The sequence below is a fragment of the Neovison vison genome, chromosome 5 (genome assembly GCF_020171115.1).
Source record: "Neovison vison isolate M4711 chromosome 5, ASM_NN_V1, whole genome shotgun sequence".
NCBI classification, from domain to species: Eukaryota; Metazoa; Chordata; class Mammalia; order Carnivora; family Mustelidae; genus Neogale; species Neogale vison.
Window position 1 is genome coordinate 45,445,120 of NC_058095.1, and position 68,350 is coordinate 45,513,469.

The 68,350-nt window shown below is 52.5% G+C and overlaps 4 protein-coding genes across 4 annotated transcripts; 2 read left to right on the forward strand and 2 right to left on the reverse strand.

Moving 5' to 3' along the window:
• Positions 1–5,565: 5,565 nt before the first annotated feature.
• Positions 5,566–17,006, forward strand: LRRC59 (leucine rich repeat containing 59). Its single transcript, XM_044248715.1, has 7 exons — positions 5,566–5,890; positions 7,233–7,292; positions 8,910–9,068; positions 9,223–9,327; positions 12,607–12,679; positions 14,663–14,836; positions 16,424–17,006. The coding sequence occupies exons 1-7, from the start codon at positions 5,786–5,788 to the stop codon at positions 16,666–16,668; spliced, it is 921 nt and encodes a 306-aa protein (XP_044104650.1). The 5' UTR covers positions 5,566–5,785; the 3' UTR covers positions 16,669–17,006.
• Positions 17,007–18,565: 1,559 nt separating this feature from the next.
• Positions 18,566–24,934, reverse strand: EME1 (essential meiotic structure-specific endonuclease 1). The gene is made up of 8 exons (XM_044248714.1): positions 23,132–24,934; positions 22,917–23,044; positions 20,751–20,840; positions 20,541–20,662; positions 20,267–20,390; positions 19,935–20,050; positions 19,066–19,255; positions 18,566–18,834 (listed from the first exon to the last, which is right to left on the reverse strand). The coding sequence occupies exons 1-8, from the start codon at positions 23,904–23,906 to the stop codon at positions 18,658–18,660; spliced, it is 1,722 nt and encodes a 573-aa protein (XP_044104649.1). The 5' UTR covers positions 23,907–24,934; the 3' UTR covers positions 18,566–18,657.
• A 295-nt stretch (positions 24,935–25,229) lies between these two features.
• On the forward strand, positions 25,230–30,353 carry MRPL27 (mitochondrial ribosomal protein L27). Its single transcript, XM_044248716.1, has 4 exons — positions 25,230–25,290; positions 27,591–27,722; positions 28,156–28,223; positions 29,932–30,353. Exons 1-4 carry the CDS (start codon positions 25,251–25,253, stop codon positions 30,136–30,138), a joined length of 447 nt encoding a protein of 148 aa, XP_044104651.1. The 5' UTR covers positions 25,230–25,250; the 3' UTR covers positions 30,139–30,353.
• A 6,231-nt stretch (positions 30,354–36,584) lies between these two features.
• Positions 36,585–50,193, reverse strand: XYLT2 (xylosyltransferase 2). The gene is made up of 11 exons (XM_044248717.1): positions 50,018–50,193; positions 43,387–43,879; positions 42,919–43,094; positions 42,460–42,662; positions 41,980–42,060; positions 41,529–41,745; positions 41,252–41,428; positions 40,715–40,977; positions 40,233–40,428; positions 39,272–39,605; positions 36,585–37,787 (listed from the first exon to the last, which is right to left on the reverse strand). The coding sequence occupies exons 1-11, from the start codon at positions 50,150–50,152 to the stop codon at positions 37,465–37,467; spliced, it is 2,598 nt and encodes an 865-aa protein (XP_044104652.1). The 5' UTR covers positions 50,153–50,193; the 3' UTR covers positions 36,585–37,464.
• Positions 50,194–68,350: the final 18,157 nt, after the last annotated feature.

A 68,350-nucleotide genomic window follows, 5' to 3' on the forward strand; every position in this document is an offset into this window, starting at 1 on the left:
CAAAAAATGAGATCATGTTGGAGAATTGATGAAATCTGAATGAAGTAATGGATTGTATAATAGTGTTGCTCTGTGTTAATTTGTTGACTTTTATAATTGTCCTGTAATTATGTAAGAGGTTTCCTCATAGTAGGGAGCTACATGCTGAGGTATTTACAAATAAAGAGGTATTGTGTCTACAGCATACTCCTAAATAGTTTAGAAATACCTATGTATTTCTGTAGTTAAATGTTAACAGTTGGGAAATCTGGGTAAATGGCATCCATGAATTCTTTCTTCTATCCTTGCAACTTTTCTGTAAGCCTGAAATAATGTCAAAGTAAAAAAAAAATTAATGAGATTGTGCTGTATGTCATCTACCTTACTCAATGACTTGCATTTTTTACTTGATCATACACAACATTTTTTTCCGGGTCAATACACATAGTCCTACTCATTCTCTTTAACGCTGCGGGATGTTCTTCAGCATAATGTTCCACTTTATAATACACTCTGGTTTATTCAACCATTCCCCTTTTGATGGATTTGACTTTATTTTTATTTTTTAAAAAGATTTATTTATTTATTTAAGAGAGGGAGGGAGAGAGGGTGAGAAAGAGCAGCAGGGGTGGGGGAGGAAAAGGGAGAGATAATCTCCAGCAGACCCCACTCCCTGACCCCAGCTAAGCAGGGAGCCCGACTAGGGGCTCAATCTCATGACCCCAAGATCATGACCCGAGTTGAAACCGAGAGCCAGATGCTTAACCGACTGAGCCACCCAGCAGCCCTGGATGGATTTCACTTTAACTGCCATCTTATCTATATTTTCAAGACTCATATACATTTTTATTTGTTTCTAGATTCTTTATGCTGTACCACTGATACCTGCCTGTGACAATTCTCTACTGTTTGGAGCTTTAGGACGAGTCTAATACCTGGTTGGGCCTGACCCTCGTGGCTATTTTTTTTTTTTTTTTATCTCACGAAGTAAGTGTTCTTGGCAATTCTTCTACATTTATCCTTCCATATGATTTTGATTTTTTCCCCTGTTATACGCATTTTCAGATCATTTTTACCCAGTTCTAAAAACAAAAATCTTGTTGGGATTTCTGATTGTGATTGCTTTCAATTTAAAAATTTACTTCGGGACGGACAGATTTGCGGTGAATATGGCATGGTTCTCTATTTGTGGAAGTATTTAAAGCAAGTCCATGTAGATAAATAAACCATAGAGAGAGAGATCATTTGCCTTAAAAGTTACTTTGGGGGCTCCAATCCTCAAGGGCTAACTGAGTCTCTTTTTTTCAACCCACCACTGCTGGAACAGACCCAACTGTCCATAGAAAAGCTGACTTCTTGCATAATGCTATTTGGCGCTTACATGTGTCTCTGTGTGGGTCCTTGGCACTCTTACCCATTTTCTTTTTTTTTTTTTAATTTTATTTATTTATTTGACAGAGATTACAATTAGGCAGAGAGACAGGCAGAGAGAGAGGAAGGGAAGCAGGCTCCCTGCTGAGCAGAGAGCCCTATGTAGGGCTTGATCCCAGGACCCTGGGATCATGACCTGAGCCGAAGGCAGAGGCTTTAGCCCACTGAGCCACCCAGGCGCCCTGCTCTTACCCATTTTCTTATCCCCATTCTAAAGAAGGAGAAACAGGGGCTTGGAGAGGTAGAGTGACTTGCCAGGATGACACTAGAGCTAACAGTCAGCGCTGGCCTGATGCCCAAGCTTCTTTCAGGAAGCTACTCTATCCTGCCCTCTTCCTGATCATTACCTTCTCAAGGGCCATGGTGCTTGTGTTCCCTTTGGCATCTCCCCAAACAACCTGGACATCCAGGCACAAGGTGGCACTTGGTTTGGGGACTGCAGCCCAGGGCCAGTCTATTGTTTCCAAGGAAAAAGCTGTCCACAGATGACAGGCTCCACTTCTTATCAAGCTGCCTTAGGGATTTAAAACAACAGCAACAAAAAGCCTTTCTCAGATGTACAGCCGCTGTCAATTGCTCACTCTTCCGCCCAGCTTCCTTGGGCTGTGACTCTGCCTGTCTGCACCTGACCCATTCTTCCAAGCTCAACTTGAATGCCTTATCCTCTGAGATGACTTCCTGCTATCTTCCTTCCTTCAGGCTCTTTTTCTCCACCACAGGGGGGTATGGCCCACATTCCATGGAATACATTCACCTATTTATTGTGACTGTCTTTGAATAGCTAAATAGTTGACTTCTCTAAGCCTTGATTACTTTCTTTGAAAAACCGAAATAAGGGGCACCTGGGTGGCTCAGTGGGTTAAAGCCTCTGCCTTTGGCTCAGGTCATGATCCCAGAGTCCTGGGATCGAGCCCCACATCTGGCTCTCTGCTCAGCGGGGAGCCTGCTTCCTCCTCTCTCTCTGCCTGCCTCTCTGCCTCCTTGTGATCTCTGTCTGTCAAATAAATAAATAAAATCTTAAAAAAAAAAAAAAAAAAAGAGAAACCGAAATAATGTCTGCCTTATAAAGTTGTTGTGAGTTAAAAAAAAACAAAACAAAAAAACACATATAAGGATGCCTGGGTGGCTCAGTCATTAAGCGTCTGCCTTTGGCTGTGATGGTGATCCTGGGATCCCCGGATCGAGCCCTGAGTGGAGCTCCCTGCTTGGCGGGAAGGCGGCTTCTCCCTCTCCCACTCACCCAGCCTGTATTCCCTCTCCCACTGTGTCTCTCTCTCTCTGTCAAATAAATAAAGGAAATCTTTAAAAAATAAAAAATAAATAACATATGTAAATCATAGCCCTGGACAGAGTGCTCTTAAATGTGTAAGTCCGATATTAGCGCTCTCAAACATATACCCACACAGCCCTGTACATTGCATGGGTTTTGTTTGTATGTGTTAGGGCCATTATCCTTTCTACTTTATATAATAATTACTTGTTTTGACTGTAGGCTCCTTGGGGGCAGAGACGACAGGGTGCTGTGAAAAGAAACAGGACTTGGAATCAAAAGGTTTGGGTCTGCCCCTATGTGAAGTAAGGACAAGTTACTTCTCCCTGAGTTTCTTCCTTAATTAAAACAAAAAAAAAAGGGGCGCCTGGGTGGCTCAGTGGGCTAAAGCCTCTGCCTTCGGCTCGGGTCATGATCCCGGGGTCCTGGGATCAAGCCCCAAATCGGGCTCTCTGCTTAGCAGGGAGCCTGCATCCCTCTCTCTCTGCCTGCTTCTCTGCCTACTCGTGATCTCTGTCTGTCAAATAAATAAATAAAATCTTTAAAAAAAAAAAAAAAAAAAAAGCAACAGGGGCACCTGGAAGGTTCAGTCGGTTAAGGGGGTTAAGCGTTAGACTCTTGATTTTGGCTCGGGTCAGTCATGATCTCATGGTTGTGAGATAGAGCCCCCCTCCCTCCTGCCCCCTGCCCCCACAAGATTCTCTCCCATAATCCACTCACATGAGTGCATGCTCTCTCTAAAAAAAAAAAGAGAGAAAGAGAGAGAGAGAGAACCATAAAAGTCACTGTATAGTCTCTTTTTGTACTTTATCACAATGAGATAATGGGTGCTCAAGGGCTTTAGAGATTGCCAAGTGCTAATGTATAATTATTCAATTGCCTTGTCTGGTTCCCAGAAACCTAGCACTGTGCCTTGTGCCTTGTTGTGGGTGGGTGTGGGCACAAGGATTTGTGAAATGAATAGCTCCCACCACCGACTTCACTTGGTCTTCACAGTTGCCCTCTGAGAGAAGCTTTGATGTGCCCATTTCAAAGATGAACAAACTGAGTGCCAAGTGGGTAAAGTGCTTCACTTGTTCATTCATTCTTTCATTCAGCAGGCCTTTGAATGAGAACCACCATGTCTCAGGCACTCAGACACTGGGGATACAAAGACAAAAATCTCTCCCTCACAGTCCAGAGTGGAGGACAGACACATAAAGATAAGTATAACACAAGGCAAGTTATGAATTACGGCTAATATTTATCAGGTACTTACTAAATGCCAGTCACTACAGTAAGCTCATTGTGTTTTGCTCATTCAGTCCTACCCAGACTCTACCAGCTAGGCACCCTTATTATGCACATTTCTCACCTATCCATAAATAAGCATGGTAATCGCCTAAGCTTTCTGGTAAACCAGAGGTCCTGCCTTAGGCACCACGCCCTATCAGCTCTGACAGTAAGGTAGCACATAGGACATTATCAGAGTCCCAAGGAGGGACCCCTAACTAGCTCTGGAGTTCATGGTGGTCAGGGGAGGTTTCCTGAAGGACTAAAAATTAGCTAAGAAGAGGTGCATTGGGAAGCAAGGCCATTCCAGGAGAAGAGAAAGGTGTGGAGGCGAATGCAAGAAAGACCTTAGGGTTTGAAGCCAGTGGCCAAGAAAGAATTCTTGAGACATCTTTGGTGCAAAAAGATGATTTATTAAAGCGTTGAGGACAGGACCCGTGGGCAGAAAGAGCTGCCCTGGGGTCATGAGGAGTGGCCCATCATTTACTTTCAAGTTGGGAGGGGGTTAAGGATAGCTTAAGTCCCAAAGGAATTTTGGAAGCAGGTTTCCAGGACCTTGAGGGGGCTAGCTATTGTTGGAAAAAGGTCATTTATTACTGTCTAATAAAACCTTAGTCATGAAATCCTTCAGATGTATATCGGTGGGCCATATGCTTGGGGGATGATTGCCAATGTGTATGGGGTAGAGGGGTAGAGATAAAGGAAGTTTCCAAAGGAATTTTTTATGTTGAAGCAGTCTTACAGGATCCTGGGGCCAGGGTGGAGGGCTGGGGGGGGGTGGTCAGGCTTCCTTTGCCCTTAACAAGGTATTAACATGGAGGCAGCTGAGTTTGGAGAGGAATGTCACTCTGTTTTAAGGACTTAGCAGTGGGCTGTAAGTAGTAAGGAAATTTAATAATTTTTCTTTTGCCTTTGCTTCCTACATCAGAGGCCACCTAATGGAAGTCTACACAGCATCCCAGGCAGGGAGGGGCTGGGGATCGTGAGGAGACTGCAGAAGCAGGCAGCGACCAGTCTAGAAAGGAGAGTATTCCATATTCTAGAGGTAGCCGGAAGTTTGAAAGGTTTTAAGCATAGGAAAGACTTGGTAATATTTTTAGAACGATCATCTGGGCAACGATCAGTTGGGTAGAGGTGGGTGGCAGGGAGAGAGACTCAGAGTAATCCATGCACGAGGTGATGGCGGCCTGGACAAGAGGCTGGGGCAAGGAAGAGGAGTTCAGAGAGATAAAGAGGCTGAAATTTCCGGATGATGATCATGTGGGAATTAAGTAAAGAGGACAAGGAGCAATTTTGAAAGACTTGCAGTTTTGGCTTCTAATTCAGGGGAATAGGGGTGATCTGATGAAGTCAATTTTGGATGCAACCCAGGTCTTCTGGCGCCCAGTCCCGTGCCCTTTTGCCTCTTGGCGCTGCCAGCGTCGGTAGCGAACCCTGGGCCATTGGGGAAAAAACCGAGCCTCGGCTGGGCAACGGAACTCCTAGCTTTGAACGCCACCCTTCCAAAGGCGGCGGCCACTGCAATGCGCCCTCCTAGGCACCAGATGGCGTTCCCGCACACGCCCGGGCTGCTCTGGCCCGGTCCGTATCAGTGGCCGCGGAAGGTGACGTGGACACGGAAGTGGTCGTCGTCGCGGCTGCACGGGTGGGAGTGGGGCGCGGGGCTCAGAGTGCAGCGGACGGTCGGGCGGACGACGGCGTCTCGCACCTGCGGTGGCGGAGGACGCGGGCCTTGCCGGTTGGGTGCGATTCCACTGAACCGACGAGCAGCTTCTCAGCCCATCTCCTGCCCGTTGGAGCCCCCGGAGCCGGGACCGCTCGGCCGGCGTCACCATGACCAAGGCCGGTAGCAAGGGCGGGAACCTCCGCGACAAGCTGGACGGCAACGAGCTGGACCTGAGCCTCAACGACCTGAACGAGGTCCCCGTCAAGGAGCTGGTCAGTACAGCCCTGCCAGGCCCAGGTGTCGCCCGAGACGGCGCTGGCCTCTGTGCGGGCCGCCTCCTTTCCAACGCCTCACTTTCCAGATCTTAAAACTAGGTGGAAGGAGTGGGACTTAGTTCCCGGGGAGTCCCCCTCTGCCCCCAGTTTTCTTCCTGGGATGTACACGTGTCACTTTGGCGCAGTTCCAGAAGATGAGAAGGCGCTGCCGGTTCGGTCCTGGGCTGTTTACGGGTCAGGGGTGAATCTCCCCTCCCATCTCGGGAGCTTTCACAGCGCTCAGCTCCGTGTTGGACTCAAAGTAGGCGCCCACGGAGTGCTTGCTGGCTGTTCGGAGAATGAATGAATCAATGAATGAATGACTCCTCTAGAGAAGTAGGCCTCTGGGTAGACCTGGGTGTGCCCCGGAACTTTGCATTTCTAGGAAGAGGGCCATCCCAGCTGGCTGTCCCGGCCCTGAGGCATCCTTCCTTGAAGAACGTGTAGTGTCTCTGCTTGGTTGGCTAATGCTCTTCCCAGCACAGCTTCAACTGGCTGGAATCCAGTTGCTGTTGCCCACCCCACCACCCCTCTACTCTCACACTCCCAGCCAGGAAACCGAGACCTTAGGTCCCAGGAAAATCAAACTGGTCTGTTGCCAAAGTGGAGTTAGATCACAATCCCTGCTTTTCCCATCAGGTTTCCTTCCGGCACCAGCACACTGGGGTCACTTTGGGTGACCTACGCTTTCCTGCCTTTAATGAATTACGTTTGCCTTTGGCGCTTGGCTCTGTAGTACGGAGGTTAGAACAGGTTTCCAGTCCATATTCCAGTTCCATTGCTTAAGAGCCACCTCCCTGCCCTTGGCAAGCTGGTTAACCTTTAAGCCCGTAGATTTCCTCATTAATAAAATGGTGGTAATAGTTCCCATTTTACAGGCTTGTGAGGATTAAGATTGGAGTGTAAGATCCTTGGTAGGTAGTAAATGTTGACACCGCAGCTGTTATATTATTATTACTGTTACATTATATACATATATATTTTTAAAGATTTTATTTATTTATTTGACAGACAGAGTTCACAAGTAGGCAGAGAGGCAGGCAGAGAGAGAGGAGGAAGCAGGCTCCCTGACGAGCGGAGAGCCCAATGTGGGCCTCCATCCCAGGACTCTGGGATCATGACTTGAGCCGAAAGCAGAGGCTTTAACCCACTGAGCCATTTAGGCGCCCCTATTCCATCATATTTGGGTGCTAATTTTTAAAGCCCTTCCTAATTGTGGGAATTTTCTCTGGAGAAGGCTTCATGTCACTGAACCATTCCAAGTGTTGGTCTGACATTGTGTTCTTGTTCCTTTTCCTAGGCTGCCCTCCCGAAGGCCACCGTGCTGGACCTGTCCTGCAATAAACTGACTAGTCTCCCGGTAAGACTGGCAGGCGGCTTCCTTGTAGAGCCGTGATGCTTCTTGTTTGAGGGTGTTATGTCTTTAGAGTTGTAATTTCAGGTCAGGCCTGCAGCCAAGCTGTGACTGAAGGGGAGCTTGCTGGGGTTGGGGTGGGGTGGTTTGTCTCAGCAGGAAGGGAAGCATGGTAGAGGCTTCATTCTTAGAATGAATTAGAGCAGTTGGAAGGTCAGGCCGTGAAAAACTAAAGTCAACAGAATGCTGGCTGAATCACTTAGTGGGGTCATCTTTTTTCCTCCCTTATATTATTCCTTTGAAAGATAGTTTACCCTCCCTATTGTGGAGAGGAGAGGAGAGGAGAGGCCATTCTGTAAGTTCCTCTGATTTCCAGGGAGAAAGCTGCTTATGAACAGCTTCCGTGTGTATCTTTTGATGAGGAACAGGAAAAAAGATGTGGCTTTTGGGGACTACTGTATTATTATTCTCCCAGCTCTTGAATTACTTGAGAGGCTTTTTTGTTTGACACATCCAGCCTGTGGTCAGGTCCTTTCGATTTTTCTTGCACAACTCCCAGTTCTCCTTCTCCATCATATGATTTGCGATGTCTTCAGTACACGGTCCTTTATCTGCGTAGGCCTCAGAGTGGTTCAGCCCTTTAGCCGCTCCTCGGTGTCGGCCGGTCTGTGCTTCAGAGCAGCATGCCGTCAGTGTCAGGACCGAGTTTGTTGCCGTTGTTGTCTTTGCCAGCAATCACTCTGGCCGTGTCACTCCCTGCTCGGCTCCACTGGGCTCCGCTCCGGGATCAGGTCTCAGAAGTTGGCAGTTTCTTCCTTGGGTCATTAGTCTGTTCCCCTGTCAGTATTCCCCTTGGGCCTTGCTCATTATCTCTAGCATCTTCCCGCAGCTCAGCAAGAACCGTTTCTCACTGAGAAAGCATCCAAAATCCCACTGCTTCTAGGCAGCATTTCATGTCTAGTGAAAGTATGGTGTCCAGTACCTGCCACCTGCCACCGCCGTGCATGTTGTCCGCAGTCCCCCGCCCCCCCCCCCCCCGTGCGCTTTTCAGTCCGAGTGAGTTCAGCTGTTTGTGCCTTCCTTGGCAGAGCCAATACGCTGGCAGTTACAGATCCCCAGAGAGCATGAGCAGTGCCTCTGCGCCAAGGTGGGAGCAGTACCGCAGATAGGTGCTGTGCTAGGTGCTGCAAAGAACAGAGAATGCCACTTTGTTTGATACAGTTTGTTTGATATGAGTGCCTGAGGGCGCTCCATTGTTTTAGGGAACTGGATGGTCCCCATGCGCTTTGACTGCCCCCGTGGAAGGAGAGCACAGGGTGCCATTGGGGGGCCGGAGAGGTCCCTTGTCCCTCCAAGAGCAATGTGGAGGTTGGGTTGGAGGGTGCACAGAGCATGAGGGAACACACACTTATTTTGTGCCGACTTGGTGCCAAGTCCTTGGACGGAAGCAGCTCACTGCTTCCCCTGCAAAAGTGCTGGTTGTCGGCTGCATCTCCTTGCAGGCAGAAGAGCTGGGGGCAGGTGGGGTCAGGCTTTCCACAAAGCTGCCTCCACCTCCAGGGCTCTGGCATCTCCCTCGGAGGAGTGGGCCCAGGGCTGAGGTGTTCCATGTCTGGGTCCTAGGCGGATTTCTGCGGCCTCACACACCTGGTGAAGCTGGACCTGAGCAAGAATAAACTGCAGCAGCTGCCGGCCGACTTCGGCCGTCTGGTCAACCTCCAGCACTTGGATCTCCTCAACAACAGGCTGGTGACCCTGCCTGTCAGCTTCGCTCAGCTCAAGGTAACAGTTCACAAACCAGTGTTTGGTGCCAGGCGAGGCAGAGGGCCTGGGGACGGGCAGGGCACAGCCGTGCTGCCGCCTTGGAAGTCAGAGGCTTGCTTCCGGCTCCTTCAGCTTGAGGGGCTTGAGCAGCCTCTCTGTCCTGTCTCTTCAGAGCCTGAAGTGGCTGGACCTGAAGGATAACCCCCTGGATCCTGCCCTGGCCAAAGTGGCAGGGGATTGCCTGGACGAGAAGCAGTGCAAGCAGTGTGCCAACAAGGTAAGCACGGAGCTCCCCGGGGCCTCCCCCGCTCAGTCCCCTGGGACTCGCTGCTGCCTCCTCTTGTTTCTTCCCCTCCTGGGGCACCTGTAGCTGTTCAAGGTTTCCAGCATTGAGGTCTCAGTGAAATAGGGCTGCTAGCGGCCCATCAGGTAGAGGGTCCTTTGTTTGTGTTGCTTTTACAAGTAAAGCTTCTCTGTTGCAAAACTTCCATTCTTAAGAAACCAGCACCTCAGGGCGCCTGGGTGGCTCAGTCAGTTACGCATCTGTCTTTGGCTCAGGTCATGGTCAGAGGGTCCTGGGATCAAGTCCCATATCAGGCTCCCTGCTCAATGGGGAGCCTGCTTCTGCCGCACCCCCTGCTTGTACGCTCGCATGTGTGCTTTCTCTGTCTGATAAATAAAATCTTAAAGAAACCAGGACCTTGCCTAATCCAACATCACACCATTGACAGTTCTTTAATTGGACAAGAAGATTATCTGAGTCACAGGTATTGTAGGAATTTTGATAATAAAAGTGTTGTTAATATTCGTAAGCTTATATCTGTAAGCAGACACATCCTGGGCAGATCTGACATTTGATTTCAGTCAAGTTGTCTGATGTAGGAGGAACTAAAGGCAGCATGGAAGACAGGCATCGCCAACAGGCCTGAAGATGCCTCGCACTTTTTTTTTTTAAAATTTTTATTTTTAGCAAGAGACTGCGTATGAGAGGGAAGGCGCAGAGGCCGAGGGAGAGGATCCCAAGCAGGCTCCACTCTTAGTGCGGAGTCCGATGCGGAGCTCAGTCTCATAACCCTGAGATTGCTACCTGAGCCGAAATCAAGAGTCAGACGCTTAACCAATTGAGTCCCCCAGGCACCCCACGCCTTGCACTGCATCTCTCTTAACACCAGCCACGGTCACTTTTTCCCTCCAGCCTTAGAACAGCTGAGCGCCAGATGGCTTACTTGGCCTTGTCTGGGAGGCATGAGGAACAGAAAGGACTCGAAATGCTTCAACGTTAAATGCTAGAATTAAGGGAAGTGGATTGGGGGCACGGTGGGTCTCTAGGCGAATCCCAGGAATAACGGCATTTCTTTCCTTACTGTTAGTTCAGGGCTTCTTAGTCTCATCTTGTGTCCCACCCATTGTCACAGGAGACCAGGTACAAGGTCAGTGTGGCCTGATAGCCCTTGGTGGAGAACAGTAGAAGTGATCAGTGTGGCCCTGGTGCTTAGGAGTGCTGTCTGTTCTGAAGGACGGCAGGTGCTGTGACCGACCACTCCTCCTGTGTCCCGCGCGCTTTATGCCTCCCCTCCTGATACTCATCGCCTGGGAGGCACAGCTCCCTTCCGCTCCCCTGGCACACGAAACGCTCCCTATGCACACCCATTTTATTTACCTACATGTTCATTCAACTAATAGTACATTACACTGTATGAAAGTGCTGATATTCCTCAAAGATTGTTTATTTATTTATGTATTTGACAGAGACATAGCAAGAGAGGGAGCGCAAGCAGGGGGAATGAGAGAGGGAGAAGTAGGCTTCCTGCTGAGCAGGGAGCCTGATGTGGAGCTCCATCCCAGGACCCTGGGATCAAGACCCGAGCTGAAGGCAGACACCTGTGAGCCACCCAGGCGCCCCTCAAAGATCATTTTTATTGAGCACCAAGATGTTTAGTGTTAGCATATAGCTTCCAGAGCGAGCCCGCTACTGCCTTGTGGGTATGGTCTCTGAAGCCGTGCTCCCTGGCACCACGGCCCAGCACAGACTCTGGTGTGTGGCACACTGTTAGGCGTCATAGCAGAGTGGCTTGGGCCAGCCGGAATGAGGTCACTTGTCCCCAGGAGTTAGCTTAGACTTCCCCAGCTCTATCCTTGTGTGGGTGCACGGGGCAGCTGTAGTAAGTGATAAGCTTGGAGCAGAATACAGCACCTTTTAAAAATAATTTGTTAGCTGGATGGTATTTATCAAGTGCTTATTGTATGCCGTGGACTGGTATAGACGGATGGTGTCTGCCCTTTGGGGCTCATGGTCCACACTAGAGGCATTGCTCCCATTCCTGAGCTGTCATAGAACTCCTGATGTATGGGAGCCCGGGTGAAAAGAGACGTCTCTCAAACCTCTCTGCTCTTTATTTAGCCACTGGTATACCCCTTAAAACTACCAGAATGGTTGGTGTTTATTTAGTATTTGGAGTTCAGAGTGAGACGGTGACTTTGAACTTGGGTTGCCTGCCGCCATCAGGCTTGACCTTCGACAGATCTGCACTCCTTGTTGAGTGGCCATTGTTTAGTGAGCTTGATTCCCTTCCGAGAGGTTGCAGCAGGTTCAAGGCCTGGGACAGGGTTCCTCGTGGCTTCAAAGCAGGCTCTTGCAGGAAGCCTGAGAGGGGAAGTCACTTGCTAAGGTCACACGGTTAGGAAGTGGTAGAGTCAGGATTGCGCTGGGCTCTAAGCTTGCACTGTCCTCTACATCCAAGGGATATTAGCTTCTAAAGATACAAACAAACCTAAAAAATAAAGTCTTTTCACCTCTTCTTCTACCCATGGCTGTAATGAGAATTTCTGGGGCCGTCGGAGTCAGAAGCCACCCATGATTGAGTGGACGAGGACTGGGCACTAGGGCTTTGTCTGCTAAGTGGGCTGCATGGTGCTTCCCTTCCTCCTAGAGGCTTCCTTGCTCTGTGTGCTAACATGAGTGGGACAGGCTCTGGCCCAGGAGCTCAGAAGACCTGTATTCTAAGCTGTGCTACTTTGAAGCCATGTAACGTGGACAGATCATCCCTACCACCACCCCCCTGCCCGCCTTGGTTTTTTGCCTCTTGAAATGGGGAGCCAAGCAATCGTTCATCAAACATAGTATTGAGTGTCTAGCCGGCAGAGGGGACAGCAGTCACCCTCAAGACCCCAGTGTTGAGACCAGGAGAGGGAAGACGCCTCTCTAGATAGGGAGGCGGGGAGCTTGCATAAGGGAGCCAGGGTGGGAAGCTCGGCAGCAGAGCTGCTGGAGGTTGACGGGATACCACATGTGTGACAGTAACTACAGAGCAGGACCCTTGATATACTCCAGTTGGCATCTGCTCACAGCTTTAGTGGCCTGGGCTCGAATGACCCATTTGCAACTAAGGCTGGCGGTGTAAGTCGGGAGACAGGGACGGGATTGCCTTCCTTCACTCTGCGTTGCCTGGGGCTGTGCCAGCCTGAAAAGAGTAGGGGGCCCCTTGGAACCTCTGAAGCGGACGTGTGCTCTGTGGTTTCCCTGGCTCCTAGCACTTTACCTCTCTCCCTCCTGCAGGTGTTACAGCACATGAAGGCTGTCCAAGCTGATCAGGAGCGAGAGAGGCAGCGGCGGCTGGAAGTAGAACGAGGTACGTGCCATCCCCCCTTCAGCTGTCTTCCCGACCTGCAGCTGCTGACTCCCCTGTAGCGGGGATTGGGGTCCCTGGAAGCGGCAGCAGAGCAGCAGGGGACCATGTGGCAGTGGACGATGTCCTCTCTGTCCGACAGGTCTGTCTCCAGCCTGGCTCGCTCACTGAGCTCCAGAGCCCTCCAGCCTGCTAGGAGGGTTAAGAGGCATCAGAGGTTAAATAATGTCAAGACAGTCTCCTTCAAGCCCTCCCCAGAGCTCCCCTCTAGTAGGCAGTCCCCATTCCTGTACCTGCTCAAGCCTGAAACTGGAAAGAAAGATGGCCAGGATTCCTTTGTTCAGTTACTCTAGTATCCAGTCTGTTAGCAAGTCCTGGTGTGATGCTCCCTCCCTGCCAGGCCGCCCCAGGACTCAGCCCCCCTGCTGTAGCCAGTCCTGCTGCTTCCCAGCTCCGTGGCCTTTTGGCACCCACATGCCCCCTCTGCCCGGCAGCCACAGCGATCTTTCTAAAGCAAGTCAATCATGCTGCTCTTTGCCTACAGCATTCTGATGGCTTCTGCTGGAACTTAGGATGACATTCAGACATCATCCCAGGGCCAACAAGGCTCACCGTGGCCCCAGCCTGCTTGCTTCTCCCGCTCCGTCCCACACCCCAGGGACAGAGTGCTGGTAGCCCCAGCCACACGAGCCCCTGCCGTTGCTGGAGCACACCGAGGCTGCGCTCACTTCAGGGGCTGGGCTGGGTTGCTCTTCCCTCAGCTCCTCACACAGCTGGGTTTGTGTGCTTCCTCAGGTCTGCTCACAGGTTCCCTTAGCTTTGCTGTAACCCCCTCAGAAGCACTCAGACTTGGGCTTCCATCCCGCCTGTCTCTCCCTCACAATCTCTGTTACTCTCTCTCTGGCACACATCATGTACGGTTTGTTCACTTGTCTCCATCTCTAGGAAGCTTTAGGCGCTGGAACCTGACACTGTATCCCGAGTAAGGCTTGGTGGGCAGCGGGCGCTTGTTGCTGGAGGACTCCCAGGGTTGGGGAGGGACAGGTGTAGTCCTGGTTCTAGGCGAAGCCTGAGATGGAGCCCGAGTGACACCGGGCCCTTTTACATGTATGGTCCCATGATGCCATGTTTCCTTGGGCCACGGCTGCTTGACTTCCTGCCACCATGTGCTCTCTCCAGGCTGGGTGTAAGTGCCTTTGGCATTCTCAGTGCCCAGCTGGAACTTGGAGCTTCTTTGTACGTGGAAAACCAGTGGAAAGCTCCAGTACTTAGCGTACTGCTCTTCAGCCACATTATGGGTCAGATAGGCTTTTAAGCTGTTAAGGGACTTTTAACTCCCTAATTTGTGGCATTCTGGCTTTGGAAAAATGTGCTTCATGCTTCCAAATAACTCATTGGGAAGTGCATTTTTAGAAGCCGGTGATTTCTGAGTTGGGTACTGGATGAGAATGCACTTGAACCATGAAGTAAATCAGAAGGCGCCACAGACTCCTGAGGTGAGGTCTGGAGTTTACCCTCTGACAAATTGTTAGTCTTGCTTTCTTAGCAAAACACTTCCATCTTCTCTCACGGTGAACTTGAGCACTCACTTTCTCTTCTTCCTTGGCCTTCCCATGCCACGTTCCTTTTTGAGGCTGGGAGGATAGGAATCCCATAGAACCCACACCCCGGTGTCTCTTCTCCTGACAGCTGAGTTGTAGAAGGCTGTCACTCGTGTGCTTTCTGAACCCTCCAGCTCGTCACCCATGCCGCTTGTTAACGTCTCCCTAATCTCTCTGCTGCTCGGGGCTTGGACCCCTTTAATCCATTCAGTAAACCCTGAGAGTGGCTTCCCCGAGAGTAGAGAGACTGCCTTTTCCCCTTAATATAGCTTAAGTGACCTGCGGCCTAAGGGAAGGGAGGCTGAACCCCAGCTTTTAGTTCCTCGGGAAAGCATTCTTGCAGGTTTATGGGCGAGTAGTCATTTCGGGGTGCATTTTCCGGTAGAGGCCGAGAAGAAGCGGGAGGCCAAGCAGCGGGCTAAGGAGGCTCAGGAGCGGGAGCTGCGGAAGCGGGAGAAGGCGGAAGAGAAGGAGCGCCGGAGGAAGGAGTACGACGCCCTCAAGGCAGCCAAGCGGGAGCAGGAGAAGAAGCCCAAGAAGGAGACGAATCAGGCCCCGAGTACGTGTTCGCAGTCACAGGGCTCCTGCTGGGGTGCAGTGAGGGCAGAGGAGTGAGTGTGTGAAGCAGCCTTTGTGGTCAGATCGAGCAGACTCTGAGGCCCGGGGAAGCTTGGAGGGTTTGGTGGCTGGGCGTGGGGGGTCGTCCTGGGGAGCAGGTGCTCTGCTGCCGTGTTGCCCCAGGGTGTTCAGTCAGAGGTGGCTGAGAGCCTTCCCCGAACAGGGAGCTGCCCTTCCTGTCAGGGTTAGATGCTAGAATCGCAACAAGGCGAGGACAGTGCCCTTCAAAGCCCCTCACGTCGTCTGACTCTGTGACGTGCAGGTGGCATCTTGAGTGCCAGTACCGTCCTGGGGAGGCTGGCACTGCCTCTGCTTCTCTCTCTAGGTCAGAGCAGAGCGCTCGCTCTCTTTCTGCTTGAACACCAGCGGAATCCTTTGGCTGTGTTCAGGGAGCCGTGTAGTATAAAAAACATGCTAACGTTTTGCCTGAATGTGTCCAGTTGAGTTGGTGAGGTGATAACGGCTCTGTGTGCAGCAGGGGGTTGCATACCCTCTTGGTCAGTGGGGGCCCGTAACGGAGAGGCAACTGAGGGCGGAAGGAGCCCTGTTGGGTGGGCCAAGGCCAGGGGCACTGCTGCTTGCCCTTGCCGGCCTTGAGCAAGTTGCCTAGCCACTTTTTTGTTTCCTTGTGTAAAACGAGGATCGGACCTCCTTATAGGGCAGCCTTAAGTGAGAAAATCTATGTGACAGGATCATGCAGTTCTTGGCATGTGGGCACTCTGTCAAGATTTTTAAAGTTTGGTTTAAAACAATCTCAAAACCAATTTTTTTAAAAAAAATTAGAAATGCAATATATATATGTTCATCCCAGCGAACTAAAAAAGTTCCATATATGTCTCAGAAAATGGCAATGACCTGTAATCCCCCACACCCAGCAGCAGTCACCATTGACAGGGTGTTAGCTCACCTTCCTGGGTTGTTTTTAGGATTATTTGAGAGAGCGAGTGAGCAAGAGTGCCCACAAGCAGCAGCGGCAGAGGGAGAGACTCAAGCAGACTCCGCGCTGAGGGCGCAGCCCAATGCAAGGCTCAATCCCATGACCCCGAGATCGTGACCTGAGCAGAAACCAAGAGTCGGCCGCTTAACCGATGTGCGCCACCCTGGTGCCCCTGGGCTTTCTTTTTATGTGCCTCCTCTTCTAGAATAAGGACATGAGCAACAATAACAGATCTCCGGCCTGTTTCCCCAGATGGGCAGCACGCTACCCATGCTCAGTGCCCCCTGAAAAGCCCGTCCCCTGACCCCGAGGGTCACCCCAGGGACCGCGAGCTGCATGAGGCACCCGGAATGAGTTCTCGTTCCAAGCAAGGTCCCTGGAGAGCCACTGGGGGAGGACTTCTGCCTCAGTCTCCATGTCAGCAGTGTATGAGAACTCAGATGTTCCTGAAAGTTTCTCTTCGGGGCCTGGGAGTCTTCATTGCGGAAGAGGGGGGAGCGGGTCCGCGCAGGGAGATGAGTGTCGCTGGGTAGAATGCGCGTCTCCTCAGACTGATGGAACTTTCTATCTGCGGTGCCTCTGTCTCTGCAGAGTCCAAGTCTGGCTCTCGGCCCCGCAAGCCACCTCCCCGGAGACACGGCAGGTCCTGGGCCGTGCTGAAGCTGTTGCTGCTGCTGCTGCTGTGTGCGGCCGGTGGGCTGGTGGCCTGTCGGGTGACAGAGCTGCGGCGGCAGCCCCTCTGCGCCAGCGTGAACACCATCTACGACAATGCGCTCCGGGGGCTGCGTGGCCACGACATCCTGCAGTGGGTGCTGCAGACCGAGTCTCAGCAGTGAGCTTGTCCTCAACACCTGCTGCCTCCCAGCCTTGGAGCTTGGATTCCTATGGAATTGGGTTCTGCTGGACACAAACCTCTTTCTAGCATCAGATCTACCTGCCGTCATCCAGTGGCTGCCGATTGGTACTTGAGATCTCCTCTCTGTAGGACTTTTGTTCCTTAGTCAGGGTTCCCTGGTGGAATGAGGAGAAGTGGGAGGTGGGGACAGTTTACCTGCATGCCTAAAGGAATAGGCTTGGGGTGGGCAGAGGAAAAAAACCAGCCTTTTCTAGTTGCACAAAGCTGTGTAAAGGCAAGGCTCGTTTCTACTAAACGATCAGGTCAGCTGTCACTACATTTATAATTTTGTATGTCACAAACCCTTTCTTTCATTTCTCCCTGCGTAGCCAGGGCAGATCAGGAGGCAGTGCGATATTGGGGACGAAGGGAACACCATACTCAGCAAATCTAGCCTAAATTGGGGGGTGGGGGAGGGTATACCTATTTTCTTAAGGATCTCAGACATTTTAATGACCATACAAAATCTCAGGCTGTGAAAGGGACTTCAGGACCATCCATTCCAATAGTACCATGTGCAGACAGGGAAACTGAGGCCTTCAATGACTTGCCTTCGGTCTCCCAGCTAGTTGGAGGCAGAACTAGACTCCCATTCCAGTATCCTCTCTTTCCATCACTTTGCTTCCTTAACAACGTCCTGAGAGAAGAGAACTTGGCCCGGAACCGAGCAGTCTCGGCTGGAGTGCAGACTCTCAGGATGGTAGGCAGCTTTGTGTCCCACAAATAGGATTCTCCCAGCCAGGAGGGTCTGGGGCAGCTCCTACGGCGTCTTGCCCCGACTCCTGTGGCTTTCACAAAACGGTCTAGGCTCCTTGGCTCTGTTAGAGCATTAACTCCCTGGTTGCCAGTAAACAAGGAGGTGGACCGTCATAAAGCCATTCTATCTGTGACAGCTGTCGGTAATCGGTGTGACAAAGTCAGAGGCAGCCTGCAGACTCAAGTTTCATAGGGCTGGAGGTTTAGCGTTGTTTGGGTCCCGTTCCTCCACAACGAAGGGAAACAAATAGCACCATGGAGTTGGAAAGTAGCGCGTTTACAAACAGCTAGTGCAGAGAGGGGGAGGGCCGTCTGTTCTCCTGCTTGCCAGATGCAGCCTCTTCTTGCTCTGTGGCCTCTTTGCACAGAAGCCAGAGGAAGGGATAAGGTGTGGTCGTCTTGGTGCTCATTCACTGAAACTCCCAACTGTAGGCTGCTTGTCTCCTCCTCAGGAGAGCAAGATCCAGTCATGATGCAGAGATAGAGGGTGGAGCCCAGCTTTCAGCCTTTGTGGCTCACCTGGATGGGACAGCCACTCTTGACTATCCTCAGACTGGAAGAGTGACTTGTTCCTCCCCACCCCCCATCCCCAGACATTTCTGCTGCAGGGACCCACACCTTACTCAGAAATCACTACACATTCCTTAGTCTTCCTCCAAGCTCCAGAGCCATTGGTACAAATGCTTTATTGAAACAAAATAGATAGTATGTGAGATGAGATGAAGAGGATGGGGAGTCAGCCCAGGGATCAGACCCCCAAGCAGGGGGGCTGGGTGAGAGGGCGGCAGGGCACACCTGACTCCCTCCAGCCAGCCCACTGAGGGAAGTTCCCTCATGATCTCGAGATTTGAAGCTGAGGTTCTTGTGGATTTCTACAGTTATTAAATACGTGTCTGAGTGGTCTATCTTTGTTCCTTTGTGTTTGGAGGGCTGCTGGGGTAGGGTGACTTGTGCACAGCAATGGAGTTTCCCTGGGAGAGGGACAGTCTGTACTTGTGAAGGTGAACACAAGATCTCAGCCACCTGTGCCAAGGTGTCAGGGAGACTCTGCAGATTCTGACACTCGGGAAGAAGTCTCTTGTGAGCCCGACCCAGGCTTGTGCTTCCAGCCTCTTCCCATGGTCCTCTTCCGAGCTGGGTGAGGTGGAAATCTCCAGCTTCCCCAGGGCTGGCCTCAGTCTGCACCGTCTAAAGAGAGATCTGGCTGCAGAGCGGTCATCTGAAGGTAGACACGCCTGGATAGCTCTGGTCCAACCCGCCGGGACGTGGCAGTCACGCCTTCCCCACGGCGTACCTGTATGTCTGCGAGCAAATTCTGACATTCTTGCTCCGACAGACACCGCCTATAAGCCTGAAAGTGGCAAATGACCTCTCAATACTGTACCACCCAGAGTCACACCTGCATCAGTAAGGGGGCAACGAGCTTGGGGGTGGGGTGGGATGAGAGCCTGTCCTCTGTCCTTGAGACACTGCTCAGATTTCAGCAGGCCTGCACTGCTGACTACCGGGGCCCTCCACGGAAACTGCCTGGGGAGTCCACTAAAGCCACAGGGCGCTGGGGGTGACCACTGGAGCAGCCTACCTGGACCAGGAGCTGGGGGGAGGGATAGGCATCCACGATGGCACTGGCCATTTCCAGGCTGACTCGGTTCAGCTGCTGAATCTGTCTCCTCCACACCAGCATTAGTCCCCTGCCCGTGCGGTCCACCTTTGCTCCTCCAGACCAGTCACTCTCCAGGCAGAAGGAGAAACTAGTTTGGTCTCGAAGCTTCCTGTGAACGGCAGTTGAAGAATTGTGGAGTCACTCGTCACTCCACCTGTCCCCTTCCCTGGGAACTTAAAACACCCTCCTTCCACAGACCCTCACGAGCGCCTCTTTGTTCCCAAGTCATGCTAGTTGCTGTTTCCCTTAAAATGACATCTCGTCCTCCTCATTGAGAGAGAAGGTGCCAGAAAGGTACCAGCTTGTTTCCCATGTTGACATTGGGTTAGTGGACAAGAGGCAGTGTGTACAGGGATAGCCACTAGAGATTGGGTGTCAGGCCACCTGGGAGTCTGGTTCCACTTTTAACTTGCTAAGAGCTCAGACAAGGCAGTCTTCAGGCCTCTAGTCCCGTGGGTAGAAAGTGAGAGACTTGGACTAGACTGAGATCCCCTACTAATTCCCCTACTAATTCCGACCATGAACACTCCCAGAGCTCAGTGGGCTGAAAGTTTGTTTTATGAGAACTTAACAACATCGTGACCTGACTGGGGACGGATCCCGGTAACCTGGCTCACAGGTGACCCAGCACCAGCCTTCGGGACACAAACTTAAAGAGCAGCTGGTGCAGCGTGTTTTAAGGGGACTGGGCTTGAAGGTTCCTCACCAGCATCGCCAGCCTCACAGAGCTCAGGGGAAGAGGACACAGTGGGGCCCAGCAGGGGGCCGGAGCGTTTCATGGCACTCACTTGAAGGGCGCCTCAGCCACAGCCTTGGTAAATGCGCACGCAAAGTCGGCCAGCTCTTTCCAGGTTTGCACCAGTCGGGCCTGGGCTCGTGTGTGCAGCTGCAGATCCACCAGCGCCTACCCCCCCAAGAGCAGGACGGGTTGGAGGGGTGGAGGGAAGCTTGTCTGAGGCTCCGCCCGCACACCTGCTGAAACTGTACCCCAGCCCCTTGGCTCCCTGTTCTACCCCTTCTATCCTACTCAGTGCAGTCAGAAAGGCATGTCCAGTGGGCACTTTGCTCCTGATCTAGAGCAAATCGGGTTCAATGAGAGTAGGAGTGCTGAAGTTCTTACCTCTTCCACGTCTACTCTGGACACCACGCGCCCTGCGCTGGCCTCTGGTCGTCTCTGCTGCTTCTCCTTGGCCTGTTCCCTATCTGCCACTCCCTGCTTCCTTCTTCTTGAGGGGTTTGGAGCACTAGAACAGGGGAGGAAATTAAGAGAACAGCAGCTCCAGGCTGAGCTCGGCAGAAGGGCTTGGGGTGGGGGGGGCCCAGATCTGGGATGAGTAACATCCCCCTGGTGGAGCTGACCCTTTACATGCTAAGTCTCAAGGACCGCTTCAAACCTGAAGCATTTCTCCTGATCCACAATAACCAGGGACAGAGCTTTCCCAGCTGCCCTCGCTGTGATGTTGGTCACAAAGCTCCGCAGTGTTTCCTTCCCCTTCTCAGGTCCGCCCACACTTCCCTGCATGAAGGGCAGATGCTGCGTTAACATCCAGTCCCTAGAGGTGGCTCTCTGTCCCATGCCTGGGTGCCCACCCTGCTCTGCCCACCTGCTTGAAGTTCCGGACCATGGACACAAACGCTTCTGCCGGGAGCAGCACCAGGACCATCGGTTCCTCGACCCAGTCTTCCTGTCCATCCTGCCAAAGGACCCGGAACCCAGTACAGGAAGGCGGGTCAGCAGGTGCTCAGCACCTGTGAGAGAGACCCATGCCTTCGGGGTGAATGAATGCACCCGCATCAGCCAAGCCCGTTTTTGTATTATTCTTTTCCTTCTGGAATGAAGCCTGGTGGCAAAAAAGAATAACCCGTGATCCCGTCCCTGCCCAGTCCTCAACTGTCCAACCTTGGTGTGCCACGTCTCAGAGGCAGTGAAGAAAGGAAGTTGAAATGGGCTGAGAACTGCCAATGTTCCTGTGCACTCTGGATAGGGGAATGGGGGGGAAGGAAACTTCCAGAGGGTTTTGTGCAAAAAGGTACTTGGCCTTTGAGGGCAGAGGCTGACTAGGAGCTGAGTGACCCTTAGAGACACACAGGTTGTATGTGACAAAGACAAGAGCCACAAGGGGAGCTGCCGCCTGGGAGGGCCCGTCCTCTTCACCACCGCCACGGGGCAGCCTCCTGCGACACATGCCCACAGCGGTATGAGCGACTGGGAGCAGGGCTCGTGGGGAGGGTCTTCTCACTAGGTCCTTATAAGCAAACGCTAAGACCCATAATACAACCAAGTGTAGCCGGAGGAGCAGGGCCTCTAGTTCCCGCTCAGCCACCGATCGGCTGGGACCCTTCACACAGCTTTCAACTTCTCCAACCTGCCTCCCCGCCCGTGATGTGGGGTGAAAAGTCCCTCCGTGTGGGAGAACCGCCACGGACACGGGAGGGAGAATGTGGGAGCGCCTTGAAAGGTAACTGCAATACGAATACAAAGATTTGCTAATACCCCAAATTAAAAAGCGTCCAATTGCCCTAAGTTACTGAAAAAATTATGAGATCCAAATAAGGGGGAAAAATTTTGTTTTAAGCAGTCTCTATGCCCAACAGGGGGCCTGAATTCATGACCATGAGATCACGAGTCTCACGCTCTACTGACTGTGCCAGCCAGGTGTCCCGAGAGAGGAAAAAAAATCTTAATGGTTCATCTAGAGAACCTTATAAATGAGGGGTGGAGTATTTTGGATTCGTAGATAAGAGGAATGGAAGCCAAAGGAGCTGCAGAAACCTCAGGGCCAAGGAAAGAACATTTGCTGTGTGCCTACTATGCGCTCCGGAATTGGCTACCTCAGTCCCCTGACATGGCGCATCCACAGGGATGCAACAGTGTCCTCATACACGTAAGGCACAAAGAGATGAAATAATCTGCCCAGGGTCATAGCCATAAAGCTGTGGGGCCTGAGATTCAAGCACAAGCCCGCCATGCCAGTTAGAACCAGGAATCCTACGCAGAGTATCTTCCTTCTGCCCCGCGCATCCGCTCTCCCTCTTCCCACTCCTCTCTCTGCAGGAGACCACATCACCAGGTCCTCCGGTGCAAATGGCCAAGTGGGAACGGTGGGTGGGAAACCCAACAGGTGACTGGAGGGAGGGAGGGAAAGCGGGAGGGGGGAGTGAGGTCGTTTCCCTAGCTCCGTCGAAATGGGTCACTTAGGGTTTGCTATGTTCCTCTATAGGAGGTCAAGCTTCTCTCAAGGGGGTCCTCTCTACATTTCTTTCTCCTTTTGGATTCTGGTAACCACTTCCTCCCCTCATCCCGCCAGGCCTAAGCATGGTAACAAACATGCTAGTGGTCCTCTACCAGGGCCGATTTTTCCCCACAAGGGCGTTTGGCAACTTCTAGACATTCTGGAGTGTCAGGACTAGGAGGGTGCCACCGGCATCGAGTGGGCTGAGGCCAGGGAGGCTGCTCGACATTCTCCACCACACAGAACAGCCCTCGCAACAGAGAATTATCCGATCTGAAATGCCGACTGTATCTGAGGTGGAGAACCCCTGAGCTGGTGTTGTCATTACCGTGAGAAGCCATGTCGTCCCTTGTAGTTGCCCTGTAACCTGCCCACGCTTTAGGACACTGTTCCTTTCTAACATCTTCCTCAAATTATCCTAAGTTGAGTGTGCTAGTTGTTTTCCTGCTGGGACCCTGACTAACATTCTTTAGAATGAAAGGGCATTTATCAGGGAGCTCAAAGGGGGAGGAGAGACATCAGCCCGAAACCTACTACCTCAGCTGGCGCAGCCCTTCTCCTCCAGGTGATGCTGCAGGGCACGGCCTGGGCCTCGATCACACAGCGGCACTCCATGGACTGCAGCGCCCCGAGGAGCTGGCCTCCCCCTTCCATCTGCAAAAGCACTGCAACAAATGACGGGAGGGGGCAGTCAGGGGTTGGCCCAGAAAGTGGAGACCCCAGCACGGGATGAAGACAGATGCTAAGAGGACCTGGATCCAGCAGCACGACCACATGCTTTAGGCATTCCTCGGGCCTCTGAGCTTTCAGCCTGTTAGCCACGGCTGCCTTCTTGGTCCTCTCCTGTTGTCCCAGGGCGCGTTCCTTCGGGCTTGCTCGTCTCCGTGGCTGGCGTCCCTGCGAGCTGCTCCTGTGGACCTCCTGGCTAAGCTTGGTTCTCTTCTGAAGTGGGGGGACCTCAGCATTTGTCCAGCTGTTGTTCTGGATAGGGCAAGTAGCTTTGAAGGCTGGAAGCTGGTGGCATGGATTGTCTCCCGCAGGGTCCTTGTTATTTGATGCACATCTCTCTGAGGTGTCACGGAGGGGAATATCAGGGACCTCTGGAAAGGGTTCTTTTTTCCAGTCACAGGATCCTCCTTCACTATTTTGATGATCCCATACACTTTTAACTGGGGAGCTAGAGTCCTCAGGGCTCAGTGGCTTGCGGGTCAAAAACTTACATGCAAGCCTCTCGGCCAGGGGAATTAATTCTACCTCATCCTCACTTCCACTGCTTAGCACCCTCACTGGCTCTGTTTGTGTGACGGATTCAGCTGTGTCTGGGGTAGGTGGTACATCTTTCAACCTTGGTGATGGAGGACAGGAGGCCTCAGAATCCGAGGTGTGAACCACAACAATCTTCTCCTCCCTCTGAGACTGCCTCCTCGTTGTTGAAGACGGTTCCTTCTTCAGGAAGGCAAATGTTGGCAACTCTTCAGAGTCGCTCTCACTGGAATCCAGTGAGAGTGATGACCTCTTTAGAGCCATCAATGCGTGCTGTCAAATTAATTCCCTAAAAGGAAAAGAGAGGAGACACAGACTGTGGCACTGAACTCAGCCCATTAGATGTGTTCTGTGGCCAAATTTTATGGAAATACATACAATATAGAAACAGAAAAACAGGTTATGGTCCCAACACATGCACTCTGGAACTCAGTTGTCTGCAGTCTAACAGGACTCCTCAAATCCCTTCCAGGTCAAGGTGACCTAGAATCAAAGTGGAGATTACTACTGGAAAATGTTAATGCAGTAGTAACAAGACTCAACATCACCCCCTTATTAACATGCACATGTTAAATCCTCCTTTCTTTAAAAATTGAGATGTAACTCACATGCCGTGAACTTCTCTTTCAAGTGTACAGTTCAGTAGTTTTTAGTCCATTCACAAACCTGTGCATCACTGTCTAATTCCGGAATAGTCTCAGCACCCCAAAAAGAAATCCCATAGCCATTAAGCCGTGTTGTTCACTTCTCCCTCCCCCAGTTCCTGATAACCACAGATCAACTACTGTTTTTTTGTGGATTTACCTGTTCTGGATATTTAGTACAAACAGAATCATACAGCGTGTGGTCCTTTGTGACTGCCTCCTTTCACTTAGCATGTTTCTCATTGCTCGTTTATGTTGTGGCGTGTGTCAGTACTCCGTGGTTTTTTACGGCTGAATAACATTCCACCGCACAGATAGGCTGCCATTTGTTTCTCCGTTCAGCACTGCCATGAACATTCATGTCCAGGTTTTTGTGGGGATAGGTTTTCAATTCTCTTGCATGTATACCTGGAAGTCCAACTGCTGGGTCGTGTACAAGAACTGCTCTTCGAAAAAACGCTCACAAACACTGTAGGTGTGACCCCGGATGGGCCATGTAACCTCCCTGAACCTCGCTTTCCAATTTAGTAAAACAGGGATGATAACAACACCTATTTCATAAGATTGTTTGAAATAACTGAAATCGTGCATCTACAGCGCTTAGCACAGCACGGAGCCCACAGTAAGCACTCGGTAAAGGACGCTGCCAGTCTGGAAGGACCTCCCTGTACCTCGCCGGAGTCCCGCAAAACGAGGTTGCCTGCCGGACGAGCCCGGCGCGTCCACACCGCGCGGCGGAGCCCCAGACGCCCTGATCACCTGCGGGGCGGTGCTCAGAAGCCCTGCCCAACCCGCCGCCCGCCGCCCGCCGCCCGCCGCCCCCCGCCCGCCGCCCGCCGCCCCCCGCCCCAACTCTCACCTGCGACTCTACGCGCCACTCTTTCAACTGCAGCGCAAGCCCCGGAAGCAGATCGCCCGGTACCGGAAGCAGATTTCCGAGGCCGGAAGCGAGTGTCCGGCAAACATGGCGTCGGCGGCGCTGGCGCTAAGGACGCGGGCGGCTGGTAACGGAAGGCTGTGGTTGTTGCGGGGCGAGGGGTGCGGGCGGAACGGAGACCCTGCAGGGAGGCCGTTCCCTGTGGAGGCCCCTGGGCGCGGAGCCGGGAGAGCGCCGGTGGGGGGTTGCCCACGAGCTTTGAGGGACAGCTGTCACTGGCCACGTGACACATCTCGGGTTGGGGCGGGGGGCCCGGCCCTGGGTGGTCGCGCGAGGAGCATGTGTCCGTCCTTTGCCCCGTGCGCAAGTGCTGCTTCCCTAGCGTTTGGTGACGTGGGCACGCCGCTTCCACGCCGTGGATTCCCTTCATCCGTAAATACTGGCACACTAGAGCTCAGAAAGTTATTTACCCGCTGGTTCAACAGATTGAAGTCTCTTTGCCAGAACAGTGAGGTTAGGTGTTGGGGATCTCAGCAGAAATGAAGAGAGTCTCTATTTCCCGGACCAGTTCTGTCTAGTGGATAAGCCAAATAACTACGCACATAAACTGGTTGTAAATCGTGACGAGTGCTTTTAAAGAAAGCAAAAGCGTGTGTGTGTTGTGTCTTTCGGGGGGTTGGTGGTCAGGGGAGCCTTTTGACGAGGTCATATCTAAGACAAGACCTTAAGGATGACAGGAGGCCTAATCCTGTAACAGAATGAGGGGCAAGAGAGTGACATAAGCCAGTTTTACATGTTGAGAAGCAAACCATTGCTCTTATGTGAATTTAAAAGGGGGTAGGGGTGGAAATGAGGGAAACGAATGGGAAGCTGTAGTAGCCCTCATGAGACACGATTTAGCCAAGATGCTAGTGTCAGTGAAGTTGGGGGAAATGGGTGGTTTTAGGATCTGTTTTGGAGATAGAACCCAGAGTTTGCTCCTGAGCTGGATATGTGAGATGAGCAAAGGGAAGCAAGCTGCAATCATTCCTTGATTTCTGCCTGAGCATCTGCACAGGTGGTAGCATCATTTCCTCTGAGATGGAGGGTGGGGAGTAGGCTGAAAAACAAAAGATTTGTGAAAGAGATAATGTAGATAAAAGCTCCATTCCTCAGCTTAATAAGTTAGAGGATGAACGAATGAATAGATTTAAAGGTAGGTAGATCCTGGTGCTAGGCATTTAGCATGTCTTTCTAAGTATTTATTTCTGGTCCTTTATGCCAGCTACTCTCTGTCATTAAAACTTCAGAAACCTGGTTTCAGGAAGTCTGAACCTGTAGGCTCCAGAGACTTAAAAGGCTTCTCTAAAGATTTTGGTATAGTCCTGATTAACCATGGCTGAGTCTGGAGAGCTGAAAGCAAGGACTGCCAGCCCTATGCTTGTCATATAGCAAGGGGCTTCCATCTTGGTTAGTATGAATTTTAGTTCACTTTCCTTTTTTGTTTTTTAAGATTTTTAATTATTTATTTATTTGACTGAGAGGTCACAAGCAGGCAGAGAGGCAGGCAGAGAAAGAGAGGGAAGCAGGCTCCCCGCCGAGCAGACAGCCTGATGCGGGGCTCGATCCCAGAACCCCAGGATCGTGACCTGAGCTAAAGGCAGAAGCTTAACCCACCGAGCCACCCAGGCGCCCCTAATTCACTCTTCTTTTAAAAAGAAATGCCATTGAGCATTTTGGAGTATGGAGAGGTCAGTTGTCAAGGGCAGGGTGTCAGTCTTCTTGGTCAGGACCCGCACTGGGTGGGCTTACTGATGAAAGAGTCCAGCCTTCTGAACTAGCTAAGAGCCTGTGGGAGCCACCCTCAGAGAAGCTGCCCTTTTTGTTTATAAGTATTTGGTGTGCAGGGGATGGGTGGATGGTCGCAAAAGTGGTGGGTGACGCCAAAGCAGGACCCTCTCTCTCTGGGTGTCCTGTTACTGGGCTCTGTGGTCCAGCCCCTCCACAGTGTCTGGACCCTTGAGGACATGTGGTGAGTGAGGCTGAAGCGGGCAGCCCTGTGGCGTCTTCTTGCTGGCTTGTATTTCTGTGGTGTTTGTTTCTCCTCAACAGGACCGAATGTGTCAGGACCCAGGGCACATGGTGTTTATTTTTTTTTCCATGAATATTTCACTACCCACTGCCTCCCCCGGCCACACACACGCTTCTCATGCAGCGCATACACCCTGGACAATACAAGGAATGATTTGTCTCCTGCTGTGGGAGAAGGCCAAGGATTTCCAGACACTCCCTGAAAACCAACACAGTCAAGTGGCATTTCTGCTTACAGATCTTCCTCACCTCCCCTGCCGCTACCCCCTGCCACCTCTCAGCTTAGCAGATGGCCCATCGAGGCAGAGAATGAGTGATTGGGAGCCTCTCTGAACAGCATTTCTGTTCTGTCTGCAGTTACAGCCCTTCTGAGCCCCGCTCCGGCCGCATCACTTGCCGTCAGATACGCATCCAAGAAGACAGGTGGCAGCTCCAAAAACTTGGGTGGAAAGTCACCAGGCAAACGCTTTGGCCTCAAGAAAATGGAGGGTGAGGGTGTGCCTTGGTTTCCATTTCCCAGCTGCACTGTCCCTTGTCCCTGGCATTACTTTCAGAACAGGGAAACCATGAACCCTCCCAGTCTTATACTCCAAGTAGCTCGCCAGAGCCCTTGGCTCCAGATTACGGATACAGAGAAGACCTAGGCGGGGAGAGGGTCCTGCAGAAGATCAGATAGGTGTGAACCTGGGCAAGAGAAGAGAGGAAACTGGCAGGGGCTTTGGGGTGGGGGGAGACTGGCAGAGGGAGATAAGGGGCTGCTTGTGTCCGAGAATGTAGCAATTGGCTTTGTCCAGGGCCATGCTTAGAGGTTGGTGTGTAGCATCTGGGCCAGAAAAGCAAGGGCCAGTATGTTTTCTTAGCAGCTTGCTCTGCTGCCCATCACCGGGGCCCACAGTCAGTGTGCTGCGGACTTCTCTTCTAGGTCACTACGTTCATGCCGGCAACATCATTGCGACTCAGCGCCACTACCGTTGGCACCCAGGCGCCCATGTGAGTTGCTCTGTGGCCCTTTCCCCTTTCTTCTTTCCCAGGACCACATCTCTCTGTAGCGTGGTGGTGATAACCAGACAGTTGTATGTATTGGGTACTTAGCAAATGCCAGGCATCATTTTGCTTTCTGGGCCTGTATTGTCTCATTTCATCCTTACCCCATCCCAGTGATTCACTAGGTATCACTAGGTATCCATTTTCGAGGTAAGATGCCAGCAACTTAGGGAGTAGGGGGCCCACAGGACAGAACCAGGGTTCGTGCTGGGGCTGCCTGACTCCCAGTCACTGTACTTTGCCTTGTGGGGCATCAGCCTGATTCTCTTGGGTCTCCTTTCTGACCCCCAGCTGTTAGAGGAGGAGATGCCTAGTGATTTGAAATACTTGTTGAATCTTGGGAAACCAACTTCAGTGTATTCCTTATGAGATGGCTGAAAGATAGCTTGAATTTAATAAAACAGAATTCAGCGTATGTGCCAGAAATTAGGTCTATATCAGGCAGGGATTTTAGTTTTCAGCAAGTTAGGATTACTTTCTGAGGTAGGAAGCTTCTTTGTTAACACAGATCTGTAATTTACTTTCTTTCTTTCTTTCTTTTTTTTTTTTTGAGATTTATTTATTAGAGTGTGCCAATGCGTGTGCAAGCAGGTGGGGTTGGGGGCAGAGGGAGAGGAAGAGCAGCAGACTCCCCACTGAGCTCCCACCTTAGCTTGGAGCCAGTCTTGGAGGCCCGATCTCACAACCCTGAGACCATGACTTGAGCCAAAAATAAGAGTGGGATGCTTAACTGACTGAGCCACCCAGGCACCCCTGTTCTATACTCTTCCCATTATCTGAAATGTTAGTTTAGTTTCCTTTGTAATGGATTAAGTCCCCCCCACCGCCCCTTTTTTGGGGCAGTTTTGGTAGGCATAGAAAGACTGAAAGTAGCCAATAAGTATGTCAGAAATGCTCACTTACACATGAATTGATTGTATTTATGTAGCTTTGTCTTTTAGAATTGGAGACACTGTGTGTGTGTGTGTTAACTCTTGGGACTGGCGAACATAATGACAGCAGTAATAAAAGCTAACGTGTTTTGAGCTAAGCAGCATTCTAAGCGCTTTATGATTAACTCACTTTATCCTCAAGGGGACCCCATAAAAGTACTCAGTACCCCATTTTGCTGATGAGAAAACCGAGACACAGTGAAGTCATGCAGCTTGCCCAGGGCACACAGTAGTTAGTAGGTAGTGGTACTGGGATTTGAACCCCACATCCTGGCTACAGAGCCAGGCACTGCGTTTTGGCAGCCATCGCTGTGATCCCTGTTTTGTTTACTATGACAACTACAGTGTTTTTTAATTTTAAGTGAGGCAAGCTCCCCGTTGGGGGGCAGGCAGCGATCAGGGGCATTTTCCTGGGCCTGGTTTGGGGATCTGTCTGGTGTGGCATCTGGCCAGATGCACAAACATGGGTCCAGAGACAAGCCTTCAGGAACCAGGTATCCACGAGGATTGGCTGTTGGAGTTTTCTTTTCCCTCTTCTGTCATAGAGTCACCAAAGAAGTAGATGTCCAGGAAGCACCAGGCAGCAGGAAAGGGAACTTGAGATAGAACTCTCTGGTCTGCCTGTTGGGCCCAGAGCCTGAAGCCTTATGAGAAGTTTGTCCCGAAGTCCTGGGGTGGACCACCCGGCCGTCGGCCCAGCTGACCTGGTCTTTGTGTTGCAGGTGGGGCTGGGGAAGAAGAAGTACCTGTATGCCCTGGAGGAGGGAGTAGTCCGCTATACGAAGGAGGTCTATGTGCCCAGTCCAAGCAACGCTGAGGCCGTGGATCTGGTCACCAGGCTGCCCAAGGGTGCTGTGCTCTATAAGACTTTTGTCCACGTAGTTCCTACCAAGCCTGAGGGCACCTTCAAACTGGTAGCTATGCTTTGAACTCCTGGTTGAGGCCATTGGACAGAGCATGGAGCCCAGGTGACCGGAGAGGGTGGCCGTGGGGGCAGTCGAGGGTTGGAACGACAGGGCCTCCTGAAGAAGTCTACTTGGTGGTGATTGCAGAAGACTCTGAAGTGGGCCGTCCGGGTGGCTCAGTGGATTAAGCCTCTGCTTTCGGCTCAGGTCATGATCTCGGGGTCCTGGGATCGAGCCCCACATCGGGCTCTCTGCTCAGCAGGGAGCCTGCTTACCCGACCTCTCTCTGCCTGCCTCTCTGCCTACTTGCGATCTCTCTCTCTCTCTCTCTGTCAAATAAATAAAATCTTTATTTAAAAAAAAAAATAACTCTGAAGTGACTGGTGGGGAAGCCTTTTGGGAGACCTGACCTGGGGCCTGAAGTGAAGTTTGCTGAGTCGTGAGTCTGTGCTGTGTGAGGACAGACCTGGCTGGAGATGCGGACATGCTTCCTGGTCCTTACCCATGTTCTGTGGTGCACACCGAGAAAAGGGGCCTCTCAGAATGAGGAAATGAGAAGAGGGGCGTGTGTTAGAGGAGGGGATTGCTTTAACACCAGCTCTCCAAGGGGAAGGAAGACAAGAGCTTGTGTTTGAGGATGTCACAGCAACCCCCCCACCCCAAGGGATCCCATGCCAGGCAGGGCCCTGGGAGGAGTGGGTGGGAGGGGCTACAGAGGAAGCAACAAGGTCATGTCCTCTCCTAGAGCTGTATTTGGAGGGAGATGGGGCTATAGCCCCCGGAATGGCAGATTCCCTCCCTGACTCCATGGGTCCGGCCTAGAGAGGCCAGGTGGACTGAGGTCCTTTCAATGAGGGGGCAGAATGGGTGACAAACAGGCTTCTTTCCGTGCACCAGGAGAGAGCCACACTCACCTCACATCCTTTTCTGGTTCTTGATTTATCTCAAACCATTAATGGCAGCAAAGGATCTGGCTTTAGGAATACTCAATCGGGGCCTAGGGTGGGCTGGGGCAGGCCTTCATTGTCGATCCAGCCCAAGACCCTTGAGGCTTGGCTTCCAGTGAGTGGGCCAGGAAGAAAGTCTTAGCTGGGGCAGAGGGTTGTCCTGGCCTTTGGAGGGAGGCGGTTTGTGGAGTCCAGTGGCTTCCTCCAAGGACTCTGCCCAGTAGGCAGGAGCTTCAGGGATTGGGGACGCAGAACCCCCACAATTCAGGAGATCTGCCTTGAACTTGTCACTTTGTTCTCTCAGGGCATGACCCCAGCTTCTCCACGCACAGATCCCGGGCAGAGGTGACCCAGGGTTTCTTGAGTTTCACTTTGGCTCCCTTCTTGTGGGATCTCAGGTACCAAGGCCCAGCTGGGAAGATGGCTGGGGACATCTCTGTGGGCTCAGCACTGTCCCTCCAGGCCTCTGGAGAAGCAGGAAGGGGCGGGATGCAGGGCTTCCCTCCGACACAGCGGTGGTGCCCCCCAGCAGAGCAGGGGGCTGCTTCATGGGTTGGGCAAGCAGAGCTACAGTTGGGGGGTGGTGCCGGCAGTGACCTTAGGGCCTCCTCCTAGCATGATGGCAACCGAGGGGTAGGAAAGAAGGGCTTCAGCCATCCCCTGACACCCCAGCCTCTCTCCACCTGCCCATACGTACGCTTCCTTGGGGCTTTGGACTCCTGTGTCTCCTCTCCCCGCAGTGATGTTCTGGATCCCAGAGCAGGCGCCCCCTGGGTTGGGGTCCTCTGTCCTTCCTTCCACCCAAAGAGGTGAGGTGGGGCTTCCTTTCAAATCCTGGGGCTCTCCATCAGTGGCCCTTTACTTCTCCTGGTCTGAGGGGCATTATGTGTACATATAATATGAAAAAGCTCACTTCTCCAAAGCACCTGAGGCAAGGAATGCTGAACGTTCACCTCGCTGCAGGCCCAGATCCCCAGCACTGTGCAGTCTGCTGGTGAACCTGCTTCTGCTGGTCCTTCTTCCCAGTACTCTTAGCCAGTTAGGTGAGCCAGGGGCAGCCCCACACAGAATCCCTTTTCCCCCTGGGGATAGCCCTGTAACGAAGAAAAGCCAAGGGAACCAGGCAGGCACACACCACCCTTCAGCTTCCATCTGGACCTTCTTCCCCAGGGTGAGCCCAAGATTAGGGTATCACACACTGTCCTCTCCCAGAAGTCTCTAGGCATCACTCCATTCTCCCCCTAGCTGCCCTGGGTCCCTGGCCTGGCTTCAGGCCCCCAGTCCACACCATTCCGCTGACTCCCGGTGCCAACCCGACCCTCACTTGGATCCCCTGGGAATCTTGGCATCTTTCCACTGTCAAGACCTCACTGGGACGTCCCACTGTGTAGAAGCAGGGAAGGGGGCAATCGTGGGGACCATGAAGGATGACTCAGTGCAGCCCCCGATGCAGGGTCAGGGTCAGAAAGTGAGAGAACAGAGCCCAGCCCCTTCTGTCCCCGTGTCACTCTTCCCATCCCCTTTAGTTCTCTCCAACAAGATGAAGGCACAGAGCTCACTCCTCAGCAATCCTGAGATGTGCTCGGTGTACAGCCACCCCTCCTGTCCAGCCACCAGGTCCCTCTCTCTGTCCTGCAGCCACTTTGAGGCTCTTTGGGGAAGAGAAGAAACCTCCTGTGTCCACCTCTCTGTCCTCTGGTACCCAAAAGTGCTTGGGGAGGGGTGCGGGATGAGAGCATGCGGAGGTTGCAGATCAGACAATGTGTTTTGCTTTCTGTACCCAGGCTCCCACACGGTGCCCCATCCCTGGGGAAAGGCTGGCCTCTCCCCCTCAGATGTCAGTGCTCTGGGCTTTCTCTGGGGAGCCAGGGAGGGGAGCTAGGGAGAGAGAGCTGGGATAAGACCTTTGCCCTTACCAGCAGCTCCCAGCACGGGGTTCCCATTAACAATAACAATCACCTGGCAGGAGAAGGCAAGTACCTTTTAACCCTTTCCATACTGCTGCCCCGGCCCCAGCAGAACCCAGGCTGGAAGGTGCAGGGTCCGTAGAGTAGATCCCAAAAGCCCCTTCCATACTGAACACTTGCTCTTCCCTGGCCAGAGAGCAGGCACCCTTTTGTTGGGATTGGGGTGGGGGGCAGCAGCAAGGGAAGGGTTGTGGGGCAAGGGTGCCTGTGTATTGACTGGGGATCTGGAACAAGTGGCAGGAGCAGAGACTCTGGCTGCACTCCAACTCACGCTGGTCCAGCAGCAGCCAAAAAGGATGGCCGTGATGAAACTACCCTTCCCCCAGAGGCACAGTCAAGGGCCCAACCTGCACCTGGCATGCATGGACCCACCTTACCTCCCCACGTTGGAATCCCGCTCCAGAAATTAGGTAGGATTGACAAGACTGTCTAGCATGAGCTTGACATGTAAGGGAAACTGAGGCAGAGCCAGCTTCCTTTCTGTGGGGGCACCAAGCCCCCCCCCCGCAGCAGACTTAGGAGAGCAATGTAACTTTTTCTTTCTTTCTTTCTTTTTTTTTTTTTTTAAAGATCTTATTTATTTAACACAGAGAGAGAGGTGTCACAGGAGGCAGAGAGGCCGGCAGAGAGAGGGGGGGGAAGCAGGCTCCCCGCTGAGCAGAGAGCCCGATGTGGGGCTCAATCCCATGACACTGAGATCATGACCTGAGCCGAAGGCAGAGGCTTAACCCACTGAGCCACCCAGGCTCCCCGAGAGCAATGTAGCTTTATTCTGTCTCTTCAGCCCAGGGAAGTGACATGTGTAAGGAGTTCAGAGAGGGACAAACTTAGGGAGGGGAAGGAACTTGTGGAAGGGCTAGGCATCCTTACAAGCCTGCGGGGGCTGGCAAGGACCCCAGAGGACCCCAGTGCCTGAACTCAGCCCCTTCTCCATTCTTCCAGACTGTGGCATCCCAGAACTTGGCGGGCAAGGGCCTAGCCAAAGAGCATTCTTCCCCAGTGGCTTGCTCTAGGTGACCCTATAGATGAAGAGGCTGGGCTTACGGCCCATGGCAAGGGGTCAGGGGTCCATCTGACCCAATCACAGCACTCAGGACAACAGGAGGCACTCAGAACAGTAGCTAGGAGGCTACTGTCTGTGGGGATCTCTGCACACAGAATGGCAGTGGCAGAGGGGTGGTAAGACAAGATATCAGCCTTGAGTCACCTTGAAGACAGCCAGAGCACACCCCCCCCCCACCCGTCAACTCAGGAACCCTGGCCCTGGCTCAGAGCCAGCTTGTCGGCTTCTGCCCTGTCGCCCTGCTCAATCTGTCAATGCCATGCCATGACCCTGTGTCCCACAGAAGGCATTCCCCTGGGAGCCTGGCCTCCCCAGAACTCCCTCCAGGACTTTCAGAAAAAGTTGGTGAGAGTGGGCTCAGCTTCTGGCATACCCACTGGCCAGCCAGGGGGGCTCAACTCACCCAGACCTGTGCACTTCTCACTTCCAGATCACCTCCCGGGGACTCTGCCCTGCCACTTCCCATTGGCCCAGGTAATGGGACTCAGGCTGCCAGTTGGCTGTCTTCTGCTCTTGGCTCCCCCTCCAAGGGAACAGAGCAGTCCAAGGTTGCCCTGGAAACTGGGCACAAGGGCCACAAAATACAAAAGCCTCCCTCCCCAGGCGCTCCCCCTGCCTCCAAAGGAATTAGTGCTTAGCCTATGGGGTCTAAGTCTGCCCCAGCCAACCCACCTCCACCCCTCATTCTGCCAGTCCTGAATCCTGATCTTGACCCCAGGGGCCCAGCCTGGGGGCAGGATTTCAAAGCCTCAGAGCCCAAACCTCCAGGCTGAGCTAACCCTCCTGAAAGACAGGGGTGGGGAAAGCGGGCAGAGAAGCTGCGCTCTGGCCTCTGTGGCTCACACAAGGGAGAGGACGGGAAGGGCCGGCCTCCCCAACCAAACCTGCTTTCTGAACCGGCCAGGGGTTCTGGAGCCTAGAGCCTGAAGCCTGGTCTGGGTCCCGCAATGCTTCCAACTCAGGAGGTCAGCCCAGGCCTGCTGGAGCAGTGTGGGTGGAGCTGGTCCACAAATTAGGAGTCCACAAATTAGGATCTCCTGAGGGAGCTCTGAATCCATGCCTCCACTGGGTTCCCGCCTCACCAACAAACTCAGAACCCTCAGGCTGGGCGCCCAGCCACTGGGCTCAATGTGCAAACTCTGAGCGTTTATGGCAGTGGATGGCTGCTAGTAATAAATAACCAGGGCCTGGTGTGATGGGGTGAGCGTGGCAGGGCCTGAAACAGAGAGCGCAGGCCCTGCTGATTTCAGAAATGAAGACTCTGGAAACTGTTGTGCTAACCTAACAGCAGCCCAGGTGAACCCTGCCAGCTGGATGGAGAGTCCTCAGCCCACAGAGTGTAAATGCCCTGACCGTTACCGGGACCCGCTTAGCAGTTTTTCTTTTTATCGACCTAAGAGTTTTTGTGTTAAAAAAAAAATTCTAGAGACTCAGGGGGAGTTTCAGAGGTTGACAAAAATAGCAGCCAGAACAATGTCATCCTGCCCCCTAACCCGAGTTAGCGGGAGTTCCTGCTGTCAGCTCCTTGCTGGTGACCAGCTCTCGGGAGGGCAGGGGGTGGTCAGAGTGCAAGCTGCCTCCACCAGGAGCTTACTGCCGCCACTGGAGGGCTGTGACTTCGGGCTCATCATTCCAGTTTCCTGGTGTGCCGTGGGTCCATCCTGCCTCGCAGTGTAAGGACTCAATGAGAGGCTATGCAGAGTGCCCGCCCGCTGGCTGAACAGACCACCCCACCGCCCTTCCTTGCAGTCAAGGGCGCCCTCTCCTGGCCACTAAGAAAACTTGACATGTGGCAGTCGAAGCAGGAATGAGCCCTTTGTTCCCCATGCAGAGCTGAGCAGGCCTATGCACGACCTCCGATTGAGGGCTTTTAAAGGTCTGAGAAACCCTCGCTCCCACATTAAGTCAGGCGTGAAGGTCTGATACGGAGCCCCTGCTGACAACAGCAGGAGAGTTGGAGGGAGAAAGGGGCTGGCAGAGTAGAAAGGAGGGACAAACCCTTCCAGCATGGCCCTCCCAGTGCCTAGGGTGGTGGCCAGGGACCCACGCCACTGTGACTCTTGCCCCCACAATTCCAACATGAACTACCAGGCTGTGGCTGGGGCTGCCTCCATTCTGGGGGGTGCTCCATACATCGGCGCTGGGCAGGTGAGTAAGGAGAGCTTGTGGGATGGGCCCTGATGAGGCCAAAGGCAAAGAAGCCAGCATCCTGAGGAAGTGCTGGGTCAGGACCCTTGAGAACTGAACTGGCTTTTGTGCTGGCCTCCTGGCCGGCAATGAGCAAGGGCCTATCTGGCCCTCAGAAAAAGAGGGAGCTTCTCTAGATGGGTTCCTGCCTCCTTTCTGGTTCTTGGATTCGAAACCGTTCCCACTCGAGGGAAATAAAACTTCCACCTTCTCATGGCTTTCAGAGCATACCAGTGAAGACATTCGGGGGAAGGCCAGACAGTGCCAGCTTCCTGACAGCCGGGAGGAAGGACACGGAGGCTTGACTTAGAGAGATAGAGATATATTTCTTCTGTTGCATATTTCAGACTGCACACGGAGCTTTCAGGCACAATGCTTCTCTAGATTCTTCTGAGAGCCCCGACAGAGTTTTCTTCCCACACTGCTCACCCCTCCAGCGTGGGAGCCCAGGGCTGGCTTGCAGTTCTGGGTACCTGGGAAACTCTGCATTGGTCTCAGCAGGCCCTGATGCCCTGCCTTGCCCATGGAGGGGCCAGACATGCTGGAAAGCCCGAGAGCCAGCCCCACCTCTTCTTCTATGGTCCCCTGGCTACAAGAAGAGAGGCTGTCCCACTACAGTCCAGCTCTGCAATGCTCCCCCAAATCACCTGGTCTCCGGGCCTCAGAGCCTGGCATGGCACTTGTACCCCCGTAGAGCCTCAGCCATGAGCACCACAGGCCCAGGCTTGGGGAATGAGGTCCCGGAGAGTGAGGCAGGCCCGGCCTCCTCCAGAGACAGCAGATGGGCTCATCAGGCCCCTGCTCCCCAGAGCCATGGCCCACTTCCTGGGGCTGCTCTGAGCCCTATTGCACAGCTTTCATTTCCAGTTCCTTCCCCTACCACCCATTAGAAACAAACAAACAAACAAACAAAAAAACCCAAACAATAAGAAACCTAGAAGGGAAAGTGAGGAAGAGTGGGGCGTGGAAGCTGGAGCCCTTCTCCCCACACCCCTGCCCTCCGCTGGGGTCCCCGGCAGAACCGGGAGCAGTAAGGAGCATGCCCCCCTTCCCTGCCGTCTGCGCCCATCCTTGATGGCTCACAGGGGTAGCCTGCCTGGGCTTCTGATTCTTGCCTGTGGGGAGGGGACACCCCTCCGCCGTCTGTAAGGTGCAATCCCCGGGTCATCCGGAGGCTGGGGCCCTGCTACCTGAGTCGCCCGTCTGCTTTGACGGGTCCCAGCTCTGATTTGGGGTCGGGGGACACAGAGCTCCAGCTGGTCAGTCTGCAAAGCTCCAGGCCGGGGCAGGAGGAGGGGCCCATGGCGCACAGTCCGGCCACAGACCAGAAGCCACTCAGCTCCCCATCTGTCCAGGCCTCCAGGGCCGGGCCTGTGAGCTCTGCGTGCCGCCGGGCGGCCTCCTCTGCGGGTTCCGGCTGGGGCAGGTTCAGGATACCACTGAGGCCCTGGAAACTCTGCTCCATGTACTCGTTGTGGGGTGGCCCAGCATGCAACCAGCTGGCGTCATCTGCAGATACAGGACAGACAGTGAGCGGCCCCGCCCAGCCAATTTGGTGAAGACCAGCCCCCGCCCCAGCCCCCGCCCCAGCCCCCTCCTCTCCCCTCCCCTCTCCAGCTCTACCAGGGAGTCACATGGAGCTGAGTGACCTGTGACCTTGTGCTGACCCACAGAACTTTCTGGGCCTGTGTCTCTATCCGCTTTCATGAAATCAAGGCCATAATCTCTGAATTCCTAACTGGAGGATTCATAACAGTGAGATCAAGGCACTTTGGGAGAGGAGGTAACTTTCCCGTGATGGTCTGGTCTCTGTCCCCTGTGTCCCTTCTCAGCCATCCCCGGGGGTTCCCAGAGCCTCGGGCCCTCAGCTGTGGGGCCTGCTTTCTTTGCCAGCCTCCCTTCCCACCACCCCTTACCTCCTACCCTCTTGACCCTCTGTTCCCCTCATGCACCAGATGCCCATGGGGTTTGTCTCCTCAGCTTAGAACACCCTTCTCTGTAAAATTCCAGCTCATCGGGGCTCAGCACCAATACTGGCCTGCTGGACAGCTGCCCTCCACCTGTCCCCATCTCCTGCATCAGACTCGGAGACCCCGGAGAGCAGGGGTATGGCTTGTCTGCTTTGGATCTGCCACAGTGCCCCCCCCCACCGCTGTCTATAACGCATCCATCTCTGGGTTATTCCTGATCTTCTCTGTGATAAGATGGAGCCAGAGGAAGGAAACAACACCTACCTATTGAGCACCTACTGTATATAAGCTATGTTTACCCACATACTCATCCCTGATATCTCCCAGGGGTTAGTTAGTTGTCCTAGGCCCCTCTTGAGGGAACCTGAAGCCTATGCCTATGTTCCAAGCCTACTCCCTTAGCCTCACCCAACTGTGGGCTGGGCCACAGGATCCTGCCCACCCAGCCACATGGTGGTTTGGGTGATCAATCAGCTCTGCTGCCCCAAGAATCAGGTATCTGGGGACCAGGAGGCCCTGGTCAGTCTCTACCACATGGAGAGGCCAATATCATGTACTAAGAAGAGAGTGCCTAGGGCTGACACACAGACGGGACAGGTGGCCCCACAGAGACTTTTCCTGGGTTCTGGGGGACAGCCCTGCATTCTTCCCATAATTTCCCCATTTTACTTGAGCTGGTTTGAGTGGACTTGTGTTCCACATATCCTGGAGGCCTCCAATGGTTCTATCCTTCCTACTTTACACAAGTAAGACCAGGGCTCGGCTCTGAAGGCCAAGTAACCTGCCAAGGATAAAGGTCCAACTCAAAATGTCAGAGCTACATTCCAAAGCCAAGTCCACATGACCACAAAGCTTACCTCACTGCCCTACCATGGTACAGGGATACTAAGGGACAGATCATCCAGGCCCCAGCCCTGCTCCTTTCCCCTACTTGAGAGTCAGCCCTGATGGTCAGCTTCTTGGAACCGGTCGCCTGCCTGGTGAATCCTATATCTTGTTTGGCTTCTGGGCCTAGATCCTTACCTTTCCTGAGAGGTAGTTTGCGGTTGAAGGTCAAGGGCAGCACGAGGAAGCGGGTCTCACCCAGGGGTTCCCAGAATTGAAGGAGCCGAACAGTCCAGGCCCCTGGCCGCAGGGGCCGGCTCAGCGGGGGCTTGTACTGCGTGACCTCGGTGTCCGCGTCTACCGTGACGTCATAGGACGTGGCCACCACATAAGTGGGGTCGATCCACACCACGGTGGCTGTGAGGTTGGGGCCCCGGGCCCAGCGCTGCACGGCCACAGGCTCGTCCAGTGGCCCCAGCAACCCCCCAAAGTTCCGGAAAAGACGCTCTTTGGGGTCCCACTCAGTGCCGACCTGTAGGGAGGGAGGCAGCTGGGCGGGCGCTGGAGGGACAAGTCCTCTCTACTCTGATACTGCCTCTAACTGTCTGTGTGACCTTGGCCCAGTCACTGCGTCTTTTCAGGCTCTAGCCTCCCTATTTGCAGAAGGAAAGGCTGGGACTGGAATTTGCTCTAAGATCTTTCTCAGCTCTCAGATATGTCCTAGGCTCCTGCTCTGGCTTGCTCTGTTGTGGTGGGAGCCACAAGGCTGAGCTGAGGTTTAAGGCCCTGCCCAGAGACCATCCCCACACGAAGCCACAGCCTCCAAGAGTCAGAGGACACTCCATAGCCTAATGGAGTATCAAAGTCCCTCTAGAAGGAAATTCTTGCAGCATCGTAGAAGACTGGGTTTGCTCTCTAGAGCAATACAGTCATCTCCCTGCCCCCTGCATGTCCTCTGCACACCCCATGAGGGAAGTGCCCCTTGGCGTGCACCTGTCAGGGAGACCCTAGCTCCGTCGCTGGGAAGGGAGAGCCTGTGAACCCAGTCCTGAAAGGCCTAACCCAGTCCTTATCCCTCCCGTGGTGTCTGTCCCCCTCTTCCCACTCCCCGGAGTCTTAACTGGGGGTCAGGAAAAAGCAAGGGGAGGACCTGTCCCACCTCCAGACTCTGGAGCCGGCTGGCCTGGTCACTGCGCCCCAACAGCTTCAGCGACCCCTGGGGCATCAGCCACATCTCAAGCGTCTCTGCCGGCCCCTGGGCTGAGGGCTGCACCGCCTGCGTCACCAGGTAGCCCTGGAAATGGTCGTCATAGAAATACAGGTGCACGCTGGACGGCAAGCCCCGGGGCTCAAACCTAAGAAGGTTCCAGCAGGGAGAAAGGGAGATGCCATCAGCACACCCGACGTGGCCTGGAGTCCCAGGGAGGGGGCTCTGGGTAGTCCCATCCCCAAGCGTGTCCTTTGCCCCAAATCTCACACCCACAGCACCTATGTGCCTGGCTCTTGCTCTCTTTGCTTTATCTGCATTCTCCCCCGCTTTAGATGGGGGACTCCCTGGGGTTGGGGCGGTCTCTTTCTGACTGGCCTCCCCACAGGGTGCCACATGCGCAGGGCCTGCAACAGGTCAGAAGGAGGTCTCACCTGCAGAGTGGGGAGGCCAGCGGAGGTGTCGCGGTGGCAGCGTGGCGCAGGCTGAGGCGGGCGAAGGCGGTGTAGGCGGTGAGCATGACGTCACTGAGCCCACTGGGGCCATCGGCCACATCGTAGGTGTTCTCCCAGTACGCCTTGAGAGCTGGTGTACCCGGTGGGTAGCTGCCATAGAGGTGGAAATCCAGGATCTCCAGGACCTCCTGGTTCACGGTCGACTCGAACTTCCGGGCGAAGAAGGTGGGTCTGGAGACTTGCTAGAGCGGGAGAGGCAAAGAGGGTGAAGGGGTCTGGAGGTCCCAGGTGGCGTGGCTGGGCTGGGGGGGGCCCTCCCAGAACTGCCTAGATCAGCCCCCTGGGGCCCTTCGCACTGCCAGCAGAGCCCCAAGAGCTGCTGCAGGGGAAGCCCCCCCACCCCAAGATTCTCTGATGGGGGCTCAGCTTGAATCTCGTCTGCCAGCAGAAAGCACAGAGAGAAAGACCGGGCAGGGGGCGACCGGGCCGGGGGCGGGGGGGTCCCCGCGGAAGCACCTGCAGCCGGAGGAAGTCCTGCGGCTTGAAGTCGTTGGGCGAGCAGCCACACCAGTCCACGATGTGCTTGTACTGACACTTGCAGCCCAGCCTGCGGTTCCAGTTGGTGACCCGCAGGTTGTTGTCCACCAGGCTCTCGCAGGCTGGGCTGTTCTCCAGCACCGTGTGGAAGAAGGACTGTGGTGGGGGGCGGGGGGCGGGGGGATGGGGGGGTGAGCCACAGGCCACAGCCTCCCCGCCCTCGCAGTGGGGGTGAGGGGGGACCCGGGTCACCCACCTCGGCGGGGAGCAGCGTGTACGTGTAGAACTGGCGCAGCTGGGCCACCAGCGGGTCGTCCGTGTACACTACGTACTCCACGAAGCTGCGTGTCAGCACGAACCAGTCCGAGCCGCCGTCCACCACGATGCCCGCCGGGATCTGCCGCTCACCCAGCCGCCACATGTGTGAGTCGCACTCGTGGAAGAGCCGGTCCAGGCCCTGTTTCTTGATGAACCTGCCAGGGCGGCGGGGGTCAGACGGGCCACGATGAGGGTCATGGGGGGCGAGGGAGCAGATGGGCCACGATGAAGGTCGTGGGGGTCAGGGGGCAGACAGGTCACAATGACAGTCTTGGGGGGTGGGGGGCAGGCTCTCTCATGCACCCAGGGACCAGCATGCTTCAGTCTGGGCTTGGCTGGGAGGCCCTACAACCGCTGTGTGTAGGAGGGGCTGTAATGAGACCCCTCACCTGGAGTTGTCCCGGCCATGTGACTTGAGGAAGTTCTTGTCCCGGTTCTTGGACAGGAAAGTCACCAGCTCCTCGTTGGTTCTGGAGAAGGGATGGGGCACGGGCAGTGTGTGTGAGGGGACTGGCTCAGGCTCAGGCCCCACTTCCCACCCTGGCACCCTCTGCAGCTCCCTGCCAGACAGGGAGCTGTCCGGGCCACATGCCCTGCCCTGGGCTAATGCTCCAGGGCCACGGGCACCCGCAGCTCCCATGCAGTCCTGCCCTCTGACCATGCACCCCAGGTCCAGGCCTCTGTCCACTTCCTAGTCCCTTGTCACTCTCAATCCTGACATGATCTTCTACCAGGCCCTCCCCTCAACTGGGACTGTGGTCCGGGGACCAGAATAAGGCCTGGAGGAAGGGAGGGAGTCGCTCCGGCCCCTCCTACCCCAAGGATCCCCCTCCCCCTCTTCTCTGGAGGACTTGGAGCAGTGCCCACACCTGGTCGGGTAGTCGGTGGCACTGAGGTTGATGAAGAAGTCCCAGGCCCAGCCGGGCACCTCCAGCAGGTCCCGCATGCTCCGCAGGTACATCCGCAGCAGGCTGGCTCCGCCCCAGATGGTGACCATGCGCCAGGGTGTCACCCGCACGTTGTCATACTGCCGGGCCAGCTCCACGACCTCACGGTGCAGGTAGTTGGAGCGCTGCGGTGGACGCGGGGGTACTCAGCAGCCACGGCGGGGGGGGCAGCATTACAACCTCCCGCCCCACCTTGGACAAGTGACACGGAATGGAGAGACCATAGGGCAGAGCTCCAGCTCCCAACCGGCCGTGCCCCACGTTCTCGGCCTGCTCCCTGGTCTGGAGGCCACTCGGACAGACCAGCGAGCCTGGCTACCGGTGACCTGCTGGGTCTTGGCGCGACCCGCTCAGGTCCCTGTGCTGTCCCTCCAACGGTACCTTGTCTACGTGGATATAGAAGAAGTGCTGCGCGTGGTAGACAGCCTTGAGAAGGCGCTTCAGCTGGCGGATGGCACGGCCATGAACCACCAGCATGTAGGCGATTCGGACCGGGGGGCCATCCGCGGGCTGCTGGGCCCGGAGCTCGTCCCACTGGATGCCGGGGCTCATCTTCCCTGAGTGGAGAGCAGGAGCAGTAGTGAGGCCTCTCCCCAGGCCACAGGGTGGGGGTGAGGCGGGAAAAGGACTGCCTGCTTTCCAAAGGAAGGACCTTGGACTTGGAGCCTGACGGTCCCGGGTCCTAGCTCTGACTTGGCCACTCAGTGCACTTTATCACCAACCTGGCTGGCGGCGGCGGGGGTGGGGGGGCCCTCTGAGCTTTCTTCCCCTGGGCAAGGAAGGGTCCTGCCACAATACCCCAGCCCTGGGGCGGCCACCCCTCCGCCCAGCCCTGTCTCTTACTCTTACCAGCCAGCTGGCAGTGGCGGGGCACAGCCTTGGGCATGAGGTTCCCAGCCTGGTGCAGGCACACCACATTGGCAATCTCCTGCTGGCACTGCTTGGAGCTGGCCCGGGCCAGAGCAGACAGCGCGTCCTTGCCCACAATCTCGCACTTGGGGGTGAAGCCGTTGTCCGTCGGCTGGGGGGCGCCCTCCACGCTCCCTGTGTCTCCATGCGGTGGGAAGCCGGCTGCCCCAATCAGCGCCTCCCCAGCTGCCGCCCCGCTCAGGTTCTGGCGGCCTGGGGCCTCTGGGGGTGGGGCCGGCGGGACACGGCGGCTGGCTCTGTGCCGGCTGGTGACTGCCCGTACCACCTTGGCCACGGGCACGCCGGGGCTCTCGGCACGACCCCGCCAGCGCCCATGCCTTCTGCCTGCGCTGCCCCGGCGCCCGGCTGAACTGTCTGTGTCCTTGGAGCCCTCACCGGGGTCCAGTGGCCGTGGCTTCCTCTGCCTTCCTTTCTGTAAAAGATGGGCAGACGCAGGTCACGGGGACTGTCGCTGTCCTACTGCTCTTTAGCTCCCTGCTGGCCTCAGGCCTAGAAGGTGCTGCCTCACCCTCCACCTTCCGAGGAGGGGTGCCGTTCGCAGGAGGGCTCTGCACAAGGAGCACCTCGCAGGGAGGCCTCCCTGAGCAGCCGGCCGAGGAAGTGCCACCAGGCCTCCAGGACACTGCTGCAGCCACACCCCCACGTGCTCACACCCCAGGCCCCCGCGTCCCCCTGGGCTCTGGAATCAGACACCGCTCTTTTTCAGCAAATACGAACATGAATGTTGCAGAAGGGGTGGAGACCCTGCAGAGGACACAGAAGTCCCACCTGGGCCTGGCCAGGAAGAGACCGAAGGAAAGCGTTCTGCCACCTACAGAATGTCCACGTGGGAGTGTAGAGCCACAGGAGTAAAGGGGCCTGGCCTGCTGGGGAGCCCCGAGGGGAAGCCTGAGATCCCAAGATTGGGGGGATTCTCTGGGAGGCAGAGAACAAGACAGAGTCAGAGCGCGTGACTTTTGCTGAGTTAACACCCGAACAGGCCTGTCCCTGGTGTTAGAGGGGACAGAGGGAAGAGCTTTGGACAACAGTGCAGCTCAGAGAGAACCAGGGCCAGCTGCTGGGGATGGCGCAGACGGCACAAGCCACTGCCACACGCCGTCACCGGCTGGGAGGCTGAGGCGGGGCCTCAGGGCACCTGCAGCTGGAGGCTGGCACCTGACTGCTCCTCCCGGCGGGTTTTCTCTAGAAGGAAAATCATGGCTGCCACACTCTGCTTCCTGGCTCCCTGGCCTCTTCTCAAACCAGGTGCTCCCCTAGATGGCCTAGTCACCCCGGAGAGGCACGTGTATCCAGCATCTTCTCCAGCTCTCCTTGTCCCCCTCCTCGGTGCCCCTCCCTGCTGGACCAAATCCCACCCATCCTTCAAGAGCCGGCTCCGAGTCCCCTCCTGCAAACCGATCCATTTGCCCCCAGAGGGGGACGTTCCCCCAGCAGGCTGGGCTCCCAAGGGAGGGACTGTCACACCAGCCCCACGTCCCAGAGTCCGGCGGAAGCGCTGACACACAGAGGACGTGCAGCTCGTGTCTGGTGGCCGAGGCAAGGAAAGGCGGTGCGACTGCTCCCCTGAATGCCTACCTCGTCCGAGCAGGTCCCTCAGCTATGACATGGGAGAGAGCTGTGGGCGTCCGTGAGAGCGAGCGCACACTAGTGTCCTGGAGGACACTGTCTCCGCCAGCCGTTGGGTGCACCCCTGCCGTCCCGAGACCCTTCCACGGGCCTCCCCGGCCACCCACCACGGGTCACGGGCCTTTCCTGGCCTGGCCTCTCGACAGACAGCATGACCTGTGATCCACAGTGCCCTCCTTACTAGACTGCCGGCTGTGCTCTTGGGGCTTCTGCTGTCTCCCGGGCCGCTCCTTCTCAGTCTTCTTGGCCCGTCCTCCCTCATCTCCCGAGATCACCCTCACTTCCCGGGAACCTTGAGCAGCCTCTGAACTCCAGCCGCTCTCGGGTGTCTCTTTCTGGCCTGGACTGCTCCCTTGAACCTTCAGGTGTTTAACTGCCAGCCTGCGCCCTCGGTATCTCCCCTGGGAGCCTGACAGATCTCTGGAACCCACAAGTCCCAAAGCGAGCTCCTCCTGTTCCTCATGACCTGCCCCTATGACAGTCTCCCTGTCTTGTTAATGGCGACCCTTTCCTTCCAGTCACTCAGGCCGAAACCCTTGAGGAGTCATCTTTGACTCTAGTTTCCCTCACACCCCGTCAGTCCCCCACCAGTAAGCCCTGCCGGGGCCACCTTCATAATACACCTCTCCTGGCCTCCATCATGGCACCCCTGCCCAGCCTCCCTGGTCCCCCTGCTCCTCCTCTGGCTCCCTGATGATCCATTCCCATCAAAGCAGCCAGTGTGTTCCCGTTAAAACAAGCCCCACCTCACCACCCCTCTGCTCCAAACCACCCATGGGCTCCCCTCCGAGAGAAAAACCCCAAGTCCCTCCAAGAGTGCACAGAAGTTGTGTGAACCGTGTCTAGCCGCCCCTCCAGACACCCCTCCCTTTCTGACCTCATCTCTTGCTAACCTCATGCTCACTCTCCTCCAGCCGCAGTGGCCTTCTAGGTGTCCCTCCACACCACCTGCCACGCACTGTCCCCTGTGCCTGGAATGCACCCCCCCCTCACGATGTCCCCACTACTATGCCTTGTCCCCTTCAATCCTCTGCTCAGATGCCACCTTCTTAGCAAGGCCCACCCTGACCTTCGCTTCACTTTTCCCACAGCACTCCTTCCCTCTCTCATGCTAGAATGTCCTTATTTCTTTTGTGTTATTACAGGTGTTTCACCGCTCCCAAGAATGCCATGTCCATGAGGACCTGGCTTTTGTTGTGTTGTTCACTAATGCATTCCAAGAGCCCAGCAGAATGTCTGGCAATAGGAGAAATGGCAATAAATAGTTGCTGAATGAATGAATGAGTGAGTGAGTGAGTGAGTGTAAGGTTCTTGGTATAGGTTCAGCATAATGAGGATATTCAGCTAATATCCTCATTATTATTATTACTATTACTATCCCTGGAAAAGAATTAGGAAATAGTCAAATGTGAAGTCAGGAGAAGCACCAAGGCCCTTAGATACTGTGGACTCTATCGGGTTGAGTTTTCCCTGCCCCCTCACCACCCCCCATCAGAGCACAGAGCAGGTACCCTGCCTGCCAGGCCGACAGCTACCTTAGGGCCAGAGCCCAGTCCTCCACCCAAGCACCCACGCTCTCTGCGCACGGCACCCAGCCAGCCTCTGATCTCTTGAGAGATCTGATGAGAGCTGGGGGTGTCTCTCTCCATCTAAGGAGACAACACAACAGGGAGGGCAGGGTGGGAGGCGGGAGGAGACCTCTCTCTGGACCCACACTGGGGAGGGCGCCCTGGACCGCACAGCCCCCAGGAAAAGTGACTGCGTAGTTCCTAGAGCAGAGCGTAGGTCAAGCTGGTGATGTCCGACCTGACGACACCATGGGCAGAGAAAGACATTTGTTCTCCAGCTCCGCTGGGTAGAGATGGCAGAGCCGCTGGGGGCGCTCGCAGTGGAAGCCGGCATTGGCAAGTCAGCAAGTCGGTCAAGAGGGCAGGGCATGGGGCACACGCCAGGCTGGCTGAGGTGGGCATGGGATGTGGGAGGAGGTGGGCAGGCTGGGGCCCTGCAGTGCAGCCGGGAACTGCCTGACCCTGAGAAGGACAATCCCAGAGAAAGCTGGGGGCCCGGAGGCAGCAGTGAGGAATGGGGGGTGGTCCCTAAAGGAAAGCCAGCTGCCACCGCTGCCCACCCATGTTCATAGGGGCATTGGCAAGGCCCCATACTTGTCCCCCCAAAGGAACTTCCCCTAGTAGCCCTGAGGTCAGGGTCCCCTTTGCTTCCTGAGGGTGGGGACACGCTCTCTGACCTCTGGCCTAGATGCATTCTGGCCTTTGAGGTCCCCCTTCCCCACGGAGAAGGTGTTCAAGTCCTCTGCCACTTCCAGAGAACACAGAATGTCTTCCCCTACACCCTACCACCTTCAGACATCTCAGGCTGTGTTTAAAGTAAGTGGTGAGACCACGTTTGTGAAAGCTTTTAAAACCATAAAGTGGTTCTTTGGACATTAACGGTCAGACCTGGTCTCCACTGCAGCCCCTCCATAGATGGGCAGAGTGCGCATCTGAAACGCATGTGACCCCACTGCCTCACCCCACTTCACTTACAACAGCACCTGGGCCCCTCCCTAGGGTCTCCAGGATGCACCCTGGACTAACTCTCAAGCCTTCTTTGAGGAGGAGCATGCCCCACCCTCCTTTCCATTCCTTGAAGATACCCAGCCACGCCCACTCAGGGTGCCTCTTCCCCTGCGCCCACCATGCTTCCTGCCAAAGCCTTCCCCGACCACCAGCTCCACCAGCCCCCTCAACACAACTGAGCTGCCTTTCCACTGTCAGCCTCCCCCCTGCTCACCACCTGCCCTCCGGCGCCCTGGCCTTGTCTACCTTGTTTATTTCCATATCCCCAGGCTTAGCAGAGCCTGCTAGGGAGCATGAGTTAACCATTGTTTGTTGACTGACCAACTGACCTGATGAACGCATCCCTATGCCCAGTGTGCAGAGCTGAGATCTTATTATTTCCCGGTGGTGTAGCACGCGCCAGGAACTCCTGCTAATGCTTCACGGGCATCATTTTTACTTAACTGTCACGACGGCCCAGTGAGAAAAGTGCCGTGAGTATCCCCTCTTGAGGGGGGCGGTCACTGCTGAGGACTTGGAAGGAGGCTAGGTAACATGCCTGTGGTCTCACTTGGCAGCAACGCCGGAAGTGGACCCTGAACGGGGAGGTGGGCTGGTCGGACTTGGAAGCCCACTGCGCTGCCTGGCAATCCCTGGCTCCGGCGAGGGGCCTGCTGAAGGGGTCCACATGCCAATGCCTGCCTACACTGCACAACCTTTAGGTCACTGAGGATCTCTACTATCCCAGTCCAGTCCAGCCCTATCAGCTTCTGCCAGGAACCTGGATGGGGAGGTGGGGAGGTGGAACCCCTATTCTACTGCCAGAGTTCCCCACCCCAGGCTGTGGGCAGGCCAGCAGGGATTTGAGGCCTGGACAGTCTCTCAGCCCCTTCAGAGACTCACTGAGCCATGAAGCTGGGGGCCACTGGTTTCTGTGAGGCCTCAGCGGCTAGGCTATAGCCCTCTCCAGAATGGTCACCGGCCTCTGCTCACACACTCCAGGGTCAGAAGGCTCCCCAACTACCTTGGAGAATGTCGCAGCTGCCCCGTCTTCTCACATGGATCCTGAAACACTCTTCCTCCTTCTCCTCCTCACTGGTCCACACAGAACAAGCTAACTCCCTTTGGATGTCACAGAGCCAGCCTCCTCCCGACCCCACTCAGCTCCTTTTGGAGTTACAGGCTCACATGACTCTGTTACTACTCCCTCAACATCCCAGCCTCTTGGTTCCCCCAAAGAGACAAGGGCAGCCCTTCTCCCAGTCTCCACAACAGTCCTTCCAGACTGCCCAGGTGTAGAAGGGGTAAGTGGACATGGAGCTCCCTTGGCCTTCACACTGCCAGGTGGAGAGACCCAAGAGGACACGGCAAGCAGAGCGACCGACTCTGAGCCCTAGAAACACCAGAACCGAGGGGGTAGTGGTATGGGCAGAGAAGCCCTGCTCACTGGCCTACAGCTTAGCGCCAGGGTTTGGCTTATCTCCTGGACCTTCCAAGATGGCCCCAGACCCCACTGGACCCTTCCTGACCAATGTGGGAAGCGACGTGTCAGGGCCCCAGCTAAAACCAGCCAGAAGTGAGTGACTCTCAGGGCAGGGATCTGGGTACTGAGCTGGACAGGTTTGTCCCTGCTCCAGGGCCTGACGCTCTGCTAAACCAGCTGATGCTGTCCCCATTCCCTAAGAGCTATAGCCCCCCCCCCCATTCCCTAATGTCCTGAAGCCACTCACCAGCTCACTTCTCCCAGCCATCTCCTCCTGAAGACCCGCGGCTTTCTTCAGACCCCAGGTTAAGAAAGCCACGCCTGGGAACACTCCAGTCCTCTCCCTCGGGGTCACTCACTGTTCCCTCGGTTGCCGTACTGAGTTCCAGCCCCGGGCTCCACTTCTCCACTGACGGCTGCCCGTCAGGCGCTTCTGGGCGCGGATGCCCGGGGTCCCTCGGCCCCGCTCCTCCGCCCACGACGCGCACACCCCCGCCCCCTCCCAACTTCAGAAAGTTTGGCCTGGGGCTCCCCACCTCCGAGCAGGCTCCGGCCCGACCCCGCCTCCCGGTCCTGCGCCCCGCGCCTGACCTTCATAGCTCCCCGGGCCGGGGACCACCCCACCGAGACCCGTTCCTCCCGCCCGGGCCCCCTGCCCGCCCGCGGCCCGGGCCTCCGGGTCACGCACCGCCCCCGCGCACAGTCCGTAGGGCCCTCCTGGGAAAAGGGCGCCAGGGGCCCGACGCCCTGCTCCCGGTGGCTGCCCGCGCCGGTACACACGCGGCCAGTGCCCCACTTCCCCGGCCGGGGCCGCCTGCAGCCCCGCCAGGACCCCGCGCGCCCCCGCGCCCGGCCTGCCCGCCTGCCCGCCCGGCGGTCGGAGCACCTCGCCCGGCTCGTCCTCCTCCAGGCCGCTGAAGCTCCACACCACCAGGCCCTGCAGCAGCAGGATGGCCAGCGCCGTGGCGATCGCCAGCTTGTAGCGCCGCACCAGCTTCTGCACCCGCGCGCTCGCCACCATCTTCCTGCCCGGGACGCGGGGCGCGCGCCCAGCCCTGCAACCCGGCCGCGGGAACGCGGCTGGGCGCGGACCGAGCCGACTCCCCCCTCCCAAGGAGGCGGGCCGGACGCGCGCCGGGGCGGGGCGGGCCGGGGGGCGGGGCCCACGGGTCCGAAATGCCGCGCCCCGCAAGCCGGGGGCGGAGCCTAGGCCCGCCCAAGCACCTCCCGCCCGGGCAGCGCGGGGTCCGCCTCTCAGGCGGTCCCATCTCTGTCTTCGTCTGCTGCGGGCTCCCGCGTGCGCTCACCTGGTCCTGGACCGCTAGCCCATTTGTACCCGCTGGCGGGGAGGTCGGCTGCCCAAACTCTCGCTCGCCGCCTGGTGTCTCGGGGGGGTGGGGCAACTAGGCTCGGTGCTGATTAGCTCTCCGCCCAGGGCGCGCAGAGAATGCTAGAGCTCCCAGAAACGCCGAGATGGGAGAAATTGTGTAAATGCGACAGGCCCCTGCTTAAAAACCGTGGAGGCCGCACCACCAGGGCAAAGTCTAACCCTCTTGCCTTGCATCCGAGGCTGCGCACAGAGTCTCCTTTCCTCTCGACTCTTTTCATCCTAAGGATCTTAAGGCCTCTCCCAGAGCCGTGATTCCCAAATTCTAGGGTGCATTGGAAGCACCAGGAAATCTTGATAAAACAGATTGCTGCTCCCCACCAGAGTTTCTGCTTTGGTAGGTTGGTAGGTCGGGAGTGGCGCCCTGAGAATTAGAAATTTCAACAAGTTCCCCGGTGATGCCTATGCGGCTAGTCTGGGACTACACTTGTAGAACCGTTAGACCTTTGCATATCTGTTTTCTTTGTCAAGTGCTAGTAGCTGTTCCCCGCCTCTGTCCTCCTCCCCATCCCTCCCACCAAGTGCTTCCCTGGGCAGCTGACCCGCTTAACTACAAGCTGGTTGTGATTTTTCTGGGATCACGCCTTATTCACTTTTGAATCCTTGACCTGCCGTTGGACACCCAGCAGTGCTCAGTAAATGTTGCAAACGAAAGAGGTGGTGAAGCCCAACTTGCTGTTTTAGCAGCTGATGCTAAAGGTTTCTGAGGGTCTGGTATGTTCCAGCACCGCGTAGACAAGGTGTGAATGCCAGCAGCCCTCCCCTGAACCTGGCAGTCCACGGAGAGAGGGAAGAGAAGGGGAAAAGCAGTGCCCACCAAAGCAAGGTGAATACCTTCCTGATGAAGTCAGGCATTGTGAGAAGGAGGCAATAAAAAGAGCAAAACCAAGATTGAAGATTTAAAATAAAGACTTTAGGGGCGCCTGGGTGGCTCAGTGGGTTAAGGCCTCTGCCTTCGGCTCAGGTCAGGATCCCAGGGTCCTGGGATCGAGCCCCGCATCGGGCTCTCTGCTCAGCAGGGAGCCTGCTTCCCTTCCTCTCTCTATGCCTTCCTCTTTGCCTACTTGTGATCTCTGTCTGTCAAATAAATAAATAAATAAATAAATAAATAAAAATCTAAAAAAAAAAAAAAAGACTTTAGGATCCCCGACAGAGCGGTCTGGAAAAAGAAGTGATTATTTGTTTATTTATTTACTTTTCTTTTCTGAAAGCAATGGTAAAAGGTTTTGGAAGTTGCCAGGTCATAAACCAGGTGAGGGAATTCTAAGCTGTGATGAGTACAGGGGATCCAGTTCTTTCATGGCACTTAAATAAAACCTCTATTAATCATCTCCGGCCTCTTTGGTATTTGTAATCATTCCATTCTTAAGCATTAGTTAAATGGGAGAGTTGTAAACAATGTTTTAGATGACAGTTTGGCTTCTTAAGAGAGCCTATAGCTCAAGGATTTTGGAAAACATCAGTTGACATGCTAGCAATTGATATGTTAATTAAATATTGATCTTGTGTGCTCATTAAATCAGGTCCCCTAGAGACTTCTACCTGTCAATACTCCTCCCCCCACACACCCAATGGAAATAGCTTTATTTTCCGCTGATTATTTAACTAGTATATACTCATTGTATAACAATTTTTTAAAGATTTTATTTATTTATTTGACAGAGATTACAAGTAGGCAGAGAGGCAGACAGAGAGAGAGGAGGAAGCAGGCTCCCCGCTGAGCAGAGAGCCCATTGCGGGGCTTGGGCTCTATCCCAGGACCCTGGGATCATGACCTGAGCTAAAGGCAGAGGCTTTAACCCACTGAGCTACCCAGACACCCCTCACTGTATAACATTTAAAACATAGAAAAATATAAGGAATAAACTAAAAGTCACCTCTAATCCCATCCCTTGAGATAATCATCATTAATATTTTGGTGCATTCTTTCCCCCATCTCTTTATGTGTATATAATTTTGTACAGATGGAGTCATATTACACAGTTGGCTTTTTAAGTATTTTTAAGTATTTTTCCCTCTTTCCACTCATGTTCCCAGCTTCATTTACTTGCTTGGTTCTTTCTTCCCCTCCTAACTTCTTTCCATCTTTCTCCTAATAATTCACGCACGTGTTAACATGTGCACACACACACACATTTTTTATTTAGGGTCATTATATTTTAAAAAGTTGAACCATGTTACATTCACTTTCTGCCTCTTGCTTTTTCCTCCCAAACCATAAATGCGTAGTAGAAAGTCCTCCAAGTCAGATAAGACAGGTCTACCCCATTCTTTTTGTAATGGCTGCATAATATTCCACTTGGCCATATTCACTTGGTTTCCAGCTTTTGCCACTACCACAGGTTGTAGTAAACCTGGTTCTATGCAAATCCCTCTGCACTGATGCTTTTTTTTCTATGGTAGGTTTTCCAGGCATGGGCCTACCAGGGAAAAGGGAATTATATATATATATATATATATATATTTTTTTTTTTTAAGATTTTATTTATTTATTTGACAGAGAGAGATCACAAGTAGGCACAGAGGCAGGCAGAGAGAGAGGAGGAAGCAGGTTCCCTGCTGAGCAGAGAGCCTGATGCGGGACTTGATCCCAGGACCCCGAGATCATGACCCGAGCCAAAGGCAGCGGCTTAACCCACTGAGCCACCCAGGCGCCCGGAATTTTATATTTTAATAGCACTGCCAAATTGTTTTCCCAAAATGCTGGATAAGTCACATCTTCAACAGCAATGAATAAGAGTATTTCTTTCCTGCATCTCTTCCAGCAGCAGGTATTACCACTGTGTTTAATTTTTGCTGCTCTGATAGGTGAGAAGTGACCTCCTTGTTGGTGGTGTTTTTTTGTTTTGTTCTTTTTTTTTAAGATTTTATTTATTTATTTTGAGAGAGCACGAGCAGGTGGTGTGGCAGAGGGAGAGAGAAAATCTCAAACAGACTCCATGCTGAGCGAGGAGCCCCACGTGGGCCTCAATCTCATGACCCATGAGATCATGACCTCAGCCGAAGTCATCCGTCAGTCCTCAACTGCGCTACCCAGGTGCCCCTACCTTTAAGTCTTAATCCACCTGGAATTTGTTTTGTGGATGGTCTGAGACCAAGGTTTGCAAGTCTTCAATTAGCACTTGCACCGATCACCCTCTCTGTGCGCATTGAGATTTTACTATTTTTTGTAACACACTTGTTACTGAGGCGTAACATGCATCGATTGATTTCGGTTGGACCTTAGACAGTGCGAGGTTCCTCGCATCCCACTGTCTCCTCTTTTCTTCAGCTTCCTCCTATAGCTTCCATTGTGCTTGTTTTTTCCTTTTATGGTAGAGGATTCTTGAACGTACAAAATGGCTCCTTAGAACATCAGAACGGGAACGCATTTTTAAAGTTTTAAGTGGGCAGCTCTTACGTTATATTCTTTCTTGTGTGAAGGCTTTCTCCTTAGAGTCTTAGTTTTAGGAGCTATTTATAAGCCATGGGTGTTGAATGTTTTCAAATGTATTTTCAGCAGTAAGAGTCCAGACTTGGCTCAGAACCAGAGGGCATGCCGGCCGGGCAATAAAGCCTCAAGGCTTTGCCTCCAAGAATGTCCCCGGGCTCTGTCTTCTTGCCTTAATCTGGTTTCCTCTTCTCTGTCTGGTTCCTGGGATTGACACTTCACTGGGCTCTCTGCTGGGCCTCATCCCAAAGGTACACCCTCTGCCAGCTGGGGCCCAACCCAGCTCTTGGATCCCGGGGCTTCTGCTTGTCAGGGAGTAAGTTACAACATCTATTGAAATGATCATATGGATTTTTCTAAGGGGAACTGTTGAGATGATGGGTTATTTAAAAAATAATGTCCACATATTAAAATATTGTTGCATCTCTTGGGGTAAATGTAACTTGGTTTTGGTAGACTGTTCTAAAAAAAAAAATTGGAGTATAGGTTGAATTGGACTTGCTAGTATTTTCATTGGGACTTTTGCATTTATGTTTACAACAGAGATTGACCTATGTGCAGACTGGTGACTCATGGGACTTGTTTATTTGAGCAGTGGAGGGCTTTTAAGTGTTTGGTTTTGAGTTCCTGATGTAGGAGTGCACACTCTCTAGTTCCTGTGGCTCCCACTTTCCCTGTCATTTCACACCTGAGTGATGCCACCCATTTATAGTACTTTCTGGTTTACAGTCACTTGTATTTGCAAACCCTGGTCTATGGTTTTCTTTGCTCTTTTCTTTCTTCTTCTTCTTCTTTTTTTTTAGATTTGGGAGTTATTTCAGTTTACAACACACATTAAGGACCATTCTTTCTTTTTTTAAAATTTTTTTTAAAAGGTTTTATCTATTTATTTGAGAGAGAGAGAGAGAGAGGTCACAAGTAGGCAGAGAGATGGAAGCAGGCTCCCCACTGAGCAGAGAGCCCGATGCGGGCCTTGATCCCAAAACCCTGAGATCACGACCTGAGCCGAAGGCAGAGGCTTAACCCACTGAGCCACCCAGGCGCCCAGGACCATTCTTTCTTTATTCTGTGTTTGAAATAATTTTTAAAAAGATTTTATTTATTTATTTGACAGACAGAAATCACAAATAGGCAGAGAAGCAGGCAGAGAGAAAGGGAGGAAGCGGGCTCCCCGCTGAGCAGAGAGCCAGATATGGGGCTCGATCCTGGGACCTTGGGATCATGACCTGAGCTGAAGGCAGAGGCTTCAACCCACTGAGTCACCCAGGTGCCCCTGTGTTTGAAATAATTTATACAACAATAGACACAGCTATTCCTTAAACATTAGAAAAGCCTTGTCAGCAAAAGCACCTGAGCTGGCAAATCACGTAAGTCTTTAGGGAGCTAAGTTTTTGATAACGTCTCTTTTTTTTCTCTTGGTTATGGGTCTATTCAGAATTTTGTGGGGTTTTTTGGGTGGGGTCAGTATTGTAATTTGTGAATCTTTTTTTGTTTTCTGGAGAAGAATTTAAATACCCCACTGTGTTTCTCTTATTATTATTATTATTTTTATTTTCCATTATTTTGTTTATATCATATGTCAACAGTATGAATTGTTCCAAAAATGAAAGGGTCACATCTCTTTGATTTTTCTTTTTAACCAATTGGGAGCCCATATGAAGACTTTGCTTTTGCTTTGGTCTTCTGAGTTGTCTAAAAAGGCTGTGGCGAGCACATGCAATTCACAAATGGGTGTCAGCTAGACATCCCCCCCAAACAGGAGAACACTTTGATTGGAACATTCTGCTCCTGCAAATCATTTGACTGCTCCATGGAGTCACTAGAGGAGGCTGGTCAGTAATTAGAAGGTGTCCAGATGGGCTTTTCCTAGTTTGATCCACAACCCTGCCCAGCCCACTAAGCCTGGACAAAATGCCCATTACTTGAACTCCCAGGGTTGTGATTTCAATACTCATTTCCTGAACCCCCAAACTCTATCTTCCAGCATGTTTCCACCGGGAGAAGTAGAAGCTCCGTCTCCAAGTGACTTAAACAAAAACATTAATAAGAGGAAGGTTGGAAAGTTTCTGCTTTGACATACTCTCTATGTTCCAAACACGGAGCAAGAGAGAAAAAGTATAAACAGGTTTAAAACACACAAGCACACACACAGACACACGCACATCAGGATAAACATCTCAGTGGAAAAGAAAGAGAACTAACTGAAAACCACAGTGGTGAGTCGGGCCAAAGCCAAGGGCCAAGGGCCAGTGGGATAGTGGAAGCTAAAATGTTACACATGGAATAAAGAACAGAGCCAGACTCTCTAGCTGAAGCCAGGGACTGGAGTGAAGCCTCCTGATATGTGAAAAGAGGCCAAAAAGAATGGCAACTGACTAGCTTTTGGGAACTATGGCCAAAATGGTGGGCCTGAGGTAAGAGCAGAGCAAAGACAGCCTCACAGCCAAGAACTGGGTCAAGCTGTCCCCTAAGTCCACGACTGAGTCTGCAAGACCCCCAAATCAGTGAAGAGCACAAGTTCACAGCTGCCATCACAAGACCAGTTGTGGACTTGTCTAATGGATGCAACCACAAAACTAAACCCACCAGACAAGAAAGGAGGGAGAGAAAAACAGAGCATAAAGTAAAAGCAGAAATCATCAACCATAACATGCCTATAAGCCAAAATTCCAAAGCACATGGAGAAATCAGATGCTAAATAAACCAACCAACTCAACAACTAAAATAAGCACACAGATGAAATTTATTTTTTTTATTAATCTCGTAAAGACTGGAAAATAAGGATGCATGAAGAGATAAATGAGGACATCATTTGGCAAACGAGAAATTACGAAACAATGAGCATATAGAAATGAAATATGAACAATTATAAATCTGAGAAATAAAAAGTAGTCATGAAATAAAAACATCTCAAAAGATGGGATAAATTTTAGGCTGGACATAGTTGAAGACAAAATTGATGAATTGGAAGATAGTTCTAAAGGATGTACACAGAATCCAGCAAGGAGAAACAGGAATTAAAAAATAAAAGAAGCAGGGGCACCTGGGTGGCTCAGTGGGTTAAAGCCACTGCCTTCGGCTCAGGTCATGGTCCCAGGATCCTGGGATCGAGCCCCGCATCGGGCTGTCTGCTCAGCAGGGAGCCTGCTTCCTCCTCTCTCTCTGCCTGCTTCTCTGCCTACTTGTGGTCTTTGTCTGTCAAATAAATAAATAAAATCTTTAAAAAAATAAAAATAAAAGAAGCAGTTCAAAGAGCAGGAGAATGGATTGGGAGCCTCTGATAGGACTTGCAAAAGAAAAGGATGAAGAAAATGGCAGGGAAATCATACTGAAGATACGATAGCTGAAATTATTCCAGAATTGAAGAAAAGATTCACAACATACAATAGAGATTTTATTTTGTATCCAGTCTGACCATCCATATCTTCCTAAGTGTGTTTAAGCCGTTCATTTTTATTGCTATTAATGATTTATTTGGACTTTCTTCTGCTATTATGCTACATTTGCAGCTCACCATCCATTTTCTCCATATTTTTTCTCCTTTCCTGCCTCCTGTTGAATGGAGATCTTATGTTTTCCTTTTCTCTCCTGGCAGGACCACACTTTGTACTGCTTTGGTCAACTTGCTTAATGCTTTCTGTTTTTGTTTTTTTTAGGATTTATTTATTCATTTATTTGGCAGGCAGAGATCACAAGTAGGCAGAGAGGCAGGCAGAGAGAGAGGAAGGGAAGCAGGTTCCCCGCTGAGCAGAGAGCCGGATGTGGGTCTCGATCCCAACACTCTGCGATCATGATCTGAGCCACCCAGGTGCCCCATGGGTGTTGTTGTTTTTTTTTTTAATATAGTCTTGTGTTTTTGTTTTTGTTTTTTTAAAGATTTTATTTAGTTATTTGACAGAGAGAGGGACAGCAAGAGAGGGAACACAAGCAGGGGAGTGGGAGAGGGAGAAGCAGGCTTCCTGCTGAGTAGGGAGCCGGATGTGGGGCTGGATCCGGGGACCCTGGGATCTTAACCCAAGCTGAAGGCAGATGTTTAATGACTGAACCACCCAGGCGCCCCTAGTCTTGTGTTTTAATTACCTTCTATTCACCCCATTGGTGAAGGAAGGATTCCTGCTCTGGGGTTATGGACATGGCCAAAGGCAGGTTACCTAATAGTGGGCAGTTTCCTCGTCCCATATGCTCACTGTGTAGGGAAGTGGGGAACAAGTACACTCTGCGGGGTCATAGCAGGGTGGGTTCAGGAGCAGAATGTACAAACGGGCTGTGTGAGGCAAGCTTTACAGTATCAAAAGGTGTGATAACCCCTGGTTTTCGTGGGAGGATATTATGGGCTTGCTTGAATAATTACGCAGGCTAGGGGGGAACTGAAACCTGTTCCTCAGGAATAAGCAGGACCTACTTTTGGTATCCTTGATAAGGAGAGTTCTTTGGCTCTGGGACCTTATCCAAGGAGTGAAGCAGGGACAAGAACGTGTGGTCAGGCCATTCAAAGCCCTCTTAATTTCACCGCATGTCAAGGCAACACTTGATATTGTTAATTTTCTAGTGCCATATAGACTGTTTGATTACAATAATGCCCAATAATTTATAAGGAAAGAACTAGAATTCTTTATTAATTCTTTATTAATTCAACTCGTTGCCTTAAGGGTTTTCAGATGTTTTTGGTGTATAGTTAATGATAATAATCTGCAGGGAACTATAATTTTTACTCCCTGTTGTGGAAAATCAGTTTGCCCACATTCATTCCCACTTTTTCTTTTCACCTGGAATTATAAACTTTGTAATTTTTATTCATTTTAATTTTGTTGTTGTTGTTTATTTATGTCAGAGAGAGGGAGAGAGAGCGCACAAGCAGGCAGAGTGGCAGCCAGAGGCAGAGAGAGAGAAGCAGGCTCCCTGCTGAGCAAGGAGACCGATGCAGGACTCCATCCCAGGACCCTGGGATCGTGACCCAAGCCGAAGGCAGCGGCTTAACCCACTGAGCCACCCAGGTGTCCCCAAACTCTGTAATTTTTAAAAAGATTTTATTTGGGATGCCTGGGTGGTTCAGTCAGTTAAGCATCTGCCTTAGGCTCAGGTCATGATCCCAGGGTCCTGGGATCAAGTCCCACTTCGGGCTCCCTGCTCAGCAAGGAGTCTGCTTCTCTTCCCTCTATGCTTGCTCTCGCTCTCATAAATAGATAAAATCTTTAAAAAAAAAAGTTAATTAAAATAAAACTCTTCTTAAAAAAAAAAAAAAGATTTTGTCAGAGAGAGAACACAAGTAGGGGGAGTTGCAGGCAGAGGGAGAAGTAGGCTCTCCTCTGAGCCGGGACCTCTGATGTGGGGCTCAATCCTAGGACCCCAAGATCAGGACCTGTGCCAAAGGCAGACATGCCTGACTGAGCCACTCAGGAGCCCCCAATTTGAAAAAAAAACCATTAAAACCCATTATTTAGAGAAATGCATATGTCTCAACTTCAAATAACTTATAATTTTACATTATAAGTTTAATGCCCCTTATTTAGGAAGAAGATCATTTTAAAAATGAGGTGAACAATTTCAAAAGTAAAGCATATTTATCGCAAGAAATCAGTTCAAAAGTGTTTCAGGAAAGCCAAAGCCAGTGACTTTCCTTTCTCTGCCCCCTGGCCCCACCCTTTAGAATTAACCAGCTGTTTGTTTTTAAAATTCTGGTTAGTTCACATACAATGAAATACTAGTCTCAGCTGTATGATAGAGTGATTCAGCACTGCCATACATTGCCCAGTGCTCATCTGGAAGAGTGCCCGCCTTCATCCTCCTCTCCTACTTCCCCCATCCCCCCACTCACCTCCTTCTGGTGACCATCAGTTTGTTCTTTTGAGTTACGAGTCTGTTTCTTGGTTTGTCTCTCTCTCTTTTCCCCCCATTGCTTGTTTCTTTCTAAAATTCCACATGTAAGTGAAATGACATGCGATTTGTCTTTCTCTGACTTATTTCACTTAGCAGGATACTCTCTAGCTGCATCCATGCCATTGCAAATGCAAAATTTCACTCTTTTTTCTATGGTCAAATAATATAGAATCAGCCAGCCCTGACAGTCTGCTTTGCTCCCTCCACATTTGTCTCTCTGCTCTTGTAAATGTATGCAGTTGTAAACCCTGAATAGGTCCCCCTCCACGGTGTACAGAAATGGGATCATATGGAAATTATTCAACTATTTGCTGTTTAAAATCATTTTCTCAGACGCCGTTCTGGGTTTATTTCATCATGGACACTCTTCCAGATTAATACATGCATAGCTGGTTTATTAGAAATAGCCACACGACGTGTACTACTTTAGTATGGATGTATCATCCTTTATTAAACCATTAACTGGTTATTGGATGTGTTGGTCATGGCTGGTTATTTGCCCATTACACATACTGCTGCAAGAAGCATCTTAGTTCATGTATCCTTCCACACCGCTGTCTTTGCTTTTGTGTATGCATTTGCAAGGGTGAAATGACTATGTACATTTCAATTTTTAAAAGCTATTGCCAGAAGATTGGAATATATGAATCCTTCTGAGAATATATGAGAGCTCTCCTTTCCCTAGCCCTCTAAGTAAATGTCTCAAGGTGGATTTTTTTTCTCATTCATGAGATTTTGCAACTGATTTTTTTTTTTTGTAGTGTCCTAGCATACATTTGCAAAAGGAGTATATGATTTAGTCAAGGACAGTACTCGGGAGGGATTAGTTTTTAAACAACGTCCACCCTTAAGAAGGTCTTTTTATTCCCTTTGTTCATGAATGACAACATGGCTTTTCCTTTAGGTGTCTCTAGATCAGTGTATTTCAAACCCAGGTCATAACTCAAATCAATTTAATAGATTGTGACCGCATTTTAAAAAGCATAGGATGATGTAGGCAAAAATAGAAAATATTGAAGTGCTTTTTCGGTAATTTTTGCATCATGAATGTCTGAAGATCTAAGAGATAGATTTAAAATTTTTATATCATCTATCTATCTATCTATCAGTTACAAAGTAAAATATATTTTTTTAAGATTCACTTATCTATTTTATTTTTTTAAAAAGATTTATTATTTATTTATTTGACAGAGAGAGACACACACACAGTGAGAGAGGGAACACAGCAGGGGGAATGGGAGAGGGATAAGCAGGCTTCCAGCTGAGCAGGGAGCTGAGCAGGGAGCACTCCCAGGACCCTGAGATCATGACCCAAGCCGAAGGCAGATCCTTAATGACTGAGCCACACAGGCGTCCCAAGATTCATTTATCTATTTTAGAGAGAGAGAGAGAGTATATGTGTATATGAGTTGGGGGAAGGGCAGAGGAAGAGGGGGAGAGAGAATCTGAAGCAAACTCCCATGAAGCATGGAGCCTAAAGAGGGATGTGATCCCAGGATCCTGAGATCAGGACCTGGGCCAAAATCAAGTCAAACACTTAACTAACTGAGCCATCTAGATGCCCAAAATTAAATGTATTTCTAACAATGAGTTGAGGTTTAAAAAATATATTTATTTATTTATTTATATATATGATATTTACTTTTCTGGATGATGTGAGAAGTTTGAGATCATTTTAATTTAGACTTTTGTTTTTTTCTTCCCCCCATTTGTCTGTAAGATCCTCATATATCACCCCTCCCTCCAATTTGAGCTTATTTTTTAAATTATCAAAGAAATATATGCATGTGTTTTATACACACACACACCCCCCAGAACAAAGGATGTTGAAAGAAAAGTAAAATCTCTCTCCTTCTTCGATTTCATTCCAAAGCTCGTGTATATGTTCAGAAATTTTAACTTTTTTTTTTTTTTTTTTTTTTTTTGAGAATGCCACCATAGTGTGTCTAAATGTGGCCTTCTTTTCATCAACTTTGCTTGGGACTCAGAACATATGCTCAGCTTCCAACCGAGTTCTTTCTGTATACCAGCAAAGTTTTCTCCTGCCAGGTCTTTGATTACTGCTTTTGCTGTGCCCACTCTTTTCTCCCCAGATTCCTATTATTCCCAGGTTGTATCCCCTGTGCCAGACTGCCTGCCTCTTTCCTTTTCATCTCTTCATCATTTTCCCCTTGACCATGTTAATTGCATTGTCTCCAGTGTCTCCTCTGCTATTTACAGCCTCCGTCATGGGTTTTAACCCAGCCATTGTGGTTTCTGTCTCCCTGCTCTATTTCCTGCTCTCAGATTTCTGCCCCGTTATTATGATCTTTTATAGATTCTAGATCTTTTCCAGAGCCCCCTTGGAATCCTATTGAGAATTCAAATCTGATATTCAGATGTGTGTGTGTGTGTGTGTGTGTGTATTTAAACTTGTGTGGCAGTAAAATTTTTTCCCCAGAGAGATTCCTCAGAACCTTCGGGGGGTGATTATACTTTGAGCTGCAGAACCTTCCCAGATCCTATGAGCTTCCATTTGCCTCATCCTCAGAGGGAAGTCTGCCCAGGACGGCTGTCAGGGTAGAATCCTTATTCCCCCGTTTCATTTCCGTGTGGGGGTGAGACTAGAGGTGGGGGTTAACTAGGGGTGGGGTGGGGGCCAGTGTCCTCCCCACTCCTCAGAGGAATATCTTCTCTCATTGGTAACGGGGGTGAGGGGGAGGGGGTAGGGGTGGGGAGGGGGGCGCGGACTTCTCAGTTTCTTCTCAGGGTATTTCCTGGGCAGCTCTGTGCCTGCAATACTCAGCTTGGGCCTGCAGGGGGCAGTGTGGCTTGGCTGCCTGCCAAGCCTGTCCAATTCAAGCGTCCACCACTAGGGAGCCCATTTGAGGAGCTGAAGCCACTCTCCGCAGTCCCTTTGTCAGTGATAAACCTGGCATTTTGATCTCCAGTTGTCCAATTCCTCTGACCTATTTCTCCAATGATGGGAAGAGAAGAAAGGGATTTTTGTTTTGTTTTGTTTTTGTTTTTTTGCCGATCCAGCAACTACTCAAGAAGGAAATAAGCCACATTCACTGGGAAGTTGGTAAGACTTCCTGCCTGAATCTTTCTCAGAGAGCTGTCAGGTTCAGACCGAAGGAATCCAGGAAACAGACAGAGAACACAGAGAGAATGATCGCGTCAGACACGGTGCGGCCCAGGAGGCGTGGCAGAAAGCAGGAGCTGAGGAGCCACTGCTGGCTGAGTGAGTGACATCTCCACGGATGAACTTGTAGAAAAGGAAAAAGAAAAAAATGGAGTTTTATTATTTTTAAATTCTCAAGAAGACATCACCATTGCAAATAAATTAATCGAAAGTTTGGGGGAATTCCTGGCAGCGTGGTGGCTTGCTTTTCTGCTTCAGAGAGCCCCCCTGGCTGCTTCTCAGGGCTTCTTGGTGGCTGTGCCCAGGTGGGACCAGCCAGGCATGCAGAGCACACTTGGGGTGGTTGGGTAGCTGCCGGCAGGCACAGGTAGGAGGAAAGCTCGGTGGGGGGGGTGCCCTCACCCCACCATCTCTTGGGTGAGAGAATCCCCAGCGTGGCTAGCATCCCCTACCCTGTCCTGGACACATGTCCCCTGTCTGAGGGGGTAGCAGGCTGGCTTCTCTTGTGATGCCTTCCCTGTGGCCCCATGGGGTACAGTCTGACAGAAAGTTCTGGTTTCCTGGGTGGGGATGGCTAGTTTCCAGGGCTGACATGAGTCTTGCCCTTCTTCTGGTGGCTGTTTCAGGAGTGTTCTGTTAGGGCAGGAGGAGGGGACAGGCTGAAAATGGTATCCAGAGAGCCATGTCTACGCGACCCTCCTGCCAGGAATTCCCAGCCAAGGTTTACTCACTTCCTCATAATTCTTATGTGCATTTGAACGTTTGAAAACAAGCAAACTCCATGTTTTCCTCTTCTTAACGCCCTACATTCCAAGCTTTTTGGATCCTTTCCCCCCAGTTACCGCGATAGGATTTCCTCATGAGTCAGGCACTGAGAACAGAGCCTTCTCTGGGTGAATAGCGCTGGAGGGAAGAGACAGGGGCCTGGCCGGCCTCCACACGGCTGGCCAGATTTCGCCAGGTAAACCCTACCTCGTCTTTCTGTGCAGCTTACAGTCCCCCTTTGGTTCTCCTCTTCCTGGGCCGTCCCCCTTCTCCAAGCCCGAATGGCCACATGTGTCACCCAACCCCCCAACCACCTTCCTGTGCCCTCACCCCCTCCCATCAGTGCACACCCCTGCATTTGCTGGGCACGTGGTCCTCTCTTGGCCTCTTCTGATTTTCAAAGGTTTCCTCCTCCCCTTTGATTTCTGATTGCGGAAACACTTCAAGGAGCCATCTTCTGTGCTTTTAACATTTTAAAATCTCCTCCCAGAGAGGCTGAAACAGCTAAAACCGTCGCCAGGTAATCAAGCCTCCTGGGTGTTTGCACCTGTGGAAGGGGGCAGATAATGCAGCTGAGGAGCACTTTGAGGCCAGGAAGGGGTGTAGGGGTGCTGGGCGGGGTGAGGGGTACAGCATGGAGGGCCTCGAGGCCTCCTGAGACCTTGCTGGCAGGACCTGACAGAACTGCCTTCTGCGAGGTTGTGGTGGGCGTCAAATGTCCCTTCGCACCCAGGGTGAAGACAAGGAGACACGAGTTCCGTGGATGGCCAGCGGGCTCCCACTTGTCCTTCCTGGGGAGGACCCTGGGGTCACTGACCAGACCCACCCCCCCCAACACGAAGTAAGTGGTCTGCTTCCAAATGTCAGTGGGGTGCGATGGGGTGGAGACCTTGATTTACAGACTCAGAAGCTTCTCAGAATGGATTTCAGTGGTCTGTGACTTGTGATGTGTGTGCGTGTTGTTCACACACTCACAGATGAGGTGGGCGTGAGTCGAGGCTCTGAGGAAGCTCACACAGGCCTGACCCTGACTGGCTTTGGCTAAAAAGAAACTGGCTGGGTCTGGCAGGACTTAACTTGGACCAGACGGCTGATGCCTCGTACGGTGGTCTTCAACCCTCAGGGATCACTAGGAAATGTCCTGACATTGGGGAGTTCTGCCTGGTTTGGTGGGGGCTAAGGCTAGACCATACCCCCGTGCGGTGTTTTCCCTGAGGAGGGTCAATAGTTCCGGCAAGCCAGGAAGAGCCGGGTACCATCATGAAATACCAGAGCTCCTGAGATGGGCCTGAAACTGGGAGGAGGGAAAACCTCTCCTGTCTCTGGGCCTGGGGGTTATTGGACCAGAACTCCAAATAGGGAAGCTCTTCGCTGTTTAGCATCCAGCGGATTTTACTTGAGCACCTACTATGTGCTAGGCACCGCTTTAAGTGTTGAGATACGGGGGTGAATGGCATGAAATCCTTGCTCTCAGGTGGCTTCCAATGTACAGAAGAGAGACAGATGACACACAGGCCAAGGTGAAGACTGATTCTGCGAGTGACAGGTGCTGTGAGGCCCATGAAGCAGGCAGAGGTGGCAGGGAGGGGCTGGGTGGCTCCTGTAGACAGTGTGCTCAGAGGAGGCCTCCTGGAGCAACATTCGGAAAGGAAATAAAGGTCAGAAACAGCCAGCTGGGTGACTCAGGACAAGCAGAGGTCCTGCAACGGGAGCAAGGTGGGTGCGTTCTTGGAACAGAATGAAGGCGCGAGGAGTTGTGGGCTGATGGGCAAGGGGAGGAAATGAGGTAGGGGTGGAGGCCGAGGTCAGTTGGCAGTTTCCCTGCCCCCAGCTGGGGACGGGCTGGGTCTGTGTGGGCAGCAGGGGAGGCTGGTGAAAGCAGGGTAGCGGTAGGGGCACAAGGTGGCAGAAACGAATGCGGTGACACTCCCCCGCAGATCCCAGGAGTGCTGGGAAGGCTGGACTTCCTCCAGCTGAGTGGGCCAGGAGCTGGAACGCTGGTGACCTGTGCTCCTTTGGCAGGCCGGGTGTGCCGAGGCCAGGGCACGCCCATAACCTGTGGCAAGCGCATCCCCCCGGCTGGGTGTCCTAGGCGAGCGAAGGCAGGCTGCGGGCTTGGAGGGCCAGCGGCCACATGCGCTTTTTGGTCTGAAATGATACACACAGGTGTGGGCTTTTGTGCTGCAGGAGGAGCCAGGAGGGCCTCTTGGATCCACTTTTTTTTGTTCTTTCTACAAAGTTCATTGAGCATCTGTTATGCACTAAGTATTATTCGGAGCAATAAAGATACAATGGTGAATAAAATGGGCAAAAAATACGTGCTGTCATGGGGGTTACATTCCTCTGTGTGTGTGTGTGTGTGTGTCTGTGTCTGTGTCTGTGTCTGTGTGTGCACGTGCACACACACAGACACACACACTATGTGAAAGGAAATCCAGGAATGAAGAAGTGAGAGAGGAGAAGGGAGGGAATGGAGAGGCCCGTGTCCCCTGGGGCAGCCCGAGGAACTGGTTAAGAACATTTTTTTTTTAATTTTAAAAATTATATTTTATTGTGATATAATTCATATGCCATAAAATTCACCATTTAAAAATGTACAATTTAGTATGTTCAAGGAGGTGTGTAACCCTTATTGTTATCTAATTCCAGAACATTTTCATCACTCCAAAACAAAACTCCATACACTGGATGATGCCTGGCAGGTCTCAGAGGCTTATTTTTCTTTATTCTTTTTCCTTTCTGTATCTCAGGCTGGATAATTTCAGTTGATTTGTCTTCAAGACTGCTGATTTTTCCTTTTGCCTGCTCAAATCCTTCTAGTGGATTTTCCCTTTTAGTCATTGTGCTTCTTCTTCTTCTTCTTTTTTTTAAATTTCTTTTCATTGTAACAATATTCATTGTTTTTGCACCCACCCAGTGCTCCATGCCCTCCATAATACCCACTACCTGGCTCCCCCAGCCTCCCAACCCCCACCCCTTCAAAACCCTCAGGTTGTTTTTCAGAGTCCATAGTCTCTCATGGTTCACCTCCCCTTCCAATTTCCCTCAACTCCCTTCTCCTCTCCATCTCCCCTTGTCCTCCATGCTATTTGTTATGCTCCACAAGTAAGTGAAACCATATGATAATTGACTCTCTCTGCTTGACTTACTTCACTTAGCATAATCTCTTCCAGTCCCCTCCATGTTGATACAAAAGGTGGATATTCATCCTTTCTGATGGAGACATAATACTCCATAGTGTATATGGACCACATCTTCCTTATCCATTTGTCCATTGAAGGGCATCTTGGTTCTTTCCACAGTTTGGCGACTGTGGCCATTGCTGCTATAAACACTTGGGTACATGTGGCCCTTCTTTTCACTACATCTGTATCTTTGGGGTAAATACCCAGTAGTGCAATTGCAGGGTCATAGGGAAGCTCTATTTTTAACTTCTTAAGGAATCTCCACACTGATCTCCAAAGTGGTTGCACCAACTTGCATTCCCACCAACAGTGTAAGAGGGTTCCCCTTTCTCCACATCCTCTCCAACACATGCTGTTTCCTGTCTTGCTAATTTTGGCCATTCTAACTGGTATAAGGTGGTATCTCAATGTGGTTTTAATTTGAATCTCCCTGATGGCTAGTGATGATGAACCTTTTTTTATGTGTCTGATAGCCATTTGTGTGTCTTCATTGGAGAAGTGTCTGTTCATGTCTTCTGCCCATTTTTTGACATGATTATCTATTTTGTGTGTGTTGAGTTTGAGAAGTTCTTTATAGATCCTAGATATCAGCCTTTTGTCCGTACTGTCATTTGCAAATATCTTCTCCCATTCTGTGGGTTGCCTCTTTGTTTTGTTGACTGTTTCCTTTGCTGTGGTTAAGAACCTTGATGGTGACAGGCGTGGGCAGGAAGCTGAAGGATGTGGGGAGACGGCACACACCTCTGTTCCTCTGGGACCCCAGGGGACAGGATGTGGTGTGGAGCTGCAGAGAGGCCCTTCTCCCTCTCTTCCTCCACCTCCCAGTCTCCCCAGATCCTGGGGCTTCCCAGTCTGAGGGCTCTGGGCACCCCAGCAAACACCAGCTGACAGGGGGCAAAGCCTCACCCCTGCAGAGCTCCGGAGGTGGATGCAGTGCAGGGCCCGGCTTCCAGGGGACATGTGGACAGTGGCTGGCTGGGGAGGAGGTTCAGACAGGGAGGCTTGTCCTTGGGCACAGAGCTGTCCCTCATTCAGAGATGCTGAGGAGGAGTGGCCGGGCATTTGGGGCGCTGCAGGCCAGAGCAAAGAGCTTTTGTGGTTTGGGCATTAGTGATAATTTGTACCCACAGGTTATTAAAGCCAGGGGCTGAGGGACCCAAGAGACGTGGATGCCCCTTCAAACCGACATTCTCTAAACACATTAATTGTAGATGGGGAAAAACAGATGCTCTGTCAATGAAATCTATATATGAATTCCCTAACGTTAAAAATGAGGGATTTACACGTCTATCTGCTACATGGTCTTTTCTGAACCATTCAGACAATGCATTGGGATGCATATTAAACTGTTTAAATATTAGACAATAAAATAAATCTCACCTCCTGGGTAAGCAGCCTTCCCCTCGTGTGATTTGATTTCATCATTTCAGCTGAGGGCAGCTTCAGGGAGA

Bases quoted from the DNA above. Each gene is read 5' to 3' on its own strand.
- LRRC59 (XM_044248715.1), top strand. From the start codon at position 5,786: ATGACCAAGGCCGGTAGCAAGGGCGGGAACCTCCGCGACAAGCTGGAC. The intron at 5,891-7,232 runs GTCAGTACAGCC...TCCTTTTCCTAG, and splicing joins AGGTCCCCGTCAAGGAGCTG to GCTGCCCTCCCGAAGGCCAC. The intron at 9,328-12,606 runs GTAAGCACGGAG...TCCCTCCTGCAG, and splicing joins GCAAGCAGTGTGCCAACAAG to GTGTTACAGCACATGAAGGC.
- EME1 (XM_044248714.1), bottom strand. From the start codon at position 23,906: ATGGCTCTAAAGAGGTCATCACTCTCACTGGATTCCAGTGAGAGCGAC. The intron at 19,256-19,934 runs GTGAGTGCCATG...TGCCGTTCACAG, and splicing joins GTGGCTGAGGCGCCCTTCAA to GAAGCTTCGAGACCAAACTA. The intron at 18,835-19,065 runs GTAGGCTGCTCC...TGCCACTTTCAG, and splicing joins CCCCCCAGCTCCTGGTCCAG to GCTTATAGGCGGTGTCTGTC.
- MRPL27 (XM_044248716.1), top strand. From the start codon at position 25,251: ATGGCGTCGGCGGCGCTGGCGCTAAGGACGCGGGCGGCTG. The intron at 25,291-27,590 runs GTAACGGAAGGC...TTCTGTCTGCAG, and splicing joins GCTAAGGACGCGGGCGGCTG to TTACAGCCCTTCTGAGCCCC. The intron at 28,224-29,931 runs GTGAGTTGCTCT...TTTGTGTTGCAG, and splicing joins GTTGGCACCCAGGCGCCCAT to GTGGGGCTGGGGAAGAAGAA.
- XYLT2 (XM_044248717.1), bottom strand. From the start codon at position 50,152: ATGGTGGCGAGCGCGCGGGTGCAGAAGCTGGTGCGGCGCTACAAGCTG. The intron at 42,061-42,459 runs GTGTGGGCACTG...TCCCTTCTCCAG, and splicing joins GCCACCGACTACCCGACCAG to AACCAACGAGGAGCTGGTGA. The intron at 39,606-40,232 runs GTGGGACAGGTC...CCCTCCCTACAG, and splicing joins GCCGGCTCCAGAGTCTGGAG to GTCGGCACTGAGTGGGACCC.